The sequence below is a fragment of the Balaenoptera physalus genome (assembly GCF_965194825.1).
Source record: "Balaenoptera physalus genome assembly, chromosome: 15".
NCBI lineage: Eukaryota > Metazoa > Chordata > Mammalia > Artiodactyla > Balaenopteridae > Balaenoptera > Balaenoptera physalus.
The window spans coordinates 66,811,462-66,865,078 of NC_138894.1; the positions used below are offsets into that span (position 1 = coordinate 66,811,462).

General features: G+C 43.9%; 1 protein-coding gene across 1 annotated transcript; it reads right to left on the reverse strand.

Moving 5' to 3' along the window:
- Positions 1-503: 503 nt before the first annotated feature.
- GALM (galactose mutarotase) lies at positions 504-53,179 on the reverse strand. Its single transcript, XM_082427839.1, has 7 exons — positions 52,772-53,179; positions 44,893-45,047; positions 41,264-41,470; positions 36,189-36,270; positions 3,916-4,057; positions 2,244-2,418; positions 504-1,667 (listed from the first exon to the last, which is right to left on the reverse strand). Exons 1-7 carry the CDS (start codon positions 52,959-52,961, stop codon positions 1,590-1,592), a joined length of 1,029 nt encoding a protein of 342 aa, XP_082283965.1. The 5' UTR covers positions 52,962-53,179; the 3' UTR covers positions 504-1,589.
- Between the last annotated feature and the right edge of the window lie 438 nt (positions 53,180-53,617).

The following is a 53,617-nucleotide window of genomic DNA, read 5'->3' on the forward strand; positions in this document are numbered from 1 at the left end:
AATTACAGTCGAATCCCTTTGCCTTACAGGTGAGAAAACTGAGGCCAAATGAAATTAGATTGTTTGCCGATGTAGTAAAAGCCAGGAGCAAAGTTAGTGCTCAGGGCTCCCAGCTCTGTCATGGTGCAATTCTACATCATCTGGTTGTTACTATTGGTCTTGTTTTCCCCAGAGAGACTGTGATATCTCTAAGGGACATAACTACATCTTGGACATTACCTCTTGAACCCCTTAAACCCAGGAGAGAACTGTGTACACAATAGGTACTCAGAAAATCCATGCTGAAATGAATTAAAAAATAAACACTCTGGTTTATTTTTGTTGCTAAGAGAGAGGGGAAGTATAGGAATTTCCTTAGGCTGCCATTTAAGTAGTGTTCCTCCAGGAAGATGCTGGGGCTGTATTGGAGAGTATGGTAGAATCCAGAACACACCATTTATATTTGGTCCATTTCCCAAAGGTCCATGCCTGACAGATCTAAAGATAAGTGAAGAAACTGGGAGTTTTCTGAAGATGCAGATTTTGATTTTATTTCAACCGATTATTAGCGTATAATAGTATAAGATACATTTCTTTAAAAACCACCAACCCAAACCCATCACTGATGATTCAGTAATTCAGGAAAGGAGGGAAGCCCAGGCTGATCTACATAACACAACATCTGTTCTCGGTGCAATGTGCAATCCTCAGTCAAGGCCCTCCTCACACTAACACAGCTCCTGTCTCCAATGGCTTCCTTCCCATGCCTTGGCTGGGCTGGGCTTTCTCAGTTAACCCCAAAGGCAGAGAATCAAATTTACAGATTCTTCCTGGACATTTTGATCTTGCACTTTAAGTCACACCATCTGTAGGCTCAGAGACAGACTAAAGCTTCTTACAAAAGTGAATCTGGGAAGAAAGGATGGCTCTAACAGAGTAAGGGTCAGACCCCCCTTTGCCCATCAGTGACACTTGGAATGCTCTGGAAGACGAGTGGAGGCAAAGGGGACTTGAATTCACATGACCTGACCTCGAGTCCTGGCTAAAATTTTTCCTAGCTCTGTGCCTTTAGGTGGGTCATTTATCCCCTCTAAGCCTCAGCTGGCTCACTTCTCCATCATCTGTTGCCGTATCGGGGCAGAGAGGTCCCTCTGCCAGCAGGTTGAATGAGCTAAGTGACCTCTGAAAACTCCAAAGTGCTGCACAGTGCAAGGCGGTATAAGGTAGAGAAGGAGGAAAAAGAAAAGGAATGAGAGTAGGATCAAAGAAAGAAAGGGTGAAAAGTAGAAAAAGAGGCAGAATGGAGAGATGGAGCCAACACAAGGAGCTCAGTTACCACTTCTAGGCTACAGTCAAGGCTTAGATGATGACATTGATGGCTGGGTCCTCTTCACTGCATGGAGAATAGCTGATCATTAGACCTGGCCTGGAGCCAGTCTTTGGGAAGGAATCTATTCAGACTGACTATCATGACAGCTACCATTTGTATGATTTTAATTCACAGGATCACTTTTAAAGCCTCTAAATCTTCATCTCATCTCTGCATAGGTGACAGGCTGCTGAAGGGGCTCCCAGCCTGGCCCTGGAGCAGGTCATATCTTTACACTTCCTTAAGCCACAGAAAACTTGAACCAAGTGGTGTGGTCATACTCCTCACCAGGCTTCAGCAACACAGGAGGGAAGTGGGGCTGTGAAGGGGAAAACAATACAGGTTACACCTTGCCAGCCCAGGTTGCACCCTTAACCATTCAGGATGGCTTTTGGACTGGTCTCTCGACCAGTTCTGTGAACCAGTTGCCAGTGTAAGAACTGTTTATTATTGGTTTGCAATGAGATAAAGAACTTGAACCAGAATGAAAATCAACCACATCACTAAACACTATCACAGCAAGACTTTCTTAAGGAAGCAGGGTTGATTTACATTCTGGTGCAAGCTACAAGCATCTTATTATGGGCTGGAGCTTTGAGGAGCACTACTCTATAAAATAGCTAGAAAAGAAAGTTATGAGGAAGTAAACAGGATGAAAAGATTTGGAGGATCATCTTAACACTGTGGTTGCAGAAAATAATAGATTTTTTTTAACACGTAAATGCCATCTTAGTAATGTGGTTAAGAGTTTCCTGTGTTGTTCATGACTTGGAGAAGAGAACATACACAGATTTTTGAATCATACAGATCAAGTCTGACTTGAGTGTTATGACCTCTGTCATCCAGTGTGACCTTGGACACACCACCACTCTAACAAGCTGGCTTGTAGACTTACCTGATTGACTGCATCAGGCCAGTTCTGGGTCTCAAGGCAGAAACCGGAGTGTTTGGGATAGACTGCTCCACTCTTGCCCTTCAGTGTGCCATCCAGGAAGTTGCCCGTATAAAACTGGACACCCGGCTGGGTGGTGTACACTTCCAGTACCCGCCCGCTCCCAGCATGATGGACCCTAGGGATAAAGCCAGACCACATATATATAGATCCAGGGTGGAAAAGCAGACAGGGAAAAGCTGGGAAGCAGCTCTGAGACAGGAATCAGACCCAGTCACAGAGCAGGGACAACATATACAGAGGAGACGAAGGAAGAGCATGGCGGGAACTTCTCGCAGCCTCTTAGGTGAGGCACGAGTAGGTGGTTTTGAGGATCCCCAATAGCAACTTCTCCCTCTGAGCTTGGCTCCTCTGGGGAAGGGCAAAAGGGACTCACCCCAGTCAGATATGTTTGTGTGTGTCGGGGGCGGCCAGGTTGGAGACAGATAGTTAGGCTGGGATACTTTCTCATAAAGAGGTGGAGCTCTCTGCTTGGTCTGGCAAGACAACCAGCTATGTCTTCTGAAAGAGAATAGATGCTTCTCCAAATTAAACTGCCCACCACCCTTGGGGCTAGAGCAGGCAGGGCTCTTTAGCCAGATCCCCTGCAGAATAGATCTGTTCTGGGTTTCTGCCAAATTGTTTCCTTTTTTAAAAAAAACAGGTCTCTACAGATGGAAGAGTACCCACCTGGTCCTATACTTGGGGTCAAAGGGATATATAGATAAAGAAAGGCTGGGTCTCACAGACTTACCGAGGTAAGACATCCCCACAATGTGTAGTCAACCAAGAGGTTCGGGGAAAGATGTTTGGAAAGAGAAAGGCCAGGATTTGAATAGTGGCAGGGAGGTCGGAGGGTCTCCTCACGTGGGGGCCGTGGAAAGAGAAATGTGAATAGGAGGAACAGAGGAGAAAAGCAGGCTTGAGCTAGAAGAACACAGCTGGGGTCTTGGTGCTGGGGCTCTGAGCAAGAGAAGGCTTTTGAAGTTCTTTCTGTTTCTGTTAGAGCTTAAATTATTTTCTCTGCTTTATTTAAGACCCGTTCATTCTGCAAACATTTATTGATTATTTGTTAGTGCCGAGCATGGTATTAGGGTGTTAGGGTAAAGGTAGAGATTCACAAAGATAAGATGGCACAAGGTACTTAGAATTTAGTGAGAAGGAGAGTGTGGACACAGACGCCTGTCAGACACGGCTGGAGGTGGTGAGTGCTATAAGGGAACTGCAACCTCCAGCTTGTCATGGAAGTAGGCAAATCATACATCAAAAATCAAGAAAGGACGAAGGACTCTGGAAGTTCATGGAAAGCAGAGGTGACTTCAGTCAGGAGGAGTTGGGGCTTCTAACAAAAAAAGGGCCTTAGAGAACAGGCAGAGATGGGGAGAGGGGAAGCAAAGCGACAGGATGCCAGGTAGGGGCACAGGGAAAACGGTATGATGGGGGAGGGGGGAGATGTATTCACCTATGGAATAGGAGCTTTGAAAAGGCACATAGGGTGTGGTAGTTGGTCCCCTGTAGCATAGTAAATGGCATTAATATGGCGGCGGAAAAGCTCCTCAAATAGGAGTTGGCATCTTTTCTTCCCAACAAATGAAAGGCAAATGAAAAGTACAGGCAGCAAATGAAAAGTGCCTACCGTGCACAAAAACGCTTTTCTTTAGATCCCTTCAGACAGAAGTTGTGGTCAAAGCCATTCATGTGGAACTCCTGCAGGTGTTTTCCAAGCTCCACTGGCTTCCTCAGGTCAAATGCAGTTCCCTGCACTGGAGCAACTTCTCCTGGTGGGAAGAGGCAGAAAAAAGAGTGACAAATGCCTAAATAAAACCTTTATATCCTAAAGACCCACTGGTTCTACCCTCCCAGCCTTCATTTCAAGTTGTAAAGGAGGTAGGAGTCCAGATCCTAAGAAGAATAAATTATTGGATCTCCTTAATTGTAAAATGTTACTGACTGCAAGATGCAGTAGCTATAACACTCAGAATCATTCAAGTGTGAAAAAAGTACAAAAATCAAGGAAACGCATAATTTCCATTAAGGAATAAGTTGGATAAAGGGTGATGGTTGTCCTAACCACTGAGTCAATCACCTTGTTGACATTTCTTGCTTTAATGCTGAACTATCCCAGGGCTCATAACTGAGCATTAATACCTGGTACTGGCTAACCAGATGCTAACAGTGTTGCTGAGATTAGTGATTTTCGAACCATTTGGGGCCATTATTAGCCAAAGCGACACTGGTAGCCACTCTTCCCCAATCACTTCCCTGATCAGTCTGTAGACTTGAAACATAGAACTGTTAATAACAACACTGGGACAAATGAGTTAACCGGGACAGTTGGGGGGAAAACTAGGATGTATGGCCACTCTACTATTAGCCAATTTTAGAGTCAATCCTTTGTTTGTTTGTTTATTTATTTATTTAGGCTGCGTTGGGTCTTCGTTGCTCTGCGCGGGCTTTCTCTAGTTGCGGCGAGCAGGGGCTACTCTTCATTGCAATGTGCAGTCTTTTCATTGCGGTGGCTTCTCTTGTTGTGGAGCACAGGCTCTAGGCTCGCGGGTTTCAGTAGTTGTGGCACACGGGCTCAGTAGTTGTGGCTCGCGGGCTCTAGAGCGCAGGCTCAGTAGTTGTGGCACACGGGCTTTGTTGCTCCGCAGCATGTGGGATCTTCCCAGATCAGGGCTCAAACCTATGTCCCCTGCATTGGCAAGTGGATTCTTAACCACTGCACCACCAGGGAAGCCCAGAGTCAATCCTTTGAATGAAAGCTTTGTGTCTCTAGGAGTGCTTCTTGGAGGAGTTATAGTTGGCAATCAACCACCCCCTTCCTATGTGTAAGCCAGATTCCTCAACCTCTAATAAGTATATTTGTTCTTATCAAGGTGGGACATTCTGAAGCCTCTTTTCAATGATGTGGGTGGGTGACCAATCCTGAGGGAGGACACTGCAGTGTGAAGACCCTCAACTCTTAAAGGGCAAAGCACAGAAGGAATCTGGATGGGAGCCCCATCTTGGTGGTTATTACACAACAAATGATGCCCAGTCAAGACTATCCCTTAGTGGTATTACAGAACTCAAGGGTGTTGGGACCAGAAGGGTTCTCAGAGCTCATCTGGTCCAAACTGCTCATGTAACAGATGAGACTGAGACCCACACAACTTGATATCATCAAACAACAACCTGTGATATTGATATACCATATTTCCTCAATTTAAGACACTCATTTTCTCATATATATATATATATATATATATATATATATATATATAGGCTATAAAATATATATTTATATATATATATTTTTTTTAACATATATATATTATAATTCCGCTCGGCTTGCAGAATCTTAGTTCCCCCCACGGGATCGAACCTGGGCCCCGACAGTGAAAGCGCAGAGTGCACTGGACTGCCAGGGAATTCCCTCATTTTCATATTTTAAAATCTCTGAAATCATGTCATGTCATGGTTTAACTGGCAGAGGTGGTTTTTTTCCTTCATGGAATGTAAAATAATGGTGAACTTTACAACTGATGGCATCTTAGAGTTGATAAAATATGTGAAAATAATTTGCCACATCTTCTGCTCTACTAAAACCACTGAACAAGAAATCAGGGCTTTGAGGAAATTCCCTGGCGGTCCAGTGTTTAGGGCTCTGCACTCTCATTGCCGAGGACCCGGGATTTGACCCCTGGTTGGGGAACTAAAATCCTGCAAGCCACGCAGTGCAGCCAAAAAAAAAAAAAAAAAAAAAAATCAGGGCTTTGAGGGTGAAAAAGACGAATTAGCGTTATCTTGTGAGTAATTTCTCTGGAGATCCAAGGGAGAGAGCAAATTTCTCAACAGTCCTTTAGACATGTTTGCCAAAAGGCTATAACATGGGTTTTACATTCTTCTGAATATTGTGCCATTTTGCTTTATCACCTTTCATTCTCTTCCCAGCTTTCAGATCTGTTCTTCCCTAGATGCTAGGCTGAGCCATCTCAAACAACGTACGCAAATACTCTGAATTTAGCTCAGTTAAGAAAGCCCAGGGAATGTGCGGAAGAATTCCTCCTCGTAGGCATGTTCCTGGAGTATGACAGAGCCAGGGCAATGGACTAGGAGCCTATTCACAGTCACTCGTCTGATCGATCATCACATTAAACACCTACTGTATGCCAGGCACTCTGCTGGGCAGAGCTGATACATAGATGAGACATGACCTGCCTTTTTAAGCTGCTTGCAGTCTGAAGGAGGGAGAGGACGTATAAGCCGCTCATAACCACAGAGTGTGGAGAGTGCTACCATAGAGGCACAGCTGTACGAAAGAAGACAGGCAGTGTGACTGGGTTGGCTTAGATGTGGCAGACTGGGGAGATTTCATGGATAAAAGTTTATTAGTTGAGCTGAGACTTGAGGTGAGGTCATAGTAGGTTGAATGGGTGAAGAAGGTTGAAGAATAATCGATGTGGAGGAAACAGCTTAAGCACAAGGTGGTAGTGTGTGTGTGTGTACTGTAATAGTAGCAGCAGCAGCAGCAGTAGTAGCAGTTGCAGGGTAGAATGCCTCAGATGAGGAAAGAGATTAAGTAAAGTTAGATGAAATCACTTCTCTGAGCCTGGGGTTTTTCATCAGTGCAACAAATAAGCTGGACTAAATCACTGACTTTCACCCCCTACCCCATTCCTGCAGAATTTTTTATTTCAGAGGGAAGCTCAATAAATACAAGTGTGCACACACACACACACGTAAAATAAATATACATATACCGTTGACCCTTGAACAACATGGTTTTGAAATGCACGGGTCCACTTGTACATGGATTTTTTTCAGTAATACATACTACAGTACTACACTGTCTTTAATTTTTAATTTTATATTTTTTGGCTGCATTGCTGCACATGGGCTTTTGTCTAGTGCGGAGAGCAGGAGCTCCTCTTCGTTGCAGTGTGCGGGCTTCTCACTGCAGCGGCTTCTCTTGTTGTGTCTCACGGGCTCTAGACGTGCAGGCTCAGCAGTTGTGGCGCACAGGCTTAGTTGCTCTGCGGCATGTGGGATCTTCCTGGACCAGGGATCGAACCCGTGTCCCCTGCATTGGCAGGCGGATTCTTAACCACTGCGCCACTAGGAAAGTCCCTACACTGTCCTTGATTGGTTGAATCTGCAGATGTGGAGGGCCAACTGTAAAGTTATATAGGTGGATTTTCGACTGCATGGAGGGTTAGTGCCCCAACCTCCGCACTGTTCAAGGGTCAACTGTATACAACATAAAATACATGTATATAAAAGCCAGAGTGAAGCCAGTACAAGCTCTGAGCAGCTCACCTAGAAAACCCTAGGAACAGATGATGGCAGAGGTGCACCCCATCCCACCCCCTAAAAGTATGACCCACTTAGGAGTGAGAAGCCCCTGGTCCTAGGATCTTCCCCAAATACAAAGAATCCCAGGTTCCTCTGCAGCAGGCCAGGCAATCTGGCCAGTCTTTCTTGAGGGGGAAAGAGGAAAGGGACTCTGTTTCAGAGCCTTACACAATGATACAGTTTAGTACATTTAAAAGTTTTTGTATTGTCCCAGACCTGAATCATATATTTTGAAGGTAAGTACAGACATTAGGTGTTTAACATACTCTTTCAGGTTGAGAGTTATTTTTCCTTTCATGCGGTCAGATGGATAATGTTTTAGGAACTTGGTTCCTGCTATTTTTAGAGGAGAGATACAGCCTGCAAAGTGGGGCTGGAATCTTAGGAGGCTAAGAAAAATGAGGAGCTTGTACCTTACCATTAAAAAATTAAATAGGAAAAAGAGAACTGACTCTTAGCCATTTAAAGCATTTGGTTCTGCTGCTGAGTTCCTAAATACTAAGAAACATGAATGTCCTGTCTCTGGGTGAAAAGAGGGTATCCTTTCCTTAACTCAGAACTTCTGCTCAGAAATGTAGTCTTTTTGGCACGTGGGGACTGGGGTCTTTGAGTTCACACAGAGCCACGAGGGTGCCTGGGTTCCAGAGCTCCTGAGGGAGACACGGAGGCCTGGCTAAGACCATCCTAGTGTCTAGTGTCCACTGTTCAACCAAGAGGATCCTTCTCTTACCAGAGTCAGCTTTAGGAAAAGTTAAGTGGTATTCTTTTTGAAACATCCTTTAAAAGCATCTATTTCCTTTGTCTTGGTTCTCCTTTTCCAAAAAAGAATTCTTGTGTAGGTAATATTTACACATGTAATCAATTTAAAAGATAACAAATGTAAAAGGTACAAAGTCGTACTCTACAGTGAAAAGAATTTCTCTCGTCTTTGTTCCCTACAGATCCAGTTTCCTTCAACAGAAGCAACCATTGTCACTTGTTTCTCATGCACCTTCCACAGATACTACAAGGATATCCAAGCATTTAAGTGCACGTCCGTGCACATCCACAAACTCACAGACTGTTTCCACCTTGAACTTGTCACTCAGTTTATCTTGGAGGTTGTTGCTAAATTTATTCCTTGGTATTTCATTAGACAACTCCATATGCACTCATACTTTTCTCTATTTTTTCTATGATAATCTATTTAAAATTTCTTTTTGAGGTCACAATTGCAAATTTATATATTTTCCTAGAAAATTATCCATTTCATCTATATTACTCTCATGTTTATTTGCAAAGAGTTGAGGAAAGAAATAATTTATGATCCTTTCGGTTTCATCTGTCTGTGGTTATTTGCCTATGCTCATATCTAATTCTGTGGACTGAATAGATTAGCTATGCTATATCTGTTTTATTGGGGGGTATTTTCCCTCCAATGAAGCAGCTCTTGGATTTATGAGTACTACCTTTTCTGATTCTTTTCAAAATTATAATTTCTTTTATTTTTGTTAATTTTTCTTTTGTTCTCTTGGGTTTATTTTATTATTCTTTTTTCAAATATCTGCATTAGATGCCTAATTCATTTAATTTCACAATTTTTGATTAATATAAGTAGTGCTAAAATTTTCTGAGTATTATTTTAACTATATCACATGTAGGAGTTTCCATTATAGATAATTGTAATATAATATTTGCTTACTATATATTCCTATATGTTATGTATATATTTCCATTATACATAAATACTTATATATTTATTTTCTAAATATCCTTAGTTTTGGGGTTTGACTTCATTTTTCATCCAAGAATTATTAAGAGAGAGTTAAAACATTTCTAGGAAAAAAAAAAAAAATTCTAGGTCAGTATTGGCTGTGTTGTATTTTGTGAAACTGCCTGAGGTTTTTTTCATGGTCTTAGATATGGTCATTTTTTGGTGAACTTCCATTGTGAATTGCATCCATTGTGAATTGCATCCTTTAGAAAACAGAATGTTTTCTGTCCTGAAATCAGCCTTTTCTGGTGTTTACATTGAGACCCCCTGCTACTTTGGCTTTCACTTGCTTGGTTTGCTTTTGAATTCTTGTATTTTCAAACTTTCTGAGTCACTTGGTTTGTAAACAGCATTCTGTTGGGTTTTGCTTTGTGATTTAATCTGAGAGACTGTTTAATAGGGGCGTTTTATGGCATTAAGATGACACGTATATTCTAATTGTTCTTAGTTTGTCATTATATTTTATGGTATGCTTTCTGTGTTTATGAATTCTACTCGCTTTTTTTAAAAAAAATCTTTTACAATATGGTCTGTGTTCCTGATAATTTAGAAAGTTTGTGTTTTTGTTTTAGTGGTTACATCTATATACAAGTCACTTCAATATAATGTACTTAATTCTCTGTTTCTTAAAATCTTCTGAACTTCTTCCTCCCCTTTTCTCCTCTTTGCTCCTAGTTGGGTTTCTGACACATTCTAATGTAATTCTAATAAAGGCACTTTTGTTTCCCAGTAGATGGTGCTAGAGACCCAATATAAAGAGCTTGCTTTATAAACATACACCTTGTCTGAGTTCAGTCAGTCCTCTAAACCCTGAGCAGTTCTGGAGGATGGCTGAACTTTTTGGATCTCGAAGGCCAAATCCTGGATGGTAGTGACCCACCGGGGCGCTACTGTCCTGTGAAGTCTGGGTGACCAGCTATCTCCCACACTGACTTTAAAAAAGCCAACAGTGTTTCCTTATGAAACAATTAGACTGGGAAAAAGAAGCAGCTGTTCTCATGGGCTCAAGAAGATTTTAATCTTACCAACCCATATTCCAAGTGGTAATTTATGTTATGCTTTCTTCCCTAACTTTAAATGGTGCTCACAATATTTAGTTCTTTCTTAAAGCCATATCTGACTCAAAATCGAACCCTTAAAACAGCCCCAATGTGATCGCCCGGGTCAGTCAATCAATTACTTACTTTTCTTGACTTTAAAGAAATAAGAAAGTCATGGAATTTTCATGAAGGAAGGACCCAGGGCATATTTCATGTCTGTTAACCTGATATTGAGCAATCTATGATACTGAGCAATCAGTGTTTACTTTAGCTTTTCTCTCTGTAAAACAAAGCTGCTATTATTTGCCGCCCTATACATTACATGGAAATATTTGATAAATGATACGTTTGAACATTTTCAGGAGGATGGCATAAATAAAAGGGCTAAATTTCAGGAAATATATATATAACACAAAGCAGAGCTTAGAGAGGGTAAGACTTCAAGAACGGCAGAGAAGCCCTGACTTAAAATTTAGACACTTGGGATAATTGTAAAAAGAGATTTTTGCTGAATGAGAAGAAAAAGAGAAGGTTCCAATCTGTCTTTTCCAGCCTCATGCCCTGACACACTCCCTCATGTGCTTACGGGTCAGGCATATGGGAAACTTAGAATTTGTCTCCCAGATTCACTATGTCTTTGGACCCTTTCTTGTAACTGGAATGACGTTTCTGGGCTCCCCCACCCCACTCCAGCAGCGCCCACCAGGTCATTTAAGAATGCTTATTCTTGGGCTTCCCTGGTGGCGCAGTGGATGGGAATCTGCCTGCCAATGCAGGGGACACGGGTTCGATACCTGGTCTGGGGAGATCCCACATGCTGCAGAGCAACTAAGCCTGTGTGCCACAACTACTGAGCCTGTGCTCTAGAGCCCGAGGGCCACAACTACTGAGCCTGCGCTCTAGAGCCCATGTGCCACAACTGCTGAGGCCCGCGCGCCTAGAGCCCGTGCTCCACAACAAGAGAAGCCACCGCAATGAGAAGCCTGTGCACCGCAACGAAGAGTAGTCCCCGCTCGCTGCAACTAGAGAAAGCCTGCGCGTATCACCGAAGACCCAACACAGCCAAAAATAAATAAATTAAAAAATAAAAAATAAAAAGAATGCTTATTCTCTAATGCTAGTTCCTCTGTGAGGGACTGTATCCTCCACAGCCAGAAGTAATCCCCTTTTCTACTTTGTTCATCCCACTTTGAACATACTTTCTCCAAGACATTCATCCCATTAAGGCATAGCTATAGGATTATATCAAGCTTTATATCCGTAAGGAATGTGAGCCCCTAGAGGGCAGGGATTGTGTCCTACTGATTTTTGACCCTCTGAGCATTAAACAGAGCCTTTACTTGACTGAAAACCTGATGAATGAATGAAGTAAAGGGAAAAAAAAAAGGGCAAATGTGAATGTTGTAGCATCCTGTGACAAAGTCAGAATGAAAGATCTAGAAAGGACCTTAGGAATTACCTCATCTAGTACCCTCGCTTTGCAGATGAGGTTGGAACCCAGACGGCTAAAGGGACTTGCCCAAGGTGACACATCTGCATAGTGTCACAGCCTCCAGGCCCCTACTCAGGCACTCTCCACCTCACCCTGGAGTGACTTGGGTACAGCCCCTCGCACCTCCAGCCCTCAAGTACTCTTGATTTTTCTAAGACTTTGGAGAATGAATGTGCAGTTCTTTCAATTTCAGTTTATCTACATATGTGAGTTTGTGCTTTGGTGCTAAGAATAGAAGGAGATGTCAAAATAGCTCTCTCAGCAACGCTGAGTGTACAGAAAATGAAGCCGAAATGGAAAGGGTGCCTTCAGAGAGGATGTCACATCACCAGACTTTGGTTTTGAAGCCACCAGAAAGCTGTGGTGTCAGCAGAGAGAAGCCATTTTCAGATGAGAATTTCTTATTGTCCTGAATAAGGTTGGCTGGGTGTGCATTTAGGTCTGAGCAGCAATGCCTGGCAGATGGTGGGCTCTGACCCAAAGGTGTGGGGTTACAGCTCTGGGGGAGTGGCCTGAGGCAGTACTTCTGCTTCCCTATTTCCAGGAAAGTCTGACTGCAGGCCCCACTAAGGACCCACTTGAGGTTACTGTCATGAATTTTGAGTGAGACCAGTAGCTGTATGGTGGCAGCTGTAGAAGGTATGGGTGGGTAGGATTAGTCAGGGTTGGGCTTTGTTAGGAGAATACAAAGAAAAAGGAGAAGGCGAGGGAGTGGAGAGCATATGAAAAGGGGTGATTCTAATGATGGACTTTTTTTAAGTGGAGAAGGGGAATTCTTTTTTATTTATTTATTTATTTTTGGCTGTGTTGGGTCTTCGTTTCTGTGCGAGGACTTTCTCTAGTTGTGGCAAGTGGTGCCCACTCTTCATCGCGGTGCGCAGGCCTCTCACTATCGCGGCCTCTCTTGTTGCGGAGCACAGGCTCCAGTCGCGCGGGCTCAGTAGTTGTGGCTCACGGGCCTAGTTGCTCCGTGGCATGTGGGATCTTCCCAGACCAGGGCTCGAACCCGTGTTCCCTGCATTGGCAGGCAGATTCTCAACCACTGAGCCACCAGGGAAGCCCTCTAATGATGGACTTTTGATCTTAGTAGGGGAGGAGGTGAACAGTGAAAGGGTGGTAGGATCAAGTGACTATAGGTTCTTGTGGCATTGAAGAATTATTGAAGCTGAAACAAACATCTTAAATAGTGATCATAAAAGGCTGCAGTAAGAGGTAGTGATAAAGTCAAGGGTATGACTCAAAGATCATAGGAGTGAGTAGCTGAAAACCTTGGAGGACGAGATCATTGGGAGAGGACGTCAAGAAGCTAAAAGGTCAGGGTATCATCAATATGGATAATGAAATAATGTAGAATTATGATAAGAGTAATGTTGGAGTGACAGTGAGCCAGGAATAAGGTCAAGTCTACAGAGGACCTCAACAAAGACAGCTCACGTGAGTGTCACCCTGGCAACTACAGCTGACTGATTCTTGCAAGAAGATGATGTAGACCTGAGCAGTGGAAACAGGACTCTAACATTCCAGATGTCTGTCACAAGGCCTTAAATCTTCCTCTAGCTCCTCATTCCTGACAGAGTTATAATTACCTGCCCTCTGGAAGTACAGGAAAAACTCACTGCCTTCATGAAATCCATCTGCTTTGATTCATATCTCTTATCTCACATGAAGGAGTCTTACAGGCGCTCGACCTTTTCCCCATGACTGCTTGTGGCATACTGCATTTTTCAAAGATGGCCACACCAGGATATATTCATCCCACAGGCTCTACTTACAATGTGATGTTGACACTCCTTCAGTGAGAGGTGAAGTCTTTTTTCCCTCCCTTAAGCCTGGATGGACCTTTGTAACTGCCTCAACCAATAGAATGTGGTACAAGTGATACTATGTGATTTCTGAGGCCAGGTTATAAATACAAGGTGGCTTTGCCCTGGCCCTCTCTGCCTCAGGACATTTGCTCTTGGTTCCGGCCGCCATGTTGTAAGGAAGCTCAAGTCACATTGAAAGGCCATGCGTGGGGTTTTCTGGCTGACAGCACCCAACCAATAGCCAGCATCAACTGCCAGACATGCAAGTGAATGAGTCTTCTGATGATTCCAGCCCCTGCTCTAACCTTCCAGCAGAGGTCCTAGACATCATACGTAGAGACAAGATATGCCCTGTCTAAATTCCTGACCACTGTTTCTTACCAGAAACAGTAAGAGGTAATAAAGTGGGAGTAATTTATTACATAGCAATAGATAACTAGTATACTGCCTTGGCATGTTTTCACCTCTTGGCACTTGATTTGACAAGACAGGAGGTGACAAATTTTGACAGAAGTCCCTTTAGATGATTCTACCTTAAGAACACTAATCCTTGCAATTACTTTTGGATGGGGGAAAAACAAATATAAATTTGCTAGTTCACCCATTTTTGAGTATCTTTTATGCACCAGGCATTAAACTGACCCCAGGGAACTTAGAATCTGATGAAAGAGACAGACAAAAAAATAAAAACTTACAGGAGAGTATGACAAATGCAACAAGAATGGCATTCAAAGGGCTCTGATGGAGCAGAGAGCAGCAGCACCTAATGCAGCCAGGAGGGTCAGGAAAGGTTTTCCAGAGGTGTTGACAGGAGGCTAACCTTGAAAGGTAAGTCAGGATTGGCTAACTGAACAAGGCGCAGGACTACTCTCATCTGTGAATGACAAGAGTGGTCATGTGAATATCACTCTGGCAACTACAGCTGCCTCATTCTTGCAAGAAGATGATGTAGACCTGATTATTGGAAACGAGATTCTCTAACATTCCAGATCTCTGTCACAAGGCATTAAATCTGTCACAGGAATGGACTCTTGTTGTCCGTATTTGGGGTGAAGGCAAGACAGTTATATTACACTTGTCCTATGGGCTCCTAGCTCTGACTTGATTTTTTGGGCAAAAGACTTAAGAAACAGAGTAGAAGGTAAATTAGTCCTTATGGACTCCTGATCAAACACTGACTACTGAAATGGTTTTCTGTGTGACATCTGGACATGAACACTCTTCTCAGTATCTGACTGAGAAAATTCGCCCGGGGTGAATTTTAATTCAATGCTTTTAACTTCGCATCATCTGAAATAGCTCTTTTCCCTACCTGGTGGCCCTAGTGCCTGACTCTCTGAGAAGATGAACAGATGGTCACTGCAAGAGTCACTGAATCTTCATGTTTATTCATTTTTCAGCCCCTTCTTTCCTGGCAGGTCCCCTTTCTAGCTCATTTTCACACAACCCAATAACACAAGTACAGTGCTATTGGAAGAAAACCAGAGTCCCTCCAGACAGTCCTCAGCACCGGTAACTCCTGTTTATAATTACAATTAAAAATCATTTTGAGAAAAGAGAAAAGAAAGCAAAAGAAAATCTGGCACAGACTTTGTAGAAAAGTTTGGTGGAGGGAAGAAATTTTCTCCAATAATTTTTTCTCCCTTAAAAAAGAAATGTTTCTGGGACTTCCCTGGTGGCGCAGTGGTTAAGAATCCGCCTGCCAATGCAGGCGACACGGGTTCGAGCCCTGGTCTGGGAAGATCCCACATGCCGCAGGAGCAACAAAGCCCACGTGCCACAACTTAACTACTGAAGCCCACGTGCCTAGAGCCCATGCTCCGCAACAAGAGAGGCCCCCGCAATGAGAAGCCTGCGCACCGCAACGAAGAGAAGAGTAGCCCCCGCTCGCCGCAACTAGAGAAAGCCCACGCACAGCAATGAAGACCCGACGTAGCCATAAAAAAAAAAATTAATTAATTATTTAAAAAAAGAAATGTTTTTTAAAATATTAAGTATGTTATTTGAAAATTATTTTCTATGATTTGTCCTATATGTTGATTACAAATCTATGTAAGATGTGTTAGGATTTAGACAGACTTGCTAACTGACCTTGGTAGGTTTCTATGCCTCTGTAAGATACAATTTCCCCACTTATAAAATGGAGCTAATACTGGTATCTACCTAATACAGATACTGTGATGTTTAATTGAGAGAATGCTATGAAGGAGGTCGTATCTCTAGACCAGCACCTGGCACATAGTTAGTGCTCACTCTGTTACACACACACACACACACACACACACAAACACTCCAGAAATACAGAGAACAGAGAAAACAATTATTCATTATAGTTTAAGTCATTAATACTAAAGGAAAGTGCATTCCTGCCTCCAGGGGGCATTGACATTTTCATTACAAAGAATTTTTTAAATTTTGTTTTTATTTTTTGAAACTTTCTCTCTTAGTCATTTTTAAATCTAGAACAATGGTTTTTAAAGTGTTTTCTGAATCATGGACTCCTTTGAGAATGTTATAAAAGTTATGGGCTCTCTCTCCAAGAAAATGCACACACACACACACACACACACACACACACAATGTTCCCAGAACCTCTGAAGTCCAGTGATGCGTGCCTGGTTAAGAATCTCTGATCTATAGGCTGGTAAGTATTTTCTGCCTATACCACTACTTGTCACAAAAGAAGTTGCCCTCTCATGACCTGATACTGAAATGCACATTTGGAATGTTGCAGTCACATAACCTGAGGTGTCTGGGCAAGAAATGCCGACTGGGAGTTTCCTGGCAGATTCCTCCTATAGCAATGTGGCAAAGGCTTTGCATAATACATCAGGGCCTCCTTCGGGACGGTTTATGATTCCTCCATATTCTTGCAGCATGGACAACAAAGTAACACGTGAAAGGGCACAGAAGCTTGTCTTAATCTGAGCAATTCAACGGCTCAAAGAAACCACAGGAAAATGAAGTATCAGAGAAAGTGGAAATTGCCCCAATGCCAGCTCAGAGAATGCGGCTCATTAGGCAAACTGTGTTCCCCGGCTGCAGGACATATCAGCAGTCATCATCACCAATTACTGTTATCAGCTTCAGGAGCATCCTGCTTACTTGGTGGGCAGTTAAACTCAATAGACATTAGAATGGATTTTAGGGTCAGGCAGGCCTGGATTTAAATCCTGACTTTCTTTGCTGTAAAAAATTATGGAGGTCATTGAGCTTCTCTGAATCTTGACTTCCTCATCTATAAAACGGGGATAACAAGAGTGTCTACTCATAGGATTATGGAAATTAAGTGAGATAAGGCATGCAAGGTGCTTAGGAATACAGCTGTATTATGGACAGTAGCTGAGGGCAATAACAGCATAGACTTTGGAGTTGGGGAGACTTGGCTCCAAATCTTGACTCTACCAGTGACTTACCCGTTTAACTTTGTGCAGGTTACCTGACCTCTCCAAATGCCCGTTTCTTCAAATGAGGCTTAACTGAAGCATAACACCTATTTCAAAGGGTAGTTCCATGAGCTAATGCATGTATATGCTTAGCTCAGTGTCTGGTACATATTAAACACTCAGTAAATGGTGGCAATGATGATAATGATGATGGTCATAATAACAGTTAATACCTACAGAGCTCTTAACTAAATGCCAGGAAGTGTTCTAAGCACTTTACACGTATTATCTCATTTAATCTTCACAACTAATGAGGTAGGTCCAGTTACTGTCTCCATTCTACACTCTACACATGAGGCCTGCAGAGGTAGAATAAATTGTCCAAAATCACAGAGCTGGTGAGGATTTAAACCTAAGCAGTCAGGGTTTGAGTCCGTGCCCTTAACTACTGTGTTTTCCTGATGATGATGTGTCAAAATCAGCCCTTTTAAACAGCCATTCAAGGTCATACCAAGGACTCATTTCACTAAGGTCAGAGGTGCTTTCCACTTCTCTGGCCAGGACTCCCTTGCCTGCCCCCATCAGTTTTCATGGCACCCTGGGGGGACCCACTGCCCAAGAGCAGTGCATTGCTGGGGCCGGATGTTGATCTATGAGAACCAAGACCACCTTCCCAAATCCCCCTGGATCCACTGGACTCGGTCTGCCAATGGCTGTTAACTGCTCTCGTGTGAGAGGGGCAGCCCTTCTGCCAGTGTTCGGAGTTTGCTTGATGATTTCAAAAGGGGAACACGTTGGGGCAGAAGAATTTTCCCACATGCTGCTTCAGAGCAGCTCGAGCAGACTCCAGCGACAATGGAGGCTCATAGGAGACCCCTGGCCTCCACTCTTCCCCGAGAGTCACAAGGCTCCCACAGTGACGGTTCACAGGAAGCCAAGACGAGCATCAGGGACAGGTCAGCTGATATCCTGACACCATGATAAAGACAGTAGTTGAACATAGATAGCCAAATTATGTTAATGGCCTAGGGTCAGAGAACAGAACCAGTAAGGGAGAGAGGGGAGAAATCAGTCCAGCCTTTCTGGTCAGTTGACACAGTGGCAGTGTCAAGAAATGGCTTTACGTGGGAAATTTAGCCCCTCTGATCTCCATCAGTGCTCCCACTTCTCACAAATCACCCCAAACCAACATAGCACCATCTAAGTTTCGAGGCATACCCCGGACACCCTTATACTGAGACTGCTGCCCCAAGCCCTCCTACACAGAAATGGTGGTCCCATCACAGCTGCTCAGCCTCCTCTGGTTTAGTCTGGACACGGAAGTTGTGTGTTTGTACTAGTGGAGCTGGAGGGCAGGCAGCCTGGAAAGGCAGGGCCGGCCTCCCCGATCTCACTAACGTGCAGGATGTGGTCGTTATCCTCTCTGGGAAGGTGTGCGCTGCAGACCCGGAGTTGTATTTGCTCCTTGCACCTGGGGCTGCCCACAAGAACACCTTCACACGCTACAAATTTAGGAGCAGTTCTCTGTCCTGGGAACAATTCTGGAATGGAGACGGAAAAGGAAGGAGGAAGCCTGCTCCCCAGGAACCAAACACAGATGCATTCAAATACAAACCACTCCTGGCCACCCCCTAGGCTTCTCAGGCTGGGTCACAAGGCTGGTGGCTCATGGAGCTTGGGGAGATGAAGCATCCGGGCTTCAGTAAGCAGGCTCTGTAGGGAGTTATCAAATGGCCTCTGATCTGTGGCTAATCTAGATGAAGATACAGAAGGTATTTTCCTCAGACTATGACAGCATGAAGCTGGGAGGCAGATACGCTTGGGATAACAGAATCAGGAATCCAAAAGAAAGTGTAAAGCAGGGGTAAAGCACAAGATGAAATTTATGGATAACAGGAACAGATAGGGTCCTGCACTTGTGTCTGGAAAAAAAAAAAACAAAAACCCCAAACCAAAGGACACCAGCTAGGTTTAGATTGTAACCCTAACCCCAGGTACAAAACAATCTTCTGAGGTTCTATTTCCTTACTTGTGAAATTGGGACACTATAGCCCCTCCCTCATTAAGTTGTCATAAAGATTAAGGACAGTTGATACAGGGAAAGTACCCAGCACAGTGATGTGATGGTTCTTTGTACCGTGCTTCACACACACGTGGTCTGGTTCCAGAGCCTTTGTTCTTAACCGTCATGTTACATTTACTCTCATAAATGTTAAGTCTAGTTACTACAGTTATTACCGACTAGGGAGAGATGTAGCGGAGCCACAGCTTGTATGAAAATGACTTTAAGGATGTGGTTGGCAGGAAGTTCGATGGAAGTCACATAAAGACGGTAATGAGGTGTTGACAGCTCTTGGTTACCGTCTGCAGCACAGGCATCACAGGATGACCTGAGGATGTTCTGCCTCAAGAAGAAATGACTTGGGGGCGACATGACAGCTGCCTTCTAAGGTCATAAGCCTGCTCTTTAGGGACCTGAGGCCCAGAACTAAGCCAAGTGGGGGTGGGCTCTAGGTAGACGGATTTCAGCTCAATATCGGGAAGGCCTTTCCTACGTGCTGGCCCAGGATGGGCAGTGAGTATCCCTTCCAGAAGGCACCTGAGTGTCGGCAAAGCCCATGGTTCTGAGATTCAAATACTCGACTGGTGGGTGGTGGTTGGAAAAGATAAGGTCCTTTCCAACCGTGACATTCCAGGACTATAGGTCCAATGGCCCATGTGACAAACACAGTGAAGCAAGTTGTTCCCTTCGGGGGCACACTGTGATATTTGGTTAATTCTCTCTCCTTTTTAAATAAAAACTTCAGCTTGTCTTACCTAAGGAAGCCATTGGCTGAGAGCAGCTCTTTGCAGAATGAGCTATAAAGAATGGCTTTTGATAAGAGAGGCTGAGTCAGAGAGTGAAGTGTTGGAGCAGAAAGGGGAATAAAGGTAGCTAAGGGGCAGCAGGAGGACCCAGCGTTGTTGGGGAGAGAAGCAAATGGGCAGAAATAGGTGTCAAAAGGGGGGGAAAGCAACAAAGTTACTAGAGGTTACACAGAGCTCTTTAGAGCCTTTTCAATAGCTGCTCAAAGCACGGGCCGGGACCACCAGCACAGGCATCACCCCGCACCGAGTCAGAATCTGCGTATCAACAAGTCCCCCAGGTGACTTGTGTGCACTTTAAAGGTGAAAGGCAGTGATGTGGAGACCATCTAAGGGAGACGTAGGCTCAAGTGTGCTGTACTTTCATCTCAAAAAAAAAAAAAAGGGGGGCAGGGGGAGGCGAGGAATGCTGGGGCACGAGGAAGAGTCTGGTCTCCATGGGGACGGCCCAACTACGCTTCCAGCCCAGCTGCTCCAATTATGTCTGTTTCTTTAGTCAGGTTCAGAACAGTCAGTCAAATTTGCATAAGGAAACCAGCGGTAATGGGGCTCGTGGGCACAGGTACTCATCTGACACCTAATTAAGCCATCTTGGTAAGTCATCTCTAGAATTCCTGTTATTATTTTAGGAAACAACATAAAGAGAATGATAATTAAAAGTAACGCCCTGGGTGGGAATTTTGACTTTATTCCAGTGGTTGGCAAGTTAAGTACCTTGGGATTTTTTTTTTAAGGTAACATTTCTATAAATTTTCGTAGAGCACACGACCTCAAAGCTTGTCTCTGCTGCAGTTTTTTCCCTTTCCTCTGCCGATGCTTCAATTTTGCGGCTTTATTCTACTGCTGGTTTTTATGTATTTATTTATTTTTTCTCACTGAGCACTTTTTGGTTTTGACTTGCAGTGGGGAACGGCATTACCTCTGGATATTACATGCCATTGGAAGCATAAAATGCTAAACACCGTTGCATGATGTTTTCAGGTGAGAAGACAATTTTACATTTCACAGTTGGGACCACATGAGGCATTTTCATGCAGGGAATTTTTCCATCCTAGACTCTCATCAAGATGGTATCTGGGGATTTGCCGCCAGTGTAAAATTCACCCAACTGTCTGCAGCCTCCTAGCCTTCCCGCTAGACCTGGTCTCCTCCTGAGTGCCGCCACGCTCCCCTGGACTTCCAGGTGTGCACGAGGGCCCTCACATCCTTTGCTGCCTTCCCCGGGCCCACTGTCTATGACCCGAGCCACTTGGTTAGTAACACCCTTATTGACCTGCTTTACACCCTGTCCTCTCCTCCTGCCCCTCCGTCCAGACAAAACCCAACTAGGGATCATCCCACAAGCCACCTTCTCTGCTTCCGACTCCAGCTGCTGAGAGAAACTGGAGAGAATCCCCAGAACCAACTGGGGCCGCCACAAATTCATGGTCTCAATCCTCTCCTGGATTCTCGGCACCACTTGATACACATTTTACTCGTCTTCAATCAGCTCCTCTCCCACCAGAAAACCTCTCCCTGACCCTGCATCTGCACCTCACAGAGGCACCCTCTTCTTTCAGAGTTTTTTTTTTTGTTTTTTTTTTTTAATTAATTAATTTATTTTTGGCTGTGTTGGGTCTTTGTTTCTGTGCGAGGGCTTTCTCCAGTTGCGGCAAGCGGGGGCCACTCTTCATCGCGGTGCGCGGGCCTCTCACCGTCGCGGCTTCTCCTGTTGCGGAGCACAGGCTCCAGACGCGCAGGCTCAGTAGTTGTGGTGCACGGGCCCAGTTGCTCCGCGGCATGTGGGATCTTCCCAGACCAGGGCTCGAACCCGTGTCCCCTGCATTGGCAGGCAGACTCTCAACCACTGCGCCACCGGGGAAGTCCTCTCTCAGAGCTTTTTGAACGCAGATTCAACACCAGTAGCTTCCTTAGCTCACTCAGGTAGCTTTTTACAAGTTCAGATTCCCTGGCCCCATGTTAGAGCACATGAATGGGAGTCTCTACAGTGGGCCCAGGATGCTGTATTCAAAAGTTGCCTTAGCTGGGAACCACTCAGTGGCCTACATTCCCTGACCCTCTCCCCTCATTTCCAGTTACTCCTCCAGCTGTCACAGTCTGGCTTCTCCCTTCACACTCTGTGAAACAGGTCAGCAGTGACGGCCACTACAGCCCAGGCACTCCACCCAGGTCTCCCAGGCTGGACCTCTCTGGGATACTGACGTTGCTGGTCACTCCAAGACTTCTGGATGCCTTTTCTCTTTTTCGCCTTCTTTCTCTGACCATCTTCTCAGTGCCTTTAGTGTGAGTCTTTCTTGCACCTTAAATATGGGTGGTGGTTTCCTCTGGTTCCCCTGGGTTTGGCCCTCAGACCTCTGATCTCCTCAACCTGTGGTTCCTCCCTGGGAAATCCACATGGCTTAATTTACAAAGCACATGCTGATTTATACTCCTGCACTCATTTCTCTCCTAACATCACACCCATCTGTCCAACCGCTTGCTGGACATCCCCACGTGGCTGCCCCACAGGCACCTTAACCTCAAATACCCTGAGACCAAATCCACTCTTCCCCCAGCTCCTCCCATCTCTAATCCCACCCCCGTGTCAGCTCCTTCTCCTCTATTCCCTGCTCCTTAATATCTCTATTTCTGCTGCCTAGGAGCTGCCCTAGAAACCTAGAAGCCATCATCATACAGCCTTCCTGCTTCCTCACCTACTACCATCCATTCAGGCCTCCTGATTTTTACTTCTTAAATATTATAAGACTACATTTCTTCCATCTGACCTCTCGTTTAGGTCCTCCTCATCTCTTGCTCGGACTACTAAAATAGACTCTTCATCAGTCTCTATCTCCAGTCAGGCCCTGCCCCCAACACTTGCTGGGGTGGTATTTGTAAAATGCCAGTCTTGCTAGGTCAATCCCCTGACTTAAAATCCTTCAAAGTCTTGCATGATTTAAAGATAAAATCCTAGCTCCTTACTATGGCACAGAATGCCCATGGAGACTACACTCAACTACAAGGCTGAGACCAGGATGTGGCAATCTAGGACCCAGGGTGCAAAATTTAAGGAGACACTCGCTCTCAGGCGCTGATCCTGCGCCTGCATGACCCTGAAAGTGAGTGCTGCCTTAAATTTTGCACGCTAGGTGCTGCACCTCTCTTGCCTCGCCCTAGCCTCCACCCTGCCGAACTGTCTCTGTAGCTTTTGACTTAACAGCCTACCCTCACACCCACATTCCGTGCTTATTAGTACTCTTACTCTCCTTGTTGCTAGATCCCCACAGACACTAAGAAGCTTCTCGAAGCTCAGGGTGATATCGAGAAGGCCTCTTCCTACCCTCGCGTCCATGCTCCCTTAGTCCCATGGGCATCACCTCTACCACTGCCCTGACTACATTAGAGTCTTCACTCCCTGTGAGCCTCTCAAGGGCACAGGTAGTGTTTCTATGGCCAGTGCCCCAGGGAGCATGTAGCAATCACTAGGTGTTCCACAAATGTTAGCTGAACTGAATGCAAGTCTGCTCTGAGAACTGGCTTGAGTTAGCCTCAGGCCCATGGCACAAAGCCCACAGTTACCTCTCATCCCTTTCAGAATGGGGTGACCTCTAAGGACTGTTATGCACCAGGTATGAACTAGAGCCAGGCCCCTGTTCAGACCTAGGGTGGGTGGGGGGTGGTGGTAGCCATAAGCTCTTAAAGGGTGGCAGTCAGAGTTCTAGCAAATAACTCCCCTCTGACAAATTTACTTGCTGTTACTCTGAAATTTTCAGAGGAATTATGCAATGTCTGGCCAAGTGCTAATTTCTGAGCTTTCTTCCTGCCAAATTGTCACCATGCTGGCTCATGTTTGCCAATCTCGTAGCAGTGATATTTTCTAGGAGGGAACACGAGTCGCTTTGCAAGTATTCTGGAGTCTCATAAAGCTGTTCTTGGGGCCGTTTTATAAGGTGGGATTCAGTAATGCATCCCCTTGGAGGGTATCATTGTTACCAGGAGAGTTCCTTGGAGTTTCTGTATTGAACTTTCTTAGACACTGTCTAGGAGGGACCTGTCAGAGAAGAAACAGCTCTAGGGTAAATAACAGTCTATAAGATCCAATATCACCAGTTTTACTCCTTTAGTGTCATTCAAGTATTTTCTTAACTGTAGCCTTATTTCTTTGAGGACAGGACCTGTGCTATGTACGTGGCTGTATGTTCTCCACGCTGCCTGGGTGTACCTATTTTGCTCAACATTGCTTCCCCAGGGCTGCATAGTACCTGGCGCATGGTAGGTACTTGATCTCAGCAGGTGATGGAGCATGGGAGAAGAAACTTGGGGGATAGACTGGGACCTGGAGGGGCTAGTCTCTAGAACTGCAGAGCTGAGGATAACAAACACAACACCATGCTCTGGCTTTCCACTTACAGGGAGGCCCCAGCATGTCTGCCTGCTCCCACACTCCACAGACTGATGACCAGGCCTGGAATCCTGACTGCACAAGGGCTGGTGAGTATTGGAAGACAATTCATTCATCTGATCAAGCAGAAACAAACTCTGGCCATCCAACCCAGAGTGCTGGCTGCTGTAGCTCCTCTGGGTAGGACCTTGGGGAAGTTACTCTTCTTCCTGGTGTGCCATCTTCCTCCTCTAGCTAGCCTTCTAGCTCCCTTTAGGGAATTTAATTTTAATTTAATAAAAATTTAGGGCTTCCCTGGTGGCGCAGTGGTTGAGAATCTGCCTGCCAATGCAGGGGACACGGGTTCGAGCCCTGGTCTGGGAAGATCCCACATGCCGCGGGGCAACTGGGCCCGTGAGCCACAACTACTGAGCCTGCGCGTCTGGAGCCTGTGCTCCGCAACAAGAGAGGCCACGATAGTGAGAGGCCCGCGCACCGCGATGAAGAGTGGCCCCCCGCTCGCCGCAACTAGAGAAAGCCCTCGCACAGAAACGAAGACCCAACACAGCCAAAATAATAAATTAAAAAAAAAAAAATTTTAATAAAAAAATTTTCTTTTAAACCACCCTGAAGATTACAAAGAGGGAAATACACCATTGCTAGTCTCAAAAAAGATGACTATCTTGCAAACGATGCAACTGACAAGGGATTAATCTCCAAAATTTACAAACAGCTCATGTGGCTCAATAGAAAAATACAAACAACCCAATCAAAACATGGGTAGAAGACCTAAATAGACATTTCTCCAAAGAAGACAGGGCTAAGAGGCACATGAACAGATGCTCAACATTGCTAATTTATTAGAGAAATGCAAATCAAAACTACAAGGAGGTATCACCTCACACTGGTCAGAATGGCCATCATCAAAAAATCTACAAACAGTAAATGCTGGAGAGGGTGTGGAGAAAAGGGAACCCTTCTACACTGTTGGTGGGAATGTAAATTAGTACAGCCGCTATGGAGAACAGTATGGAGGTTCCTTAAGAAATTAAAATAGTTACCATATGATCTAGCAATCCCACTCCTGGCCATATATCCAGAGAAAAACATGGTTCGAAAGGATCCATGCACCCCAATGTTCATTGCAGCGCTGTTTACAATAGCCAAGACATGGAAGCAACCTAAATGTCCATCGACAGATGAATGGATAAAGAAGAGGTGGTACATATATACAATGGAATATTACTCAGCCATTAAAAAGAATGAAATAATGCCATTTGCAGCAACATGGATGGACCTGGAGATTATCATACTAAGTGAAGTCAGACAGAGAAAGACAAATATCATATGATATCGCTTATATGTGGAATCTAAAAAAAAATGATACAAACGAACTTATCTACAAAATAGAAACAGACTCACAGACTTAGAGAAAGAACTTATGGTTACCGGGGGGAAGAAGGAGGGGGAGGGATAGATTGGGAATTTGGGATTGACATGTACACACTGATCTATTTAAAACAGATACCCAACAAGGACCTAATATATAGCACAGGGAACTCTGCTCAATACTCTGTAATAACCTAAATGGGAAAAGAATTTGAAAAAGAACAGATACATGTATATGTATAACTGAATCACTGCTGTACACCTGAAACTAATACAACAGTTAATCAACTATACTCCAATATAAGATAACAATTAAAAAACAAAACAAAACCAAAAAAAGATGACTATGTATAATAATATATAATGGGGCAACCATAAATTATCATTACCTCAAGAGGGAAAACAAGACCAGAAAATCCCTCTGTGGACCAAGATGATGTGACCAACTCACACAGAGTCTGATACAGAATTTCAGGGGCTGGGGACTTCCCTGGCGGTCCAATGGTTAAGACTTTGCCTTCCAGTGCAGGGGGTGTGGGTTCAATCCCTGGTCAGGAGCTAAGATCCCACATGCCTCACAGGCCAGAAAACCAAAACATAAAACAGAAGCAACATTGTAACAAATTCAATAAAGACTTTAAAAAAATGGTCCACATCAAAAAAGTCTTAAAAAAAAAAAAAAAATTTCAGGGGCTCATGAATCCCTTGAAGTTCTTTCATTATCTTCCCAGACATACAAGTATGGACCCTGGTTAAGAATATCTGGGTTAGAAATTCCGTGTGGTCTTCGAATCATTGTTAGAAACTAACAGGACCTCAGAGTTCAACTAATGTAACCGTCATCTAATGAGATTTTACAGATTAGGTTATGAGGACCAAAGGGTTTTCATGGCTGACTTGAGAGCAAAGATGGTGGGTAGCAGAACTGAGACCTGCATCCAGGTTTGCTGAATTCCAGTTATCACACGGTATTGCTTTAATACACTATGTTTAAAAACAAATGTAAAGAAGAGAGAAGAGTGGAAAAAGACTGACAAGGGGTGGAGGGGGAAAGGAAGGAGTAGTTGTTCATAGCATGTGCAGACTGGCTGCTACTTGGTTTCACTTTTCTGTTTATCATAGATTAGTTTTCTAGCTTCAAGCCAAAGAGACCGGGCCTGAAGCTCCCTTCTAGCTTCCTACTTTGGATCTGTAACTAGTAAGTCCTGATAGAACATCTGAGGTAGACTTAATGGAGAGGAAGATAAGGGAGCCTGGGCACACTCTAAAACAGATTATGTCATTACGAAAACCCCAGAGCAACAAAGAATCCACTGTTTCCAGGACGTGGGGGAAACATTTCTAAGGAGAAAGTATGAGCCTTGAAGAGAGTAGGGGTATATGCAGCAAGGAAGGGGTATCGAGTGGTCCCTGTGGGTGGGAGGGGGATGCTGAAACAGGGTGAGGTGTGAGTGAGGCACGCTGGGGGATGGGTCTGGGAGGCAGCTGGTGTCTGGCCTGGGAGCCATCTAAAAGTTTTTTTAAACTGGAGAGTATCAAAGTAAGATTTGCATTTTAGTTAGATATCTTTAGTAACCAGATGGAGGATAGATCTAAAGAGATTTTTTCCCCCTAGTTAGAGAGCTGTTGTCCAGATTCATTTGTTCATTCACTGATCCCAAATTATGAAGCTCGTAATATAAACCTGGCGCTGATCTAGAGAAGAAAAGACAACCTACACTGGGACAGTGACGATGGAGATGGAGCCATATAATCAATGATACATATTGAAGAGACAGATTCAAGAAATATTAGTTGTTAAAAATCATCAGGAGCTAATGACTAACAATATGGGGATGGGTGCGGGGAGGGACTGAAAAGGAAAGAGGAAGCATATTGATGGATGGTTGAAACAAATTCAGAGGATTTTTAGGGCATACGCTGTATGATACCATAATGATGGATACATGTCATTATACATTTGTCCAAACTCATAGAATATACCACACTAAGAATGAACCCTAGGGACTTCCCTGGCCGTCCAGTGGTTAGGACTCTGCACTTCCACTGCAGGGGGTGTGGGTTCGGTCCCTGGTCAGGGACCTAAGATCCTTCAAGCTGTGCAGTGCGGCCCCCCCCCAAGAAAGAGTGAAGCCTAATGAAAATTATGAACTTTGGGTGATAAAGACATGTCAATGTTGGGTTTTTTGTTTTTAATAAATTTATTTATTTTATTTATCTATTTTTGGCTGTGTTGCATCTCCGTTGCCGCGTGTGGACTTTCTCTAGTTGCGGCCAGCGGGGGCTACTGTTCGTTGCGGTGCGCGGGCTTCTCATTGCGGTGGCTTCTCTTGTTGCGGAGCACAGGCTCTAGGCGCACGGGCTTCAGTAGTTGTGACACGTGGACTCAGTAGTTGTGGCTCGCAGGCCTCGTTGCCCTGCAGCATGTGGGATCTTCCCGGACCAGGGCTCGAACCCATGTCCCCTGCACTGGCAGGCGGATTCTTAACCACTGCACCACCAGGGAAGCCCCTCAATGTAGGTTTATCAGTTATAACAAATGCACCACGCTGGCGGTGGGTGTTGATAAGGGGGGGCCGTCGTGTGGGAACGGGGGTTAGGGAAAATCTCTGTACCCTCTGCTCAGTTTTTCTGTGAACCTAAAACTTCTCTAAAAAAAATTAAGTCTTATTACAAAAAATTAGCAGGCCCTGACGATGATGTTGAATAGGGCGGGGAGGTGGGATGAAAAGGAAAGAGGAAGCATATTGATGGAGGGTTGAAACTAATATTATATCCAATATTTTAGAATTATATAAAGTCTAAAGGAGTTTTCTCTTAAGAAGCTCTGCAAAGATTAAAACACGTAGATCAAAACAGTCTTCATCTGCACCATCTTTGAACTGGGAGACTACTTTGGAATTTGTTATTTCTCCAGGTCAGAGACTTAGACCTGCCCTAGGGAGGTAATTATAAAAGCAACTGAATTGTAGGTTGAACACAGAGAGGTTGAAATAAAATACAAATGTCTTGCTGAGCTTCTCTCCGCAGCCTCGTGGTAAGCCTTTCCTACCAGAATTCTAATTTTGTCAAAATGGGGTTGCTTTCATGTAATTTTAGTAGGACCTTTCAAAAATGGAGAGCAGCAAGAACTGCTCTCCACAAGTGAACACAGATGGGCTGGGAGACAAAGTGGATTGGGTAAATTTTTATGAAAATAAAAGGTATCTAATCTCAAGGAAGAGAATAAGATGGGATTTTACTAATGTTACTTTAAGAGACAAAAGACCCAATCAAATCATTCATTTTTGCTGTCTTAATTACTTATCTACTACGAGTAAAGAATAGCACAACTAAAAGGAAAAAAAAAAAAAGCTATGTGCTGTAAATGCCTATAAAGACACATGCTTAGTTTTGCACTGTGCTGTACACATCATAAAGTCTTGCTGGGCTGGTGGCCCAGATCGCCTCCAAGTCTCACAGTTCTGTAAGGCGAAAGGATGAAATGTAATATTTACAACACTGGGAATGAATTAATCCCTGGAGAAACAGGGATTTTCTGTTTCTCACCTGCTCACATTCAGCTGGCTTAATACCTGAGCAGGGTACCAGGGACCGTTTTCCTCCTGTTGCCACAGGGCAGGACACTAGACTCAGGCCTCGAAGCTAAATATCTGACATGTCAGCACAGAGACCTGGCACTGGAGTGTTCTCTCTCTGTGGACGTCCACCTGTCCTTCCTGGTAAACGGCTTCCAGGAGTTCCACCTCTGGGAAACTACAGGGAGAGCCCTGACAACAACGTAAAAAACATACTCAAGGTGACCTGAAGATGCCCCAATAACAGAGTATGCGCCCATCCTAAGTAGTAGCAAATGCTATAAGGGCTGCACATTTTTTTAAGTTGAGAAAAACAACTGCTCGGAAAAACCAAAGCTACACTAACTGCTGACATGCAAACCCAGTTTTGACAGCTTAGCTGCAACTCTGCTCCTGGTCTACAGGTGAAATGAGCGCTCAGCCTTGCAGAGACCTTCTATTGGTGCAGGAGAGAGGTGCCTGTGAGCAAGGACCATGGCTCACATTTGCTGAGGCATTTCCAGTGGGCTTTGGGAAAAGGGCAGCCTTTTACCAGAGCAGAGAAAGGGGAAGAATGAAGAAGCCACAGAGGACAGGCTGTTGTCTTCCAGGCTTTTTTGGCGGAAAGGGCTGACGACATTTTATATGCTCCCCCCAAAAGTGTCAAGAGGAAGAGAGGCAGGAGTGAAACAGGTGCCCAAGGCTGCTGGAGGGCTGTGGCCCTGCCTTGGGTAGAGGTCTAAATGCAGCTATAAGTTTAAGACGAAGGGATCTCATCATATTGTGCTTGCTTTGGTTCCCTGAAACTCTATGTCAAGGTATCCCTTTCCTCTCTATGTAATAATGCCCAGTCAGTAAGCCTGTGATAAACAAAGTGGAGGACAGGACTTCACCTCTCCCCCCAAACACACATGGGGAAGAGGTCCCTTTTCACTGAGTACCTCAGCCACAGTATTACAACCACTGTAAGATAAGAGATGCTACTTTCTCATACAATGGGTTTTCCCATCACCTGAAAAATGATTTGCTGAGGGTCTGTAACCAAGGTAAAAACACCCCCAAAGTTTAGATCTGCCTCAGCATTTCCCTTAAGAACTCAGGTCACAGCTTTCATGAAGGGCAAACAAAAAGGAGTTGAAAAACAAATGTGAGTATAAATTAACAGCCACAAAAGATGGAGACATGGCCTCTATCTTTGTCTTTCTTTTTTGTTTTTCTCTTTTTAAATATAATTTGAACAAACTTGTTTTCTGTTTTCTTTGCAGAAAAAAAAAAATTGAGAAGAAGGCGAAATGGGAAGGAAAACAGTGAGAGAAGCTGGGAGGCCACCTGTATAAAAGGTGGCAAAAGAATGAGAACTGACAACTGTCCAAAGCTTTATTTATTAGTTTCTGGCTCCCTGTTTCTTGGCTATATGGTGATCTTGGCTATCTATATAGTCAAGAAATTCATTTAATTTTCTTTTTTTCTGTCTTTTCTTCCTTCCTCCCTCCCCCATCTAACCAGGTCTAGTTAAGGGCTCACGTTTTAACACCAGACTACCTAGGTTTGCATTCCAGCTTTCCACTGCTCTTTAACTGAGTGGTCCTCCGTAAGTTACTTAAACTCCTTGTGCTACAGTTTCCACATCCGTTAAGTAAGAAAAATGAGCAGAACCTACCTTATAGGGTTGTGGTGTGGATTATTTATAAAGTATCTCTGAAATACCAGCTATTATTATCATAAACCCTCACCTCATCTCACAGATAAACAGTATCTTCCTTTCTCTCAATTCAACACAACCTCAGTCTCTAGATACTGCATATCAATTCCCAGAACCCTTAACAAGTGTGGCTGGTCTAACAGGTTTCTTGCAGCACGTCTCACGGAAGTGGGCTTGGGGTTCAGTCCAGTCCAGTTCTGGCTGACTATCTGGTACACCTGTGAGTCTCCCCTGTGTGGACTGGCCTTGAACTCCAGGCCAGCCTAGGGTCATCCAGGGCCACCCCAGGGATTGCAGCCATATCAGAGCCTGGTGCAGATGGGACCTGGCCCCAGCCAACTGCTTATTGGCCCATCCATTTTCTGCCACCAAAAGCATGCCCTGAATGCTTCAGAAGCCCAGCACTTCCCTGGGGACAGTCCTGCTGTTTCCTGCACTGCCCATTCTTGTTCCTCTCCGTCGAAAACACATTTCTCCTCCCCACTGCCTGGCAAAACGCTACTTGCCCTTCCAAGTTTTATTTCATTCTCATCTCTTCTACCTGGGAGCCCCCAGGCAGTGCTTTCCTTCTGTACCAAGTCTCTTAGTTACATCTACTTTGACATGATTTTCCAGGTCAGTGGATAATATTCTGGCTGATTCCTCCACTAGACTGTGAACTCCTGGCAAGCCCAGCTACACTGGGGAGGCACTTCTGAATGACCAAATGACTTTGGACTCGTCTCAGTTAAGCCACTTGCTCGTGGGCTTTTGGTCAATGTTAAGAGTCAGATGAAATCTGAGCTCCTAGAGATATCCTCTCTGCTGAAAGTGGGCCAGACATGTGAATTCTTATATCACTGAAGGGTACAGTAGAAGTTACTGCCCTTTTTGAGGAAGTTACAAAGGAATAATACAATTATTTGTTTCTTAAGCATTTCTGAGAAAGGAGGAGGAAAAAAACCCCTATAATTTCAGTTTGTGTCATTGGGCAAACAGATATAATCTATGAGGGACCAGCTAATGTATGGATATGTAAAAGATAATTACAAATTTTTCATGAGCTCTGAAGTTGTTGCAACTTATTTACTTCTGTAATAGAGTTCTAATGAATTTGAAGGGTGGTGGAGATAGCCGTAAAATGTTATACTAAGAGCCTTGTAGAATCACAGAATGTAAGAGTTACAAGTGACCTTGCAGACCAATTATTGGTTCTTAATCATGAGTGCATAATAAAATTTTCACTGGTCCACAGAAAACTGAGATAGATTTGGATAATCAGCTGTCACATTTCTTTAAAAAGTAAGAAAAATTGGGCTTCCCTGGTGGCGCAGTGGTTAAGAATCCGCCTGCCAATGCGGGAGACACGGGTTCGAGCCCTGGTCCGGGAAGATCCCACATGCCGTGGAGCAACTAAGCCCGTGCGCCACAACTACTGAGCCTCCGCTCTAAAGCCCGCGAGCCACAACTACTGAGCCCATGTGCCATAAGTACTGAAGCCTGTGCACCTAGAGCCCGTGCTCTGCAACAGGAGAAGCCACCGCAATGAGAAGCCCACGCACCACAACGAAGAGTAGCCCCTGCTCGCTGCAACTAGAGAAAGCCCGTGCACAGCAACAAAGACCCAACGCAGCCAAAAATAAAAATAAATTAAAAAAAAAAAAAAGGGGGGCTTCCCTGGTGGCGCAGTGGTTGAGAATCTGCCTGCCAATGCAGGGGACACGGGTTCGAGCCCTGGTCTGGGAAGATCCCACATGCCGCGGAGCAACTAGGCCCGTGAGCCACAATTACTGAGCCTGCGCGTCTGGAGCCTGTGCTCCGCAACAAGAGAGGCCGCGACAGTGAGAGGCCCGCACACCGCGATGAAGAGTGGCCCCCGCTTGGTGCAACTAGAGAAAGCCCTCGCACAGAAACGAAGACCCAACACAGCCATAAATAAATAAATAAATAAATAAATAAAAAGACTTTCTATTTCAAAAAAAAAGAAAAATTCAATTTAAAAGGTCATTTTTTATTCTGAGATTAAATTTTCTCCACTTTTGCGGTGTTAATATATTCTTTCTTTTATGAAAAATGGTGATTATGAATGGTAGCTTCAGCTTTTTTTTTTTAAAATGTAGCCTATTTATCTCTGTTCCTTATTATTATCCCAATTGGTTAAATGTTTTTTAATTGAAATATAATATGCATATATTCCCAATTAATTTTAATAGCCCTGTTATTTGTAATAGCTTTCTAGCTTGGCAAAATGAAAAGTTGGGCAACCCCAGATAAGTTTCCCAAACTGTTTTTTAAATAAAATTTATGGGTCTGATTTATGAAAATTTATGAACCCTGATTGAGTTCAACCTCCTATTTGCAGAAAAGGAAATAAGAGTCTATAGAGGTTAAATGTTAAAGCATTATACATGCACCCAAGGTCCCCTAGCTAGTCAATAGCAAAGCCAAGACTAGACGCTGGGCTCTTGCCTCCCTGACAGTCCAGAGATCTCACAGCTGATTCAACTTCACAGGTATTCAGTATTAGTACAGAGCATAGAACTTGATCCTAAAGCCACTTACAGTGGAGAACTGAGATGAACATGAGTTCTATGCAGTCAATTAGATTGCATGTTAAGCTGTACTTTGCTTTGCCACAATTATCTCTTACAATCATGACAAATAATCTTCACCTGGTATGAGTTATGCATTTTTGTGATTTTCATCTGATCAAAACTCAGCAGGATAACATAAAATTTTATAAAAATACAGAAATAAATATGTCCTTATTTCATCACCTCCATGTATAAGCTACTTAGTTCATTTTCTTCCTTATCAATCAGAAAACAGGAGCTGCCACCATTTTTCCCTTGCAGTTCACATCACATAGTTCTAATGCAATAATTCTGCATCTAGGACAAGATGGGCCAGCTTATTCACTTCCATCTATTGAGCCATGTCAATATCAGAAGATAACACATTACCAAGACAAACATAAAAGCCCTGGAGCCAGAAAAACATTCAACACTGTGATGCCAAAAATTTTTAATCCGTGTATCTTGATTCCTTATTATTATTCTAATTAGTTTTGTAGTCGCCTTGTTTATGGGCATTTCTAATTCCTGCTGTTAACTGAAGTTGCTGTTCAGTATGCAGGCTCACATTCTTTTTCCCCTTAAGAATTTTGAACTAGCAGCCATAAACACAGCCCTATTGTTTTAAAGATGCCGAAATAAAGACGCCCAAACAAAAGCCCTTACCTAAAGTAAGGCAGGTAGGTGCCCAGTAAACTTCAGTATCTTACTTGGATCCCTGGGTCTTTCTTTTTTTCCAATTTTGAAAATTTGAAATAATTTTAGACTTACAAAAATGTTGCAAAAATAATATATCTATGTGGACCCTTCACCCACCTCTCTGCCCTTTTTCTGCCTCATGATCCAGTCTAGGATCCCATGTTGCATTTAATTATTGTATCTCAATCTCCTCCGTGACTGCTCCTCAGTCTTTTTTTGTCCTTCACGATCTTGATATCTTTGAAGAGTATTGGTCAATTATTTTGTAGACGATCCCTCAATTGGGTTCATGTAATGTCTTCTCCTGAATGGACTGAGGTTCTGCATTTTTGACAGAAAGCCACACAAGTGATGTGCTTTTTTCAGTGCATCATATGAGGGGGATGTAATGTCAATAGTCTTATTACTTGTGATGTAAACCAAGTAACTAACAAAGATGGTGCCCTTGGCTTCTAATTGCTCATATTGTATCATCTAAGCCCTTTATTGGAGCAGGGGTGACAACTAAGGTAGTAGTACCCTTACACAGAGTGGGAACAGAAGGGACAGGTCTTTCTGACCTTTCACACGTAGCTACCATAGCAACGGGCTTCTGGAGGGCTGGCGCCCTAAACAGAAGCCTGAGAGAACAGACCACAGGACATAAGCCATCTGATAAAGGAGCTATGAGGTAACACATCTGAGAAGTCAAGTCACTGTCAGACACAGGCAAGGGACCTAGATCAGGCAAGGGCAGCACGAAGGTGGCCCTTCCTCCAGAAGGCGAACTGATCCAGAAAGTGTTTGTGTCTTTCTAGATTTCTGTTCTTCCTTCCCTTCATCCTCTACTTTTGTTTACTTTAGTTTTCTTTGACGATGCCTTCTAATTCAGCTGATCTCTGATTTTAACAAAATCCCAATAAGAATATGTATCTACTGCTTTGGGGATAATTACTACAAGTTAATTTCTATAAACTGCCACAAATAACAGCACCCCTGCCATTCATCTTGTTGTCATCTACCTGTCCCCTGGAGCCAGATGGGGGTACATGTACAATCTAGTACAAAGCTATACCCGTCAATCCTGGAGATAACACATGAACCAAGGTTCTTTCTTTCCTTTTTTAAATTGAGATATAATTCACATACCCTTTTAAAGTGCACAATTCATCAATGTTTAGTATATTTACAAGGTTGTGCAACCATCACCACTGTCTAATTCCAGAATCTTTCAGCCCAAAAAGAAATCTAGTACCCATTGTCATTCCCCATTCTCCTCTGTCCCCAGCACCTGGCAACTCACTAATCTACTCTCTTATCTCTATGGATTTGCCTACTGAACCAAGGTACTTTTGATCCCAAATAATAATAACCAAAATGATCTCAATCCACTAAACCTAGGAGACACACACACACACACACACACACACACACATGAAATTTGACTCTGCCAACACCTCGCCTTCCCTTTTGGTACGCAGAACTCCTCCTTCCACCCCATCCCCTTAACTGTGTCTCGGAGGTGATGTATCTGTATTTGTCCCCCTCAGGGTACAACCCATCCAACCCTTTCCTTTCCTGTCAAAAGCCATGGCATGTTCTATCAGCGTCCTGCATCTGTGAGGTAATGCTTGGGTCAATTTATCTCTGCTAAGATGCTAAGGAGTAACAGACTTACATTTTAATGGAGAACTTCTGGAGTCTATGGCTCAGCTAGGATGACCATCTGACCCAGTTTTTTGGGATTATCTCAGTTTATGCCTGTTGCCCTGGCAAAATTATTAATAGCATCCCCTTTCCCTCTCAAGAGTGTCCTGGTTTGGGTGTTTAAGTATATGGTCACCCAACCATAACTAAAATAAATGACTAATCATGGTAATTATAGGCATTGTGTCAGGCCAACAAGGGAAATATATTTAGGGAAATGAAGTTTTAATGTTTCTCACATTGCACCCCAGCTCTGCATTCCCATAAAAGGTTTAAATTCACCAACCTGTAGGAATCAGGGTTTCATCCACAGGCAAAAAAGCATCAGCTTCTATAGTGACTTCATGGTCATATATATTCGGGGAACCCTGGGAGAGAAAAAGTAGAGAAAGAAAAGAAGGTTTAATGCTCAGTCTTATTTTATATATTTGCTTTATAACTTCTCTTGCAGAAATGTTTTCAAATATTGACGAAAACTTTAGAAATCCCATTTGACCTATGATGATGATTAATTCGTTCATTTAAGTTAGGTAGATAGGGGCTCAAAAATAGCAGCCGATACATTTGGAAGAAACTTTCGAGTGTGACCCCAGCGTGCATGTTCTTTTCTGAATGGAATTATGAAAGTGAAAAGTCAGAGAAACAAAAGTGGTTTGAAAGCCCTTTGGATTTTTTTTTTTTTAATTTTTATTTATTTATTTTATTTATGGCTGTGTTGGGTCTTCGTTTCTGTGCGAGGGCTTTCTCTAGTTGTGGCAAGCGGGGGCCACTCTTCATCGCGGTGCGCGGGCCTCTCACTATCGCGGCCTCTCTTGTTGCGGAGCACAGGCTCCAGACGCGCAGGCTCAGTAGTTGTGGCTCACGGGCCCAGTTGCTCCGCGGCATGTGGGATCTTCCCAGACCAGGGCTCGAACCCGTGTCTCCTGCATTGGCAGGCAGATTCTCAACCACTGCGCCACCAGGGAAGCCCAGCCCTTTGGATTTTGACTTATTAGCAGAGGGTTTTCTTCTACTGCCCTCACATGCCAGGCAAACAAAAGAGCAAGCGTCAGTGACCTGTAACACACAGGTGCTGGGCAGCCAAAGCATCACCTCTAGGTTCACTAGGGTGGGCCATGTCACCCCTTCTCTGGCCTAGTTCCCACTCAGAGGACCCACTCCCTGCTCCATGGCAGAAGCCTGGAAGTCAGAACTGGGGTCCCATCTCCCCTGTAAAGATGCAGCCGGCTCTCCTGGCGGAGTCAAAGGCTGGTCCCTGGAGCACTGGTCAGTGGTCAGAAAGGCCTGGGGTCTAGTTCTGGACTTATTTCCTTCAGTATAAAATTGGGCTGATGTCCCCATTCTGTCCAGGGTTCTTGGGGAACAGTTCAGTAAGGATGTGTTGTGTTGTTTGCAAACTGGAAAATACACATATATGTTTCTAATAAAAAGGATTACATGTTAATAGCGGTATTTTAAAGCTTCACAGCAAAAGATGTGGAAAGGAAACCAAGTGAGGGCTTATGCTGAGTGAATGCTCACAAATAAACGAAACCAGTGGTTTGCAGCTAGGGATGATTTTGCCCCACAGGTGTCTCGAGACATTTGAGACATTTTTGATTGTCACGGCTGAGGGTGGTCATGCTACTGGGGAAGCAGTCGTGTGAAGAGGCCAGGGATTCTGCCAAACAGCCTACCATGCTCAGGACGGCCTCCGCACCCCGGCAACACGGAGTCATCTGGCCCCAAATGTCAACAGTGCCGAGGCTGAGAAACCCTGAACTCAGCTAAATCGAAGGCTCCAAGGGGTTCCTGAGAAGTGAGCAGAGAGAGGCAGAGCGCTCTGGGTTGACTGAAAACATATTCTGCTGTCAGAAGGCCTCAGCCACACAGCCAAATGGAGTCGTCCAGAGGACAAAGGCCAAGATTTCAGAGGCTGTGAGAATCGATGTCTAAACATGAGAGAAATTGGTTTATTTACACTACCAGGAGGCTCTGTTTCTAAAGAACTATGATTCCCTTGTACTGTCCCAGCGGTCAAGGGTAGGAGTGGGTGGGAGACAAGGCTGGGGCAGAGGCTTCTGCCCACACTATCTTAGCCTCGTGTTTGATCCCTGATCTGACCTGGGGAGGCAGGTCCAAAATGGGAGTGGCCTGCACTCCTGCCTAGAGCTGTTCCAGCCTAGAGGGGTCTCTCTCCTGTGTGGCTCTCCCTACTGTCACCTCATGCCTCAGGCTACTGCCAGGACCGAAGAGGCCCCTGGGACTGAGGGCAGCAGCTGTCACGGAGTGAGAATTTGGGACTCTTTCTTTGGCTCTAATTGTTCAATGCTTAGTTCAAGGTTGAGTAGTATTCCATTGTATAAATATATCACAACTTATCTGTTCTCCTATTGATAGACTTTTGGGTTGTTTTGAGTTTTTTTTAGTATTATGAATAGAGCTTCTTAGGAATTTCCTTGTTCTGTTTGTTTTTTAGCACTAGGGCAGGAAGAAAATGATTCAGTATGAAAATCACACACCACTAAATTGGGTCCAAGATGTTGGGAAGAAGCCTGGGAGGAGAAGGAAAGGAACACTGGCTAGGCACCCACTCTCTGAATTGTTGGGTCATTAAACAGCAGTAACATTCCTTCAGCAAAGGAAGCACGCTTTTCATTTTATGACTCTTCTGACCTGGAATAATGCAATGTCTACTCTGGTGGAATATTACTGTTGGATTCTTTTCCTTTTCAGGCTGATGAAAACTTGGCAAGGAATGCTGATTCACAAACAGAACTGAGGCCCATCTCTGAGTTCAGTGTTTGCTTTGGTTAACTTTGGCTGCTACTATTTGTAACATTAACCATTTACAGAGCTCACTGCGGCTTGGATGGGGCTTTAAAGACCTTTTTGTGCATTGCCACTACCACTTCCTTACTTCAGCTCGTATCACCTCTAGCAGGATATAACAAACACTATTGGTTACTACCCAAAAGCTATCTCAACTCCATTATCAGCACCCTCCCTTTCCCCTGGCAGAACACTGACTTGTTGATTTAGCCTATGTGAGGATATATTCAGGGAAAGGACCCGCACCCAGGCCCCAGAGGACAAACTTCGATTTGTCTAAGCCAACCACAGTAGTCTAATTCCCTTGCTGGTGACTGGGTTAAGCAGAGCGTAAGACACACTTCTGGCCAACAAAACGTGAGGAAAGTCTGCTGAGGAGCTTCTAGAAAAAGTTTTGCTTGTTCTTAAAAATGGAACATTAGAGATATGAAAAAAAGAATAGTTCCTTTTTTTATCTCTGGACGTGACTATATGAAGAGGTGATTCATGGAGCTGTGGCAACCATCTTGTGACCATGAGGGGATAAGCTGGAAGACAAAAACCATAGCACTGAAGAAGCAGAATGGAATGATGGAAGAATTTGGGTCCTTGATGACATACCTACACAGTCATACCAAAACCAGAACTATTGTTTTTCATCTCAAATTGCCCCAGGCCTGCTTTCATAGCTCTTTAGATAAAGTTTCAGTTAAAAAAAAAAGTTCTCCCAGTTTTGTGTTAGATAAGAAAAGAACAGCCAAAAAAAATCAACCAACCTGCAACCTACATACCTTTTCCATTCTTTGAAAAACACAGTGCTCTCCTCCTCCTAGGCCTCCGACACTCAAACTTAGAAGTGATGAGTCAAAGTTTGACCCCCAAGTAGGACAAAAATACTGCTTATTAAATTTAAAAAACAAACAAAAAGAAAATATATAAGATGAGCTGACTATTGTAAATATCAAGTTTCGAGCTATTTACCTGGGGAGGGTTTAAGACACACAATAATGCTTTTCCGGGTAGGGCAAGAGATGTTCTGAAAATGCAGAGAGACCCCTTGACCCCAGGCCGGGTAACTGCCTACCAACCCTTACCTGATGCTCCAAAAGGCTGGTGGCCCTCACCCACCCCATCCCTGAAGCTGGAGGCTGTGGATTTGCGTGTGGATTTGTGCTGTACTTACTAAGACAGCACACAGAAGGGAGTTGACCCTGACCGCCCTTCTGTGTGGGGTCTGTGATCTGGGAAACTATTCAGCCTCCGGAAAAAAATTTAGAAATTTTTAGGAGTCACTCCAAGTCCTTGTAGGATTGGAAGGGTGGAAAATTCTGGTCAGGAGGGTCCTCCTCTCACGTAAGCAGAAAGAGCCTTAGTGAACCTTACGTTCCCATTTTGCATCCTTCACTGGAACACATTGGCAGAGTAATACTTCACGCCTAATTTCTCTTTCTATTTCTGAATCTATTCCTTTAGATCACCCCCTTAGTTACAAAACTGTGGAAAATAGTGAAAAATCACCATGATCTACTACCCACATAAAACCATTAATATTTTGTTCTATTTCTGTCAAGTTTCTTTCTGAACTTATTTTAAAAAGTGGGGTCTTTACGCTCATGATTGCAGTCTCTTATGGCTTGTGCGTGTTTATTTTGTGTTTATTTTTTGGTTTGTCTTTAAGATCTCAAGAAGGATGGTGGAAGTTCCTGAAGATAAGGAACAAGCAAGTGAAGAACCGTCTTTCTTATTTTCAAATTATGTCAGAAGCAATAACTCATGCTATTTGAAAAGATTCTAGAAAAAAAATCAGCATATCATCAACAAACTCCTAAAAAGTGTAAAAATGCAAGATATTACTAGCTGGCTGTGAACATCGTCTTGTGGTAGGAAATCATGCCAAAGCGATTCAAGTCTAGTATACAATGATGAGCTTCTTAAATGAAGAGAAAGTCATAGATAGAATCTACAGATTTCAGCTAAGCCTTTTATTCTGTCTCATGTAATAGCCTCCTCAGCAAGCTAAAATATTATCATTAGGAGGAAATGAGGTAGTTTAGAGGGAATTACCTAAGGGGGGCTGTCAGTGTCTCCACACCACTCCTAGGGTGGGCCGTACAGCGGGAGCACACAAACATTGGCAGCATTTATCTAAAGGGGCTGGGCTAAGCGCATCTTCAAGGATCCAGTGATGGAAAATGCCTTAATTGGAAGTAATTTTGGTGGGGGGGCGGGGTGGTAGGAGTGAAACTGGGGAAGCAGATGTAAGCACTTGTTACAATTAGATGACAGGGAGTTCTTTAAATAGCTTGTTACCTGTCTGAGCGTGTGGGGCAGCACAATGTACTCAAGGTACTCATTTCCCTATAACTTCCATTTGTGGACCACCTACTAGGAGTCAGATGCTTTGCTGGGCACTTTTCCTCATCCCAGGGGCGACCCCATCGCCAGGGTAATTCCATACTGGGTTAGCCTCTCCAGTCACTCCCCCAGGTCATTCCACAAAGCACAATGCAGGACAGAAGAGGCAAGTGACACTTCACACTACAGCAGGTGATCAAAGGCAAGTTCACCTACCTGGCCTGCCAGGTTGAAATAAGAATGGTTGGTCAGATTGACCGGAGTGGTCTGACTGGCCTGTGCTCGGTAGTTGATCACGAGCTCCCCGCCATCCAGTGTGTATGTCACCCAGACTTTTAACTCTCCAGGGTAGCCTTCCTCACCATCTGGACTGACCCGTGAGAACTCGACTCCATTTGACAGCACCTGAGGGGTCCAGAGGACCTGGAAGAAAGTGTTTTTGAAGCTGTTTAGTCACTCCAATCTCAAGCGAAATGCCACATTTCAATATTTAAAGACAACTTGGCATCTAAAAAGTAAAACAAACTAGTGAATATAACAAAAGAGAAACAGACTCACAGATAACAGAGAACAAAGTAGTGGTTACCAATGGCGTTACCATAGGGGTAGGGGATTAAAGGTACAAACTACTGTGTATAAAATAAATAAGCTACAAGGATATATTGTACGGCATGGGGAATATAACCAATACTTTATAATAAATTTAAATGGAATATAATCTTCAAAAATTGTGAATCACTATGTTGTACACCTGAAATGTATATGTAATCTTATATGCCTTATTGAGTGCCCATTATGAGCCTAGGCTCTTTGCTAGAACCTTCGCAGACACTATCTGTTTCAGGGCTGACGTAAAGTAGGTGCCATTAGCCTCATTTAAAGATGAGAGAATGGAGGCTCAGAAAGGATAAACTGCTTGTCCCAGGCCACACTGCTAATAAAACGGTGGATTTGAATCAAGTAGTCTAATCCTGAGCCTGCTTCCTTATTCTACACCATCAGAGGACAAGGTAGCCAGAGACCTCCCCAGTCCCTTTGGGGAGCTCTGGGGTCACTAGGAAAGGGGCCCTTTGCAGACATGAGACCTCCACTTGTTGGGTGCTGGCCAGCCAGCCACTGACCTGGTGCTTTACATAAACCATTTTATAAGGTAAGGATTTAGTTGAACCAACCGAAATTACCATCTTTACAGGTCAAAACAGTTGAGCACTGGCAATTTCACATGGCTCCAACTAATATTATTACCCCCATTTTATAGATGAGCAAACTGAGTTCAGGGGAGTTAACTTGCCCACTTCCACCTTCCACATTCCAGGGGATGGAGTAGAACCCTTTCATAATTCATGCAATTGTTTGAAGGGGAGAAATATCTTGTTTAAAGTCATACATGTAATTAGTGACAGAGCTAGGATTCAAACTTAGCTTGACAGTCTACACTATTCCACATCTTACTTTCAGTCAATGTTTTGTTCCAATCTTCGTTTCCAACAGCAGAGTTGAGGCCAAACTCTGTCATTGCAAATAGAGCTGGAAGATAATAACTTCTGTGGGTCACAGGAATGGCCCATGAGCCCAGGCTCTGCCCACCCACTCCAGGCATGGCCTGGATCTCTCTCACTGACACTGCATTTACCAGGAAGAGGAGCTCAGTGGGAACGGAGGTCTCTGCCTTCACCTACAGTGAAAGCAGCTGGTATTTGAAACAAATTCGCTGACCTTAGTAAAAAATTAATTTCACACCCTAATTATCTCCCGGAAATGTTGCCTGGTATATGTGTGATTAAAAAAAGAAAAAGGAATCCCCAAACGGAAAATTTTAGGAATAAAATATTTGAAATAAAATCGTCTTAACTTGCTACCTAGTTTTTTTCCTTTAGAGAAAGGACACAATGGAAAGATTTTTGTATAAAGCAATATTATCAGATTAAGCGGAAAGTATAACTCCTATTCACGGGAGGATTTCCCTGACGCTATGGTTTCCAAATTTCCTGAAAATTTCCGCATTTGTATCTCTAGGCCTACTTACACCATTTCTAATCCTGTCAGGTTATTCAAATTTCATCTTTAAAAAAATGTGTTGGTATAAATAGAAAAACACATACCTGCAAACCAACAATTATTCAGTAATTGTTGAAACCAAATTGTTTAGGGCAACTTAAAACAAAGTCCATGTGATACTACTCATGTTGCTACATGAAAACCTAGTGGCCTAAAACTTTCAATGGCTCCAAGATTACATGCCAAGTCTTTCCCCACCCCTCTGTGGGCTGTTGCACAGCCACTCTCCAATATCCACTTATTAAATGACCTATCTTTTCTTCAAGAACAGTTCAAATCCAACCTCCCTAGTTGCCATTAATTTGTCCATACCCAGTTCCTGTAGCACACCGCTGGCATCTGTATTATGGGGCTTGTTGCCTGCAACAGTTATGGAAGAGTCCCTCACTATACTCGAGTCTCAGGAATCCCCATCTCCCTGGTTCACAGAAGGGGCTCAGTTAACACATTGCATAGAAGGACATGAATGCTATCCTTCTGCGTTTGTTCATACAGGGCACGCCCCATTACGCAACCCCACAGAAAATTCCATGTGGAACAGGTGAGCAGAACAAGCTAGAACAAGGCGCTGAGGCTCCCCAGAAGATTCCTGGCCAGACAGAGCTGGGCCTAACTTCCTCTGGTTGGGGTTTGCCCATGGCCCTGGCATATTCCAGAGACCCTCTGCCCTAATACTGCCAGGACAGAGGATACCCTCTGCCTTCATGTCTCCCTGGCGTGAGGAGTTCCATCATGGAGGAAAGGGGAAGTGATGGGGCAGTCTGGCTCTGAACCACAGACAGGAAGCTGGTAGGACAGGGGAAACAGAGAGTGACCAACTTCCTTCAACAGCATGGGTGGCGGTAAGAAGTAGAAAAGAAACAACTGGGATTCTTAACTGCCATACGTGTTCCTGTCTTCTCTGGCTTTTCTCTAGGAAGTAACCTGGGTGGTATAATTTAAAGGAAAGCTAACTACCAAAATTACCTCTCTGAAATTAGACTAGTAACAGAATCACCAGGGTTCACCTGCAGGCTCCCACGCAGCTAGGAAACAGGAGGGCAGGCATTCCTACCTCAGGGAGAAGCTGTTTGATCAATTTGTTTTCCTAACCTGGTTTTCCAGGGATTCGCTTAGGGAATGGGAGTTTTAACGTGGAAAGGGGGAACCGGGGAGGATCGAGGTCATTTTGAGGCGTGAGGCACTTCATCGGAAGGGCAGCCTGGATGTGGCACCACAATGCGTAGCGAGGGGGCTCACAGACAGAAACACGGGGTGTGCTGGGTTGGGGGCACCCACAGCAGCCGTGGCGGACACCAGCAGTTGTAGTATAGGAATGAGGGCTTTGGGTCAGGCAGCCCAACTTAGGAGTTGTGTGGCCTTTCAGGGCCTCAGATTTCTCATTTGGCGACAGTACAGGGTTCTAGTGAGGGTGGGAGATGATATGTGCAAATGCCTTGTGCAAGAAGTGGTGGGTATTATCTTTAATCCACTTTTCTGTTGTGCCTAAGGTCAACCAGCCCTGATGCCAACACTGTGAGAAAGGTGCTCCCTGTCTTTGCTAAGGGCTGTCGTCCTTTCACTCGGGGCTCTCCTGCCTATTAGAGTCAGATGGGCTAGGGAAGGTGGCTCCTGGACACAGCAGGCACATCTGCTCCCCCAAACCGTGGGAGCAGCCTCTTTCCTGCATCACCTCACCATGCATTTGCTCTAGGGCCTAGGGTTGTGCCTGGCAAATAGACGGTATGCTTGAAGGTACTCAGTGAAGCGTGCCAGGTGAGGGCTCTTGTCCGATGCCCCCAACTCACCTTATCAAACCCTCTGACTCCTCCATGCAGGCTGTTGGGCCCGTTGTTAACGGCCAGCTGATACTCCTTCCCGTCCAACGTGAATGTTCCTTTGGCAATTCGGTTGGCCACCCTGCCAACCACTGCTCCAAAGTAGGGCTGCTTTTGGAGGTACCCTGCAAGGATATGGGATGATGGTGTTTTTTAAAACTTTAAACCAAAGACAAGGCTCACACCGCTGCCCACCACTTCCTTCTGAGGGCAGCTGCAACTTGGGCATATCCGCGTCCACAGGGAAGCGAGGAAAAATGGTGTTCTTTACACATGACCTTTTCCCTTTCCAAAAGCAATTCATGTTCTTTCCAAACATTTTAAAAGAGCTTTCTGGGGCTTCCCTGGTGGGGCAGTGGTTGAGAATCTGCCTGCCAATGCAGGGGACACTGGTTCCAGCCCTGGTCTGGGAAGATCCCACATGCCGCAGAGCAACTAGGCCCGTGAGCCACAACTACTGAGCCTGCGCGTCTGGAGCCTGTGCTCCGCAACGGGAGAGGCCGCGATAGTGAGAGGCCCGCGCACCGCGATTAAGAGAGGCGCCCGCTTGCCACAACTAGAGAAAGCCCTTGCATAGAAACGAAGGCCCAACACAGCCAAAAAAATAAAGTAAATAAATAAATAAAGTCAGGAGCTCTTAAAAAAAAAAAAAGAGCTTTCTAAAGCACAAAGAAGAAACTTAAGTCATCCTGATCTCGTCACTAGAGAGAACTGTTAGTATTCTTATGTATATCTATGTATGTATACCTTTCCATCTTTTAGTATATGTGTGCATATGCTTTTCTTCTTATAAAACTGAAGTCTTCATATACATGTTGCTCTGTAATTTGCTTCTAGGCCAACTTTCTTAACTAAAAATTATATTTTTGTGTAGTCTTGAAAAGAAACTATCTTATGCTTCTTTTTTTTAAAAAATCATACAATTAGTACATGAAAATTTCCTTTAATGAGCATTAAATACCCAAGTATATAGAGTAGCCTTGCTGGAGGAAACACAGGACACCTGTTAAATCTGAATTTCAGATAAACAGTGAATAACTTTTTAGTGTAAGTATGTCCATATTATTAGAATACATGGGACATTCACATAAAACATATTTATGGTTTATCTCAAACTCAAATTTAGGTGGGTGTCCTACATTTTTATTTGTTAAATCTGGCAAGCTTAATAAAGAGTAAAACATGAAAACCATCCTTCACTTCTCAACTCCTCTCCTTCCCACTGATAATCACTGCTAACAGTCTGGGATATACACTTCCAATTGCTTGTTTTTGTTTTTTAAATTAAGTACATATAAGCACAAACAAATACACGAACACACACATATTCTACATAAAGAGGCAAACTACACGTATTGTTCTGCAACTTTTCATTTATCAAATGTCTTCAGATCATTCCATGTGACTCCATATCCATCTACCATATCCCTTTTGATGGGGATATGGCATGCTGATGAGCATAAACTGTTGTTGGGGTGGGGGCGGGGAGGGGCAGGGCCATAAAGAGTGGTGTAGCCAGTGTCCTTGTACTTACAACGTCATGCATGGGCATATTACAGTAACTTCCTTGTCTTTAAGTTCCTCTCTGCTATAATCTTTTAGTTTAGATCATCATGGCAGAGATTAAGGTTTGGAGGTAGTTCATTATTTTGTATTATCGCTAAGATTACGTTCTGCTCTATTTTTCACTCAGTTGTCCTTGGAACTCCATCCCCCCTTCATGTGGTACTCTGTATCCATCACACCTACTGTGGGTCAGAAGAGTATGTGATTCAAGTGCATGAACTCTTTTTACTATGGCTGGAGGGGCTCTCAGGATATGGGCCCTGAACCTACTGGGCCAGTTATAGGTCACACGTTCCCATTACTCAACTGGTTGGGCATAAGTGAAACATTAATCACTCTCTTCCAGGTCTTCCCTGGTTCACTTCCTTGCCAATCTGCAGGTCCTCAGGGTCCTGCACATAGGCTCTCACAAGAGCTAACAGTTAGTGACCGCTTCCTAAGTCTCAGCCACTTTCTAAGTGCTCTACATTTAAATCATTTCATCCTCAGAATACTGCTATAAGGTAGGCAGTATTATTACTCTCGTTTTACTGGCATGGAAATTGAGGACAGAAGGTTAAGTAACTTGGCCCAAAACACACAGCTAGTTAGTGGCAGAATCAGGGTTTGAACCCAGGCAGTCTGGCTCCTGAGTACATGTTCTTAAGCATCACATTATTTGGAGAGCACATGGCCTTCTGGTTAATTGACCTTACCACCATCTCTCAGCACAGGCAAGGCTGAGTCTCCACCAGCTTCCACCTCTCTCCCCACCTTCCTCTCTGAAGCTGTAGCTTTAAAACCCCTTACATTGAATAACAAAAAGGAGTCTCTAGGACTTCCCTGGTGGTCCAGTGGTTAGGACTCCGCGCTTTCCCTGCTGAGGGCATGTGTTCCATCCCTGGTCAGGGAACTAAGATCCCACAAGCCGCGCAGCATGGCCAAAAAAATAAATAAATAAAAATAAATAATAATAGGTCTCAATGTTGTTTTCATTTGCATTTCCCTGATGACATATAATTTCATTTGCTAATCGGGAGCTCAAAAATGTGAAGAAAAGCAGAATTTTTGTTCAAACATTGTTTGGCTATATCTCTTTTTGACTCCTACATTGATTCATTCAACAAGGGTACACCAAGCCCCTACTCTCTGCCAGCCACATGCTTGGCATCAGAGACAAGGACGAATTCAACAGCAAGGTTGCTGCCTCATGGGCTTGCAAGAATTCCCTAAGAAGGGGCCGCTTTCTGGCAACAATTAATAAGCCCATGGAGGTAAGAAGCCCTTGGTTTAGATGAAGAGTTTTTAAGGATTAAACCATAAGGACAGCAGAAACCACTGCTCTCAACTGTCTCTGAGAAACTCTTCAGAACACATGGATTTTATACTCTTTTCACATGTTACTAAGCTTTTAAATCAAATCAGAATTACAGAACGTGACAGTCCCCAAATTCTGATTAGGACTAAAAAGCTTGCTTTTGAAATGCAGAAAATACTGTTTTCCATGAAAAAGGGCAAAGTTTCTAGGTCAAGCCATGAATGCTGATTCAGTCAAGTCAGTTGCTGATGTAGGATAAAGGGTAGAGAAAAAGTTTGTCCCTTTTTCTGGGCAAGGGACTGGCCAGAATATATTAATAAATGCTTAACCACGGGGTAGGGCCCTGTCCACTCCTCAAATATCCCAAGGATCCCAGCTATGACACCCACCTCAGACAGCCCAAACTTTAGCACGAGTGCCCCAAATCTCAAATAAAATCACTCAGCATTCTCAGTCAAAAACTCCACGCCTGAGTGACTTTCTTTCGGCTTTCTAAGGAAAATAAACACTAGTTTAACTGGCAAGCGCTTCAAGCATCCCAAATATTTTATATATTTTTAGATGGCTGCTGGTTGTCCCAGGGGAATCTCCGTGCCATTTTGTGCACAGTTAACAAAGTGAAATAAAAAAGTTCAAGGAGTAAGAGGGAAGATATTTGGGGGCAAAGGAAGGAGAGGAGATTAAAACGATTAACTGTTCACTATAGTCAGACATGATCACAGCCAACAGCATTTTAATCCGTTTGGTTCAAGTGAGGAAACAGATCTAGAGAGGTTAAATAACTTGCCCAAGGTCACACAGCTTTAAGGGACAAAGCAGAGATTTTAAACTAGGAATCCTCAAAGCTCCTACAAGGACACGCTTGGGCATCTGCAATATTAAACTGCAACCTCTAAACTGGTCTCTTTTCCTCCCACTCCCTCTTATAAACTCAGGTTTTCTAAAAGCACTAAGTTTATTTTTTTCTAAGCTTTCCATAATGGCTCTCATGGCAGTAATAGCTGGGTGTTGGTGGCGACTGGGCGGAAGATGAAGGGGAAGGAATCGCATTGATTGCATGGGTAGGTTATTTACACCTCTGGCTTATAAGCAAATATCTTCATCACAGGTTTTGAAAGAAGTCATAATGACTGCAGGTGGGACATGCAGATGAAAAACATTAAAAAATATTTTCAATACAAAAAATGGCAGAAAAAATACTTCACAGGAGGCATTACTGATTTTTCTAGCCCATAACTAAAAGATCACATGATTTACCTCTTTAGAATTCTACAGAAGAAAGATCTCATTTTCCTAGGGAGAATTTGAACTATTCTGACCTCCAGTCATGGCCATCAGCCAAGTAGTTTATAAAATCTATCTGGGAAATTAGAGGTAGTTCACATCTAACCTGGCAATTATAAAAGGACCATGTCTCATGGAATTATCCATGCTTAGCTCTTCACCTTGGCTCAAAACATTTTTGGAACATGATAATGTGAAGATAACCCCTTACTCACTCTGTCACATCTTATTGCTTTAAATTATTTGCCTCAGTTTGTTTATATAATACTTACATACTCAGACGTTCTAAAAGGCTGTACATTGAAAATCTAGCCTCCTTCCTATCCCTGTACCCCAGCTACCCAGAGTCCCTTCTTAAAGACATCCTCTATCGCCAGTTTCTTAACATGGGTTTTAATACACTAGAATTGATCAAAATAGTAGCAGACTGCCATTTCACACAATTCTGATTGAGGCAGTTATACTTCCTGTAATGACACGTATGAAGTTCAACCTCGAAGATGGCTGAACATATCAGAAAGCCTTACTTCATATTCTAAATGCTTCTTTATCTTTTGAAAATAGCTTGCTCCCCTTTTTAAATACAAAATTAAATTATCTAAATTCTAGCATAGGATTGAAAATGTCTATCTAGCACCTAGAATACTTTACTTTTTTTTTTGGCCACGCCACGTGGCTTGCCGGATCTTAATTCCACGACCAGGGATGGAACCTGTGCTCCCTGCAGTGGAAGCTTGGAGTCCTAACCACTGGACCACCAGGGAATTCCCAGCACCTAGAATACTTTAGATGCTTTGATTCAACCTGGCATTTTGTGGTGCCTGTGACACATCCTGATAAGAGAATGCTACTTAACTTTCTCAAGAGATGTTAATAACATGGGGAACAATACAGTCAATACAAGCTAGATCATTGTAATCTGAGGGGGGTCTATTTTTTTCTCCCTTTTAAGAACATTTGGGGATAATACTTTCTTCTACCTAGACTCCCACAAGATTCATAGACTCACAGAGACGATTGTATTATTGCCCTCACAAAATAGGCACTTCTATGCCTGCTAAGAAACTGGTGCTTCCCAGGTGCCACATCATCGTGGCACATGTTTCATATGAATTCCACAAAGATGCCTTGTGCTTTAAGGGCCATGTGACTCTTATATGAGAACTAAAATTAGTAAGAAGTGAGTGTGTGTATGAGTGGGAGGAAGGTAGGGGGAGGGTAGTAACCTCCTGAATGGTGATAAAGCAGAGATGGAAATGGGGTGATAAAAGCAGATGCTCATTGCTTATCAACTCCAGTGCTTTACTGGCTCAGAAATTCTAGGTCATCTATCCAATTCTCCTTGGACTCCACTGGGCAATTTTGCACCAGTCAAGTTATCTCTTTGTGATTCTGGTTCAGCCTAGCAAATGGTTATGCTACTAACAGAGAGAGGTGACTCAGCAAAAGTGATTCTAAAGAATCCTCTTTTGTCATTTGTCAACTCTCTTGCTTTCTGACTCTGAAGACAGAAGATAGGAACACCACCCCCAGAAGTAGAAGGGGACGTGGAGAGCAAGGGGAAGTGGAGCTGATTTTCCCCAGCCCCTGCACCTTCCTACCAGTGAGTCTCCTATAATAGACTCGCTGAAATCACCAAAGAAATTCTGCTGAAGGTTACCTACCTCCTTCTCCAAGCCAAGCTGTGGAGGCTCCAAAGGAGCTAAAGACAACCAACCAGAGGGCAAGGAATAGGATCCTCAGAAATATTTTTATAATACATTTTGCTAAGGAAATGAGGAGCCAATTTTATCCTCCTAAGGGAAAACCAATACTCTCAGTTTTCTTGACCTCCAACCATGAGCTATGTTACATATCTAAAGAACCAAACAGACTAAAGGAAAATCTCAAGCCTCCTCTTAACAGATTTTGTCCATGCCCCTACCACTGAGCAGAGAGGATTAATTCTCAATCAGTTGCCCTTTGCTAACTTTATTTCGACCTCATTTTCTGTCTAGCTACTCGCGTGTGCCAAGAGATAACAAGCACTATGTACATTATCTTTTGCCCCAATCAAACTGCAGTGTGAGTTATTTATTTATGCAATTATTTGGCTAAGGTCTATCTCCACATCTACACTGCAAGCTGCATGAGGATGGGGACCTGTCTCATTGAATGAGACAGTTGGATCAACAGTGTTTGATCAGCTCAATATTAAAGAAACAAACAACCCAATCCAAAAATGGGCAGAAGACCTAAATAGACATTTCTCCAAAGAAGACATACAGATGGCCAAGAAGCACATGAAAAGATGCTCAACATCACTAATTATTAGAGAAATGCAAATCAAAACTACAATGAGGTATCACCTCACACCAGTCAGAATGGGCATCATCAGAAAATCTACAAACAACAAATGCTGGAGAGGGTGTGGAGAAAAAGGAACCCTCTTGCACTGTTGGTGGGAATGTAAATTGATACAGCCACTATGGAGAACAATATGGAGGGTCCTTAAAAAACTAAAAATAGAATTACCATATGACCCAGCAATCCCACTACTGGGCATATACCCAGAGAAAACCATAATTCAAAAAGACACATGCACCCCAATGTTCATTGCAGCACTATTTACAATAGCCAGGTCATGGAAGCAACCTAAATGCCCATCAACAGACGAATGGATAAAGCAGATGTGGTACATATATACAATGGAATATTACTCAGCCATAAAAAGGAACGAAATTGAGTCATTTGTTGAGATGTGGATGGATCTAGAGACTGTCATACAGAGTGAAGTAAGTCAGAAAGAGAAAAACAAATATCGTATATTAACGCATGTATGTGGAACCTAGAAAAATGGTACAGATGAACCGGTTTGCAGGGCAGAAGTTAAGACACAGATGTAGAGAACAAACGTATGGACACCAAGGGGGGAAAACCGCGGTGGGGTGGGGATGGTGGTGTGCTGAATTGGGCGATTGGGATTGACATGTATACACTGATGTGTATAAAATTGATGACTGATTAAAAAACAAAACAAAACAAACAAAAAAACAGTGTTTGAATGCAGGAATTAATACATGTTCTTAATTGTCTACAGATCCCCACAGAACAAAGTCCACCCTAGCTATAAGGAGACTCGTTTCTCGACAGTAAGTTGGTCTTCCGCATTCTTTCAGCACATAGTTATTGATCAGTCAGGAGGTGATCACAGACCAAAGCGGATAAGCTTCTGCACCCACTAAGCTTACCTTATGGAGCATTTCTGAAACAACCAGACCTCAAAGAGAATCTGATCAAGGAGAAAGTAGAAGACGCACGTCTTTGATCATTTTCCTTCTTCAGAAAGGGCAGGAGGAAGAGCAGGGGGCCACACCCCCTCTCAGTGCAGAGGCCTGCACTTTCCTCTCCCGCCCTTACAAAGATCCGGCAGTTCAAAGATCGCTCCAGTGTTGCTGGAGTTTTATCTTACCCTCAACTGACTTTTTAATTAAGACAAAGCCTGAATGTATAAACAGAGGCCAAGTCCTACGGCAGTTTCTATTCATTTTGTCTATTTCCAAACACTGGATCGCAACACAGTGAGTTAGCCGGATCCAAGTACTCCTGATGGTCACAAGATCCGTACTTCCCCTGCATCCCTGCATCGCGAGCAAGCTGTGTGGGGCAGTGTGCCAGGTGGAACTGGGGCCCGTCCGCAGCCCGGGGCGGAATTCAACCCACCTTCCAACTCAGCAAAGCCGAGCACCACGTCTGAGGCTCTGCCCTGCCTGTCTTTAACCTCCAGGGCCGTGATGGTGCAGCCCCAGGAGATGATGTCTACTCTCAGCTGGTCTGACTGCAGCTGGAACTTCTCCACCGTCCCTGCCCCCAAGGGCAGGTCTCCAAAAACGGCTCTGGTCACCGAAACCATGGGGAAAGCCAGGGGTGTGCAGCTCCTCCAGGTGCGTCGAACTCCCGCCGCCAAACCTGGAGCGGCAGAAGTTTACTGGAGAAGGGGCGGGGCATGGCTCAGACTCCTCCCTTTTCTTGCCTGGATTTAGGGAGTTCCTAAATCCGCTCCTGCAAAAAATGTCCTCTGGGAGCTTTCTAAATCATTCTTTTGCCTGAGGGTGGCACGCAGGCAAAGTTTCCAGCCAGGCTGGCAATTTCCAGCTAGTTCCTTTCCTTTACTAACGCTGACTGCATTGCATGTTGGGAATGGTAGTCTTTGGAAGGTGAAATTGCACGTTGGGGCCTGTAGTCTTTCTAAACCCAAATCCTGAATCTGCAGGGCTCTACTGCCTTCTCTGACACGAGGTTCTCAACATGCAATGATCTGTTCATTAATGGTGGCTAACTTTCAGATAAAACGCTGAAAAATGAAGAGATCAGAATTAGGAATAGTGAGGGAAGGAAATGTTGGGGGCAAATTTTGGTTTTTAAGTTAACTCTTTGATCCAGACCAGAAAGAAGTACAGAGGTAATTTAGAGAAGGGGTAGATAATTGCAGGTTTCTCTGCACACTGACTGAAGATCCATTCTGTTTGTCCCACACAAACAACTCTGAACATGTTTCTGCTGGAGCCA

Excerpts from the sequence above, each read along its gene's own strand:
- GALM (XM_082427839.1), bottom strand. The coding sequence starts at position 52,961 with ATGGTTTCGGTGACCAGAGCCGTTTTTGGAGACCTGCCCTTGGGGGCA. Across the intron at positions 45,048-52,771 it reads CGGCTTTGCTGAGTTGGAAG|GGTACCTCCAAAAGCAGCCC; the intron begins GTGGGTTGAATT and ends ATATCCTTGCAG. Across the intron at positions 36,271-41,263 it reads ATTTCAACCTGGCAGGCCAG|GGTTCCCCGAATATATATGA; the intron begins GTAGGTGAACTT and ends TTTCTCTCCCAG.